This window comes from Urocitellus parryii, chromosome 4 (genome assembly GCF_045843805.1).
Source record: "Urocitellus parryii isolate mUroPar1 chromosome 4, mUroPar1.hap1, whole genome shotgun sequence".
Classification (NCBI taxonomy): Eukaryota; Metazoa; Chordata; class Mammalia; order Rodentia; family Sciuridae; genus Urocitellus; species Urocitellus parryii.
In genome coordinates this window covers 67,087,636-67,143,174 of record NC_135534.1, presented here as the reverse complement: position 1 = coordinate 67,143,174, position 55,539 = coordinate 67,087,636, and the positions used below count along the sequence as shown (strand labels likewise).

Below are 55,539 nucleotides of genomic sequence, written 5' to 3'. Positions count from 1 at the left end.
CTATAGGCACCATTACTAAGTATTCAGCCTGCATTACTCACCCCCATGGCAGTCTTGTGAGGGAGAACAGTAGCCCCATTTTACAGGGGAGGAACTGAGGCTAAAAGAGGCTGGTGGCTTTCCAGGGATGGCTGTGAGTGGCAGCGCAGGGTCTCTAGCCCAGGCATCATTTCTTGTACCCTGGGATGTGGCCGAAAGTTATGCTGCCTTAAGGTGCCCCTGACCTTGGTGCTTCATCTCATTAGGGAACCTGCTGACTTTTTCAGTCCAAAGCAGGGCCCTCTGTCCTTCTTCACACCAGCAGGAGAGTGGACCCCCTCAATTCATTATTTAACTTTGGAAAAGTTGTTGCTACCAAGAACCAACTAATAGAAAATTGTTCCTAAATTGATATGCTCATCCTTCATCCTCTTTTTCTGTGACTTCCTGTATCTTGTATTTAAATAATTCAACATACACGTTACAAATACACGTGTGTATATGTCAAGAAACATAAATGTCTGCATGAACTCCCAATTCAGAACCTTTTGACTAATGAATACATAAGTGATAAATAGCTTTGGGAATTAAAAAATAAACACAGGAAGAATTTCCCTCCAAACTCAACAAACACAATAATCTCCACAAATACAACCACTAGTACTTAAATAAATAAAAGATGAGAAACAAAAGAGAAGAATAAACACAGGGCGCGTGACTTAAGTGAACAGACATTTGCTGTTGCTGGAAGCTGAGTATGGGACTGCACCAGGTATTGATGCACAGAACAACTGTAATGGTAATTTGCTCCCCGGACACTGAGCAATGGAACACAGAGAACATTGCCACCACCAGACATTTTCCCTTCATGGATACTGGTCATTGGTGGAAGCCTACATGGATTCGATAAACAGCAGCTATCAATGGACATTTGCTACCTCGTGAGCATTAGCCAACAAGGAGCACTGGACATGGATGGGCAAGGCCACATGGGCCTGTGAAGGCCTCTATTGTCATAGGCATTGCCCTTGGTGGGCTTTAGGTTGAGAGGACTTCAGCACTGGTGGACTGTTAACTCTGTAGTTGCATCAAGTGAGCGGTGGGTAGGCCTCTACCTCCTAATCCCTGGCAGTCTGGCCCAGAGAAATGTCCCCAGAATGGGTTTGATGGAGTTGGGAGCTAGTGTCTGCCTCTCTGCCTGTCCTTTGCCTCTGAAAGTCCTTTGACTGAGGTGTGAGAAAACCAGTAGGGTGTGTGTGTGTGTGTGTGTGTGTGTGTGTGTGTGAGAGAGAGAGAGAGAGAGAGAGAGAGAGAGAGAGAGAGAGATTGAGATATGGAGGGAGGGAGAGAGAACACTGACAGAAAGGAATTACTGCATTTTTCTTATCCACTTTGTTCTGGAACTAGAGGGATTGTCATCCTGACCAACACTATCTAGGCATTTGCCTCTTTCTTTTCTGTAAGCACAATGAACAAAGGCTCAGCAGGGTACTTTCTTTCACAGTGCCACCTTAGGACTGTGTTTGCTTTGCTCTTGCCAAATTGACATTTTTAATTTTTGAACAAGGAATCCCACATAGTCATTTTACATAGGGTCCCTCAAATTACTTTTCCAGTTCTGAAGACTAGAATCCCAGCCACGTGTCAAGGAACTGAGGGCTGCTCTTCTCTGGGCTTCAATCTTCCCATCTTCCAAAAGGAGCCAGAAGAGGAAGGACCTTGACCTTTGGCTTTTTTAAAAAATATTTTTAAAATTGTCAATGGACTTTTATTTTATTTATTAATTTTTTAAAATTGATATGTGGTGCCGAGAATCGAACCCAGTGTCTCACACGTGCTAGGCAAGTGCTCTACCACTGAGCCACAACCCCAGCTCTACCTTTGGATTTTTTAAGGATCTAGAATCAATGGTCTGGTTGGAGATATTTAGAGCTGCATAACTTGCCCCATTTTATTTGCAATAAAGAAATAGATGGAATCCCAGTGCTCTTTGGAGTCTCAGAGTACCCCCACCCTCTCTGATTCCTGGGAGGTGCACTGGCCCAGTCCCTGAGGTAGGACAGGAAGAATGGGGGAATGGACACCTAACAGATGAGGCAGGCCAAGCTAGTTTCCTCATCTGTGTGGTGACAAAAATACCTGGTACAGGTGTGAGGAGAAAACGGTGGCATGTACAAGTGTAAGGAGCATATGCCCAGGAAATGGAATCTGCATAAAATGAAGTGCAAGGAAATGTTTGTGACCCTGCTCGCCTCTTCCCATCTCTAAACTCCCCGACATGGACAAATGCCTGTCCCACATTAGGCACGTGAAAGCTAAGAGAATGAGGATAGGGGTATCGTTCTGTGATTCTACAACCTAAAACTTTATGAAATTCTCCAGTTTTGAGTAAGTTAACAAAATGCGGCTGGTAGGTTCCCTGGTTCTGTAAAGCCTCCATAATTCTGTGGTTGACTGAGGGAGGGAAAGGGCACTTCTGGGGCTTCTGTTTGTGGCAGCCACAGTCCTTGGTCCTTTACACATGTTACGTCATTTGGTCATTTGCTCCTCACACAATCCTGTGGACAGAGAAATTTTCATCCCCATTTTCCAAGCTCGGAGAAGTGACTATGCCAAAGTCACACTGGTGGTTGGCGATAAACCCAGGACTTTAACCCTTCCCTGTGAATTCAAAATTATTTATTTTCGTAGGAATCTCTGCGATTCCGTCAGGTTCGAACGCCCTCATCCTAGGTGCCGGGTGAGGCCCAGGCATGGGTCGACTCAAACTGGGAGATGCACTTGAGACCAGCCGCTCAAACTGCGCAGATGCTCTTCGCCTTCAGCCGCCCTCACATCCGCGTCCTGGCTCGAACTCTGGGGGTGCCTGGCCCTATGTGGCCACAAGGTGGCGCTGCGGACTGGGAGTCCTTGTGCTGCACCAACCGGACCTAGAGACGCCGGTTGCTTAGGGTGTTCCTAGGCTACTCAAGGCAGACAGGAGAAGAGGGCAGGAGGAGAGGGCTGCAGAGTGCAAGGCGATGCCCCGTAAGGACGGAAGAACCCGCAGTGTGATGGCGTCTGCTCCCAACTCTGCCGGGTTTTGCATCTGCGGAAGCTGCAGAAGCCCTTCCCTACTCTTTTCTACCTCCCCATGTGTTGTTTCTAACTTTAAGATCCTTGTGTTTTAAGGTTCTCCTTGAAGGACACCTGTGGCAACATGGCTCTGGGAGACCCAAACACAGTGGGTGAAAGCACCTGCATTTGTGTCTTCTCTCCCCAGAGAATGCAGGTGGTTCCAGGAGGATGGATCCCAAATGGACCTTCGTGGGAACATCAGACTGTGGGGCCTGGGTTTCTGCACAGGCCTCTTTCATACAGTATCTGCTGGGAATCAGCAACTATGGTTTGTAGGCCTCCCTAGGGAGACCTGATTGAAAAAGGCAAGCTTCCCACCGGCAGCATATCCATGGCCTGAATGTTCTAGACTCTGTGCATTGACCCTTTCATCCATGACCTCTTCCAAGCCTCCCTTGTCTGGTCCACTTGTTCTGTGCTGTATGGATCTTCTACAAGGCTCTCACTGCCCCAGAGCTGCACCTATAGCCAGGGGTCCTCTGTGTGTCTCCACCTCTCCCATCCTAGGAATGGAAGTCCTCCTAGGGCAGAGATTGAGGTGAAGTCATCTTGCAGTCTAGCACAGGGCCTGGCACAGACCAGGTATCAGCATAGCTTCTCACTGGTGACCATAGTGATAGACACTCCTGCAGACCAGCCGGTTAGAAGAAAGAACTTGGTGAGAGAGCAAATGCATCCCGATGAGCTGAACTTGAGCCCCTGTGTGCAAATGGGAATTAGGGTACTGTGGCAACAGAAATGCCAAGGAAGGATAAACTGTTGCATTTAGAAGGGAGAAGGGGACTTCAGGGAAAGCTTCTAAGGTGAGATACTAACAGGGTAGACTGGGTGGGAAGGAGGTTGAGAGGCACGGATGGGGCAAAGGCAGAGATGGGCAAGGCTTGGTAAGCTCATAGCTTTGGCTGGACAGCTGATGGGTGGAGTGGGCAGTAGGAGGGAAGATGAAGGTGGGTGGGGTACAGGCTCCAGTGAAAGATCTAGTCCATCTGAGTGACTCTGTGTCTCATATCACCTCACTTCTCAAACTCTGGGAGATTACTGGGCCTTTCAGGGAAAATAAGCCTGCCAGGACAGAGCCTAACTTGATTCATCCTTGTGGCCCCAGAACCCAGCCCAGGGATTGTCAGTGGACATTGGCTGCATGATGAAAAGAACTCTTTAGTGTTTATTAAATCATGGACCAGTCAGGTGCTGGGTTGGGCTGGTGGGGGAAGCCAGAGTTCTTGCTGCCCTTGGGCATCTCTGAGACCAGCCCCAAGATGCTCACAGGGCCACTGATGGCTGACTTCCCCGCAACCCTGCCAACAGGTGCCCAGGATAAAGTATTACAAAAGTGAACAAACATTCTTCTTCTTTTACAAATGATGTTTCCATCCCCTGCCAGCAGAGGTGTGTATGTGTGGGTATCTGTGAAAGTGACAGTCCATCAAAAAAGGCAACACTTTTATCAAATGAACACAAAGGAAAGAACCCAGGGCTGGGACACTGAGATGCTGCCCTAGGGGTGGAGTTTAAATGGCATGGGGAGACCCTGCCTCTTCCTGCTCTACTCCTGGGAGGGTGAGAGGAGCTTTTGGGTTCAGGCCCACGGGGACTGAATCCAGGAGCCCTGTTGGAGCTCATGGCCAGATGGGACTCCAGAATTGCATTGACAACTTGGGGAAGCATCTAGAGGCAGGGTCTCAGGGGAATATGGATTCATTTCCAGTCTTGATACTGGGGCCCCCACCCCAGAGTGAGAAACTTGCAGGCCTGGGACTGGCATGCCCCAAGCTTCCAGAGGCTCTGAAGGGGGAACTGACTTTGCTCATGCCACATGAATGACCACTGGACCCAGAGTCCCACTTCTGAGGCCCTTACCTGTCTTGCTACTGCTGCTGCTGGGGATGAAGGGGAAATGGAACAGGCAACAGCAAGGGGAGCCCAGGAAGGAAAGATGGAAGGGAAGACCTCACAAAGACAGGTAGGTGCAGAGGGCCTTGGACTGGGCTCCAGTCCTGCCTCTGCCTGGACAGGGCTTCTCTAGGCCTCATTTTCTCATGGGTAGACTTGATTTTTCTCTCCAGTCCCTCCTATAATTAGGGTTCTACCCAACATTCTATGAAAAGAAAAATGATAAGATGGGCCTTGTGAACCCAGACCAAAGAAGGGGTATAATATAACAGAAACTCCTGCCCCTGAGTGACCAGACTGTGGGCCCAAGGGGACACAGCCCACTGGACCTGAGTCTCCTGCAGCAGTAGCTCCCACCCATCCTCCTCCCATCATGGGTCAGGTCAGCCCAGGCAAGAGGGAAGGCACTTAGGGGACGAGTGTGGAGGACAGCAGAAAGGGACCAGAATCTGGTTTGACATCCAAGCCCCTCTGCTCATGGTTTTGGGGAGAGGGTAAGAGAGTAATAGGGGCACTTTGTTCCCAGGTGCTATTCCCAGGAGCAAAGCCCCTCCTAGGCCACAGCTCTGCAGGGCATGGGCCTGCAGACTCCCCGCTGACACTGGCACATTAAAATATAAGTTACTTAGGACCTGAGCAAGCCCAGGGCAGCAGTCTGTCACATGGCCCCAGGCCATGCCATTTGTCACAAGATGTCTGGGCCCCTGGCAGCATATTCCCGGGTGTCTCCACAGTGCAGTGCCACCTTGGGGCTAGAGCCAGGCTGCCGTGGGTAGGCGCCCTCCCGTACCAGGCGCCGGCACCGCCTGTCCTGGCCCACGCTTACGCTCTGCAGAGCTGGGAGGTGGTGGAGCAGCACTTCTGGCAGAGGCACCAGGCCCGTGCCTGACAGGTCCAGTTCCTGCAGTGAGCCCAGGCCTGAGAACACCTCCACTCCTGCCCATGTGAGCTTGGGGTTGCCTGACAGGTCCAGGACCTGCAGGCCTGGCAGCTCATGGAAGCTGTGGGGCGCCAGCTGGGGGAGGCCCTGCAGGCTGGCTAGTGACAAGTGTGTAAGGCCTCCCAGCCCTGCGAAGGCATCTGGGCCAATGGAGGCTAGGGGGTTCCCATCTAGGCTCAGGTAGCGCAGGGGCAGGTCTCTGAGGCTGGGCACTGTGCGGAGCCGGTTCCAGGCCAGGTTCAGGCTCTGGATCGTGGGCACGGGCAGGCTGGCCCTAGCAGGGTGGGGGAGCAGGCGGTGGATGAGGTTGTGGGAGAGATCCACGTGCAGTGCACGGCCCTGGCTGTGTGTGGTGAAGGCAGATATGGAGACCTCCCGGAGCCGGTTGTGGCTAAGGTTCACATCACTCAGGGGGGAGCTGGTGAAGCTCTCGGCTGGCAGGGCTACCAGGCCATTGTGGCTGAGGTCAAGCGATTCCAGGTAGCGGAGGCGGGAGAAGGCAGTGGGTGAGATGCTGGTGAGCAGGTTGTGGCTGAGGTCCAGACCGGCCAGTGTAGTGTAGCCTGGCCCAGCCAGCACTGACTCATTCACCATCTCCAGCCGGTTGGAGGACAGGTCCAGGTGGGCTGTGTCCAGAGGGATGGGCACGGGCATGATGTGGGGGCCCAGGCCACTGCAGTCCACTCGAGTCAGGCTGAAGCTGTCAAACAAGCCGAAGGTCTCCACCTCACACTGGCACCCAGGGAAGCATGGCCGTGTCGTCTGGGCTCCACTCACAGCCAGCAACAGCAGCAGAGGCCACGGCATGGTGGGGGCTGGAGAGAGAGCCACAGGTGAGGGCTGAATGCACCAGACAGCTTTTACCCCACCTCAAAAGATATAAGCCAGTGTGTTTGGACACAGCTAACATTGTCACTGGTCCCTATCCTCCTAGAGTACTGTCCCAGAATACTCCTCATAATTCCTAGTCCTTGTTCCTCTCTGGCTTCAGTCTCCCATCTGAACGGTAAGTGGTTAGGCCAGGTTGGTGGACTTTAAACCACAGGTGGCAGAACCCTTTCTTAAATAAGATCAGCAGAAGCAAGTGTGCCTGCTCTGGCTGGAGTTGGGGACCTGGAGCCTTCTAGGTCTGCTTGCCATGCCTGCCACAGAACTTAAGTAACACAGTTTGGAACTCACTGGACTTGATGGTCTCCTAGCTGGCCTCTCCAGCTCTGAGGGGTGAGGGCCCATGGACTGCCTGGACTCCCTAGGGAGTGCTCACAGAGTTTGTACCATGTGATGGGTACTTTACAGCATTACCTCATTGAACCCTCACAATCACCCTGCAAGTGTTGTGGCACTAAATAAAGACACACAAAGCAGGGCCCCTGTGGCTGTTTGGCAGTGGCTGAGCCCTTACTGCGGCCTTCCAGACTAAGGATTTCCCTATAACAACTGCCCCCACCTCACCTACCCCTGTGGCCTATTTTCCAGAGGCAATATCCTCCGGTCTAATGGGAGGCACTGTTCCTAGACTCCTGCTTTAGGGATACCTGTCCCAAGCTTTTTCCTCCTTCCCCTGATCCCTATTCCCAGCTGACATAGCTATTTTACCTCTCTTGCCCTTCTTTTAATCTTGGGCAGGCAGATGAACTGGTTCCCCCATTATTACAGATGAAGAAACAGAGGTTCAATTAGCATTAAAAAAACAGGTTCAGAGAGGACAAAGGCCTTATCCCAAACTAGTACAAAGCAGGGCAGGATTAGAACCCAGACCTGCTCAATTCCAATTCTTGCATTCATATCTGCCTGGCAGGGGATTGGTGGAGAGGCAGGGTGCAGGCGGGGCTTTTCCCATGGACATGCTACAAGTCAATTCCCCTCCCCAGACCTCAGTTTCCCTTGCTGTATAGTTGCAATAGCAGCTGCCACCTATGCCAGGCACTATGTATATCTCATCACATCTAAAGGTCACACACACCCATATAGGTCAAACTCAAGGCCTGTGTTCCTGCTCACAGGAGACCAGAGGGTGGAGGAGCAAGAGCTTCTAATGCATAGTTGGTGCAAGTCTGAGTCTACTCCTCCCCTGCACAAGGGCCACTCTGCTGGGGGACAGAAGGCTCTTCGTGTGTGGCCCTGCTGTACCCCTGCTTTCATGCCCTGTCTCCTTCTCACTGATCACAGGGGAAGAGGGTGGGAGAGGGGCCAGGAGGGGATGGACCAGAGACCTGCCCACCTTCTCAACTGGGGGGCAGTGGAAGGAGCTGCTGGATAACATTACCAGCCCTGCATGAAACTTTAAAGCGGTAGCCACTTGATCTGTACTCTGGCTCTGCACAGGGCTGGTGAGAAGTGGGGCCCTTCTCCTCTGCCCCCACCCCAAGCGCCCTGCCTCTCCCACCCCTTTCTTTTGTAGAGGCCAATTTGAGAATTAAACCCTGCCCAGGTGCATCCTGGGCTTGGTCCCAGCTGAGGCAGGACAGAGTGTTCCAATGTCTGAACCAAAAGGAAAATATTAAGTTGCTTCAGGCCCCCTTTGTTCCCCAGTGAGCTCCTCACCGCAGAGTTCATTACCACCACAGGCCCCACCTCCCCTGCTAAGCCGATCTGCTCATACTCACCCTTCCTGGGGTTTAAACAAACATCACAAAGGGCCCCAAGATTACCCTTTGGTTCCCAGGGGTGATTATAGGCTGTGTCCATGAAATGCCAAGTGGCTTCTCATGAGCGCCTGTTTATGTAATGGCAGCTCAAATGCAGCCCAGAAGCTGGCCCTCCAGGCCTCGGCCTGTCCCTTGCACAATAGGACAGTAATTTCTTCTATGCCCTCCTCACATAAGTTAATTAACCCTCGCTGAAGCACACTGCAAACTGTGAAGAGCTCTGCACATGCTCAGAGAGGCTTCCCCCTACCCCTGAACATCTGGAACTGAGCAAAGGTCATAATAGCCGGTGTAAGGGAGTGGGAGTATAGATGGAGACCCCTGGATAATGACTGGTAAATGCTCCCAAGGCACTGGGACAGACCTTTGCTTAGCTCTGCCCAGTGAACCTCTCCCAGGGTCTGTTTAATGTCAAGGCTAGGCCCAGGACTGAGCATTCACAGTGGAAGCGCCCACGGTGACAGAGCCAGTCCTCATTGAATGCTAGTACTTGACACACCTCCTCTGGTCCGATCATTATAGACACCCAGCAAAGCCAGGAGTGTCTTCTCCATTTAGAGCAAAGGAAACTGAGGATTCACAGATTCACCTGCTAGCTTGTGTGACTCTGGAAGTTGTGGGGGAGAAGAAATGGAGAGAACAGTCCCTGCCTCAAGGAGGTTCTGTAAGGATTAAAGGTCCCAGGGGTGACAGGCCCAGCACACCAGGACAAAGACAGGTTCAGTTATGGGGTGGTCTGTCTCTCACAGGCTACACACAATGGTATCCCTTAGACAGATAACCCAAAGACTATCCCAAGCTCCTTTACCATGTTCCAGGATGCTGACAGGGAGGAAACAGGGCAACTGTGCATGCTGGCAAGTCCTGGGGAGTAGTCAGGAGCCCTAGGTCTTCATCCCCCCTCTGCCCTGGACAGCCCCCATCATTGGTCAGGTCCTGCCCCTCTTTGAGCCTCAGTTTCTCCATCTGCGCAATAAGTATTTAGTCTAGATGAACCAACTCCAGAGTTTTAGGAGTTTAAAATTTAACAAAAGTGCTTACTAAAGCTCTATTAAGCACAAAGCACTGGGCAGGGTCAGGTTGGGGTGGGGGGTGGAGAGGAAACCAGGGACCTGTTCTCTTGGGGCTTATAGACCAGCAGTGGGGACAGAGACCCACCAATAGCAAGCCTGAGACTCAGAAGACTTGGATCTGTGTGACCTTTGTAGCTCTCTATTTCTCTGAGCAATTTCTCGTCTGTATAGTACTATTAACCTGGTCTCCTCCTAGGACCTGTGTTCCACCCTTGCAAGAAAGGAAAAGGCAGACCAGTGGCCACCAAAGAAGGACAAGGGAGAAGAGGGATCTCTGGGTCAAGATCATCTCCCCCACCAAAACCTGACCTGCCGAGGTAGGCCTGGTAGGGAGTGTGTACCAACACAGGGCTGGATGAACCAAGGACCCATCTACTGATCAACCAGGTTACATAACACACAGGCAGAAAGACAAGGGCTTAGAGATTACATTTGCCCCTGGCTTAGAAGATACCGTGAAGTCAACCCTGACTGGGGCCATGAGTTTTTCACTGTTGGGCCATGGTGCCAAGTCCACAGTCACTCTAAAGAAGGTTTGCTGAAGTCCTAGGACAATAAGAGTAAATGGTATGGGCCTAAGAGCCCCAGGGAATTCTCCCTGCATGGCACTCCAGGCCTTTTATAAGCTGCTTCTCTAAAACAGCTTTGGCCCATTATGGCCCCCTTGGGGTGTTTTTAGCTATAGAGCTTGAATCCTCCCAGGCATGGAGGCCATCTGCAAATTGTGCCACCTTCTTCCTCCCTTGCCCAAGGTAGATTTGGACCTTCCTTGATAGCCAGAGTGGCAACAGCTGTCACCTTTATGGATTCTGAACAACTCTCAGTGTTTGTTCACTTTCCCAAGAATTCCATGGTCCCTTGGAGATCATGGGTGACTGAGGCCCAGTGAGGGGCAGCAACACCGAAGGAATGGCATGGCAGGACCCAGGAGCTGGGACGTGACAGATCATACTGCTGCAGGCATGGCACACATCCACACACCTGGCCCCACCAGCAGAACAAAGCCCACTCTGTCCAAGCAGGCTGCAGGCCCCTCCCTCCTGGCCGCACACCACAGGCTACCAGTAGGCCTCCTTCAGAGGCTGCTGAGTGAGTTCTCTGCCATTTCAGACTTGAAGTGTAAGCAGTAGGGGCAGATGCCAGCCTTCTTCATCTATGCATCCCTTCCGTCACCTGGGCAGCTCTGGTGGGGTATATGTACCAGCAGAGAGCTGGACGAGTCAAGAGCCCAGCAAGCAACAAGACCCAGTCCCAGGTGGGAATCCAGCCTCGGCAAGTTTCAACCCTGCTGTGTCTCAGTGTCCTCAATGGAGATAAGAACAGAGGACTGTTAGAGGATTCAATGACAGCATGTGAAGCTGTTGCTCATTATCTGCCACATGGTGAGTGCTCGGTGCGAGTTAGATGGTGATGGAGATGATTTATGAAGCTTCCCACCCAGGATCCAGTGCAGTGCCAGGCACCCAGCAGGCCCATGGCTGCTTGTGCTGACTTCTCCAGTCACCTTGCTGGTGTCTATTGGCAACACCGCAATCTTCCTTCTCCTTGAGGGCATCTCTTGGGTTCGGGGTTTGAGCCAGGCCTTCCTAGCCCTAGTTGCCTGCCCTTGGTGCCCCACCAAATCATCTCTGGCTCAAAAAATTTTCCAACTGCCCCTAACATCTTCCAGGAAGCCCCTGACACAGGGGGGCAAGAGGCCAAGCTGCAGCCTGGCCCAGGTCCTAGCACCCACCAGAGATAGGCCTTTGCCTTGACCAGCTGCTCCTCCCCCTGGGTGGCCTCCCCCCAACTCCCCTTGGTCATGAGCAATCTGACACTAACCAACCAATTCCATAGGTAGAAATTTCATGAGTGTCCCATCCTCTGACCACCCAGTCTGTTCTGGAAATGCAAGGCCAAACCTGGAGCCCTGAGGGCCAGCTCTCCCTGCAGAATTGCTAATGGTGTACGTCTGCACAGGCACACCTGCTTGCCACGCTCCTTGCCTTGCTCTAGTTTCTGCCTCCCCACAATCCTGGAGATTGCTGCCGCTATTCTTCAGGCAAGGAATGGGACCTCATTAAGCTGGGTATGGAGGAACCAGGACTCAAACCCAGACATCTTATCTCCAAATCCAGGTCTCCTTATGCCACTCTTCTCCACTTGCGTGAACAACAGCTTACAACTTATGGCGCAGGATGGTAATTACATGTTTACCGGTCTGTCCTCCTGTGGGCAGAGAGATTCACTTTTATGTCTCTGGAGCTGAGCACTGGCCTGGCACAGAGCAGGTACTATATGAAGACACAGCAGGCATCTAGAATATAATTCGGGCACCAAAGGTCACTGCTCAACCTTTCCTATGCTTCCTTATCTGTTCTGTCATTTTGCAAGGTCAGCAGGTTAGATGGCATTGCACTTATGGCTGTTTAAAGAGGCACAGAAAGGTTCAGTGAGTCACACAGCCAGTGGGGGGGATAAGAGCTGGACTCAGGACCCAGGTATTCTGATACCCAGCACCTGGCCTCCTCCATGACATCAGCCCTGGTGTAGATGGGGTCTGAAAGCCTAGCATCCTTGCCCAAGGAGGACTGTGTACAGGGAGATGGGCAAGGCTCACAGTGCTGCTTTCTCTTTCCACTGTGTTCTTCCTCAAAGACTTTCATATTCCCATTAATCAGAGAGCATGTGTGGACACTGTGGGAGAGAGTATGGCACAGAGGAAAGGGGCTCTGAAGCCAGGCAGCTGGACTCCAACACTCTAGGGCTTACCTGCAGCAAGCCTTGTGGGTGCCCTCACCCAAATCTGAGTGTTCTCTGTACTGTGTGAGAAGCCTAGTACTGCTCCAGCGAGTCACTGTGATGATCAGTTCTGGGCTGGCACGGACGGGTTCTCACTGCATGTTGATTCCTGCCCCCTAATGGGTGACTGCAGAGACCAGGAAAGAGAAAGGAACTGTAACACCAATAGATGCTGAGGCAGAGGATAGAGAAGAATCTAAAATTCATCCTCTGAGACCTTGGAGTCTCTCTCACTTCATCACCCAGACCCTAACCAGGATCTGCCGGAGAACTGATAAGGACTGATGGAAAGGTCTCAGAGGCCAAAGCAGGCTGAAGCAAGCAGTTGTGTTGTCTGTGACAGAATGAGGACTTGGTGTCAAACCAGAAGCCACCCCTAAGCAGGTGGGTCTGCTTCTCTTTCCTTCTTCCCCAAGCTGGGTAGCCACCTTTCCCTGCCCAGGTAGGGCTCAGGGGCCTGCTGCAACAGGCTGGTGCCTGACCCCTGTTTCTAATTGCCAGTCATGCTGGGAGCCAGAGTGCACCTCCCAACAGAGGACCAGGACACTATCATTACTCCCTGTTTAAACACCGGCTGGTTATGTGCTGAGCATGTGTGAAGCCCTAAATTCAATCCCCAGCACTGCAAAAAATAAAATAAAAATAAAACCCATTGTGTAAAGACAGCTTTCCAGGCTGGAGGTGAATCAGTCCCCAGGAACCCTGCCTCTGCACAGGCTGTTCCTTTTGACAGAGATGACAAAGGGATCCTTCTTTTGTCTACTGCAGACTCTCACTTGTTTGAGTCAAAATCTACTTCCTCTGTGGGGCCTTCCCAGTCTAATCTTCCCCTCATCACCAAAGGGTCACTCTCCCCCTGGGCTCCTGAGTTATCCCTAGTTTGTCTACAAATCTCTGTTCAGCTCCTCCCCTGCACAGGGCTTGGCTATGGGAAGTGGGTAAGCCAAATAAATGAATTGTCAGGGACAGAGAGTTTCTTTCTGCTTGGAGATACTTGCAGGATGCTTAGAGCTTTGTGAATGGTGAAATCAGGTTTAGGACCAGGGAAGATGTGGTTTCTGTCTTCTATTGTCAGTGCAACCCAGCAAATGTCTGCACAATGTAATACATACTGCAAACCACTTCTCATCTTATTAGCATGTGTAATACATTGTCCTATTCACATTCACAACTGATCAGTAGAGCAGAAATGAGTATCCTCATTTGAAGGATGAGGAGACTGAGAATTGGATGGATAGGTGAGATTACTTGTCTCAAGCTACAGAGCCAGGAAGCAGGGGAGTAGGATAAAATCCAGGACCTTCTGACTCTAGGAGGCTGGAATACTTTGCCTCCAGATTGATCTTCCAGCCTCTAGTGCCACCCATAAGCCAGAGGAAAGTTTCTTAAAATTACCCATCCCACCCTATTGCACCTATTGAGAACTTCCAGCAGCTCTCTGCTATCTACAGGTTCAATTCCCAGCTCATAATGATCCTCTGTGATTTGGCCCCTGCCTTCCCTCTCCCAGTCTCCAGTTCAACTCCAATTCCCCACCCCTTAGATCCTGTGTCAGTCTAAAACGCTGACCACCTTTGTGCTGTTTCTAGAACACATAGAGTTCTGCACATGCTGTTCCTTTTGTGGGAGACCCTTCTTGCCTCCCCTGTCTATTGATGACTTCAAAAACCTGAGCAGAGTCACCAGTTCTATCAGGCCCCTCCCCAAAGTACTCCCATGAAAATGTCTTAGAACTTGCTTTGGCAGGGAACTTCTATGATGGGCTCAGCCCTCTTTAGGAGCACCCTCAGTGTACAGCCCAGCTGTGCCCTGTGAAAGGATGAGTGAACTTGTAAGTGTATCTCCCCTGTTTTGAACCAGAAGTTATGATTAAAAAAATATTGATCGTTACTCTGTTCATCCATAATCTGTCATTTAAAAGCTATGAGAATCCAGGCTCCCTGGCACATGCCTATAATCCCAATAACTCAGGCAGCTTAGGCAAGGCCCTAAGCTACTTAGAAACCCTGTCTCAAAACAAAAACTCAAAAGGGCCGGGGATGTAATGCTCAGTGGTGAAGTGTCCCTGGGTTCAATTCTTAGTACTACTACTACTACTACTACTACTACTAATAATGAATAAATAAAATACAATGGGGAGAGCTGTGTCAATGCCTTCCTTTCCCTCCATTTTTGACTGATCAGCTTTTGCCTTTCAACAGGTGGAGACAGTAGGTGGAAGCCCTAGTTTGCATTCCAGTCTGGGAGCAAATCAGTGCCTGGGAATTGAGCTAGCCAGAATGGAGGTGTATTACACATCAAAATGTTTCCAGGTTCTGGGATCTCAAGCAGTCAGCCAGAAGAGCAAGGAGGGAAGAGGCTGTCCACACCTCTCCTTTCAGAAGGGAAACTAAAGGCCAGAGACAGAAAATAAAGTGACCACATTGCCTCCTTCTCAGTTTAGTATCTGTGCCCCTCCCTCTTGTTTGCAGCACTTAGGCAAAGTTCTTGGGTTAAAGACTGGGGTGGGGGATGGGGAGGAGGACTTTGGTGTTATCTTTGCCACCAGGGACCAAAAGATCGGCAGGGCTGAGCCTTTCCTCTCCGGTCAGTCACTGGGTTCAGCAAGTCTAGACTTATCCGAAGGGCACAGCGCGCGGCGAGGAAGGATGGAAGTTTGAGTCACCTCCTCGCTGGGCCAAGTGTGGGCGGGCTCTGCTCTCAGCCGGGTTTCTAGCAAGCACTGGTTAGCCCGACCGCACGCTTCGGTGGTGAGGGAGTTCTCACTCCATCCATAACAGGGTGATGGCGACAGCAAGGCTTAGCAACACGTCCGGTGTCCTAAAGTGGGCCACTGACTGTTGCGTTCGAAATCAGTGTGTGCAAGGTTCCCCCTGCCCGCAACCCAACAAGGGGTCCTGGAGCCGGCGCTGCGAGCAGGCCTGTATCCCCACAAGCTGTGGCCTTCTCACCTACCGAATCGGAAGGCTGGTCCCCTCACCCGGGGGGCGGGCTGCAAACGCAGAGCGGATCTCAAAGCGGAACCCGGGCTGGAGCCTCTCTCTCTGCCAAGCAGACAGGTCTCTGTCGGTCACACACTCTCTCCAAGAAGCACGGGGCAGGCAACGCCAGGAGCCTTCTCTCCGCTCTCCAGACTCAGGCCAGAGACCAGGACCAGCCGCTCCCCTCCCTCCTCCCAGCAGGGTCCGGTGCGGGTGTCCGGCACGCTCCGCCCAGTCCTGGCCCCGGCCCGTCCCCAGGCGCTGTCGATCCCCGACCACTCACCAATCCTATCCCATCCTCTCGCGGCCCTAAGGACCTCAGGAGGTGAAAGAGGGGCGGGCTGCCAGAGATCTCCCACCCCCGGCTCAGGCCGGGCTGCGGCTGCGGGGTCGGGGCGGTTTCCCGAGGAACCCGGAGAAAAGTTTGAAGCCAAGTCGGGGTGGGGTGGGGGGGGCGGGTGGACAGCAGGGGAACCAGGAGTCAGGGCGGCGTCCGGCTCTCAGCACGACACACTCCACCGACACCCAACCCAGACACGTCGACAGCACAGACCACGTACGCGGACACACAACGGTGAGCCCACCGGCAGCCACCACCAAACGCGAGTCCACAAAACGTGGGCACCGGCGCAAAACAGCTGTGCAGAGTCACCGACACACAAAGGCACAGGCGGATGCACGTCCCTGAAGCCAAATCCACAAAGTCCCACAACAGTGAGATGCACGTGTCCGCACAAAGACCCCACAGGGGACGGCCCACGCCCACGGCACCCGGGCAGCGCCTTTGTCTCCTGGAAGCCCTCTCCCCCTGGTCCGGGTTCCCCACTGCCGCCGAGTCCGGGGCGCCCGGCAGCTGCTGCTGTCGCCCTGGCTCCAGGTAAAGTTGAGGGGCCTTGGCGGGACCCGGGCGCCGTCCGCCCGGGAATGGCTAGGAGCGGTGGGGGCTCCGGACCTTCGCCCGCCGCGCCGACTCCCGCTCCACCTGACGACCCGCACCCACCTGGAAAGCTACGCAGCTGCCTCCTCAGCACGCTCACCTAGGCGGCCCTGCGCTGGCCCTCGGGCCGGCGCTTTTCTCCGCGCCGCGCGGCCCGCCCCCAGTCCCCGCCCGCCGCGGGACTCCGGCTGCCCAGCGCCCAGTGGCGACTCCGGCCGGCGGCCCGGCGGCTCAGGGAGTGTCGCCAAATTGCCGGCCTTGCCCGGCGTGCTCCCAGCCCCGCCTCTGCCGGAGCCCGGGTTCCATCCTAGGGAGCGTCTCAAAAGTGCGCAGCTCCCACCTACTCCAATCGGCGTTGCTCCCTGCTTCCTGCATCCAGGATCCCTTCCCCCTCCTCCCGCGCGCCAGAGCAATCTCAGCAGATGGCCTCACGGTCGGGAACATCTGGAGGTCGCTGGATTGTGTGTGTGTGTGTGTGTGTGTGTGTGTGTGTGCGTGCGCGCGCGGAGAGAAGGAGAGAAAATTATTTGTTGGTAAGAAAGAGATTGGGAGAATGAGAGTTACCTCTCCTGGAATTCTCTGCCCGCTCCCCATTTCATTAAAAGAGTGAAAGGGATCCAGTGATGTTATTGAGCGACCAAGAATCTGAAGCAGAGAAAGACTTGCCGAAAGAGGAACCCACAGAGGGGACAGCCCGGCTTAGGCAGAAAAAGCTGGCAGACCAGGAGTGAGAAAGCCAACGTTCTCTTCTGGAGGGAACTATAGACTTCTGGCTGGATTTCTAGGAAGGGAAGCTGCTATGTGACTAGGCAGCAGCTTAAGTCTGTCCCTCTGCAGCTCATCTTCTCCACCCCCCTGTATGCTAAAAAAGGGCAGGAAAGTAGCCAAATAACTTTATAAAATAGGGCTTGCAGAAATTACCTGATGAATGCATTCCTTGGAAGGCTGAGCTGGGGGCAGGGATGAGGCTCCCAAGACTACACACCCAGGTAATGCCAGCCCCCTTCCAGGGAAGGGAGGGCAGTTCCCAGGCACTTGACAGATCCAATGAGGGGGTGGAGGCAGGCTTTGGTTTTAGCCAGGACCTCCCAGGAACTTTTTCCCCTCTTGGAGAGAGCCCCTGGGTGAAGATATTGGGCAATGTTCCCCCTACAGAGGCCCAGACTTGTTATACTCGCCTTTTTGCTTCTTCTTTTCTTATGCAAAAATCAAAACTAAAATAAACAACAAAAAAGAAATGTTGCTCGAGCTTGTGAGTTGTGTGTGTGTGTGTGTATGTGTGTGTGTGTCTGCCTGCCTGGGGAAGAAAGGGAGGTCAAAGTCAAACTTGCTACTCAGAGAAGGAAGTGATCTTGTAGGTCCTCCCCCAGCAAGTATAGTCTGAGGGGGTTTAGGGTACTCACCTGAATTGAGTGGGGTGACCCTGCCAATTAGGGAGGTGTAAGGAGAAGGTTGGGATCCTGGTCTCCTCTGTGTGGGAGCTGGGAGAGACCCTTTCTCTTATCTGCCCATTGTCTTTCCTGGTTAGAATCTAGCCTCCAGAACTGGGACGCCCTCTCAGAGTCTTCATCAAACCTTCTGAAATGGTGCCAGAGGCTCCTTTATGGCCAGGGTCCTCCTTAGCAGTCTGGCTTAGTAGATAGTCTGGCTTAATACAAGGGTCTGCTGGAATTTAACTTTGCACCACCTGGGGCCCTTGAGGAGGAGTTGAACTGTCTTTCCCCCACCCCCCACCCAAAGACTCTCTGCCTAGATGGGAGAGAGACCTGAAATGAAAGTCTGTAGAGGTCCCGGCTTGGACAGACTTCAGATTCCAGTCCTGCACTTAGCAGCTCTGGGTCACCTTAGGTAAGTCACATAACCACTGAAACAGTTTCTGCAATTGTAAAAGAGGTTGTGGTGAGGAGTAAACAAGTAACATAGGTAAAGCTTTAACCTGGCTCACAGGAAGCTTCATTGTGTGGTTGTAATTACTAAAATGTCTCCCAGAAGGGATTGGGGTGGAGGCTGAAAGTCTTGCAGGCTTGGGAGGGGAGGGACTGGGGGAATGATCCCTTGACTCTGACTTGTCCAGTGTCTTTGACTGCTGCCTCCTCTATCCTCATGGGGAGGTTCTTTTGGGAACCCGCTTGCCCTGGCCTGACTTTCACCCTCCCTTCCCTGGATGTGGAGTTGTGGAGGGAGTAGTACTCAACTTCCAGAAAACTTAGGGACACTAACTACCACTACACTTTCTTGGTGAGGGCTTCTCATTTCACATCAATGTGGTAAACAACTCTTCACTCCTTGCTGGTAGCTTGTCTTTCCTACCTGGAAGGTGGCCTCCAGGGAGAGTCTCCATCAGTTTACTTATCCCTCCCATCCCTGGGCCTCAGGTTAACCATCTCTCTGCCTTGAGGCTCTGCCCTCCTATCTGCTGTCCACACTGCTATTAAGAGTGACCTTTCTAAACAGCAAATCTGCAAAATGGACCCTGACACTTGTCTTTTAAAAGCTTACAATGGCAAAAGCCAAACAATTGGAGGCCTGTGGTCACCCCTATTCTATATCCTAAGCTCTAGTCATGTAGAAATAAAGGGAGGAGGGAGGTGAAGGGACAGTAGTATCATGTATTCTTTAAGTCTCTGTCCAATGCTTCCTTCCTCCAGTAAACCCTCTGGCAAAGTTGGTCCCTTCTTCTATTACGTTTCCAGTCACTTTGTACCTAAGGACTGTCACTGTCGCCATTCTTCCGCCCTCCCCTTTTGTGCCCATCCTGGCCACTGAGACATTCCAGTGACTGTGCCGGGTACTTTGGGGTTGAGGATACAACTCAGTGATGGTGATTGCCTGGCATATGTGAGGCCCTGGGTTTGCCCAGCACCTGAAAAAAAAGTCATTATGTCATTTTTATGTCAACAATAACCACCCTAGAATAACAGTGGAGAGGCCCTGAAAGGGCAAGTAACCTGACTGAGGTTACTCAGCACATTCTCTGTAAAGTTAGAAAAGAGGACTCCATTGATCTTTCTACTACCTGCAATCTCCAGGAGGAGCAAAGTACGGTGTAGTAGAAAGCAGGTATAAATCGTCACTCTGTTTCTGGCTAACTGTGAACCTTGGGCAAGTCACTTTTCCCCTCAGTCTCCTTGGCTATAAAATGGAGATAAACCCTCATTTGAATAAGTTATACTCCATGTATATATGTCAAAAAATATACTCTACAGTCATGTATATCTAAAAAGAAAGAAGAAAAAATTTTTTTAAAAATGGAGATACACAAGAAATCCTGCTTCCCAAGCATATTGGGAAGATCAAATGAGTTCATATAGATGCAAATGTGTTGGGAGTGTAGGGTGTTGTGAGCTTTGAATAGAGGTACCTGCCCACCGTTGTGAGGCTGGGAAGGATTGTTTGAGGATCTTTTTCTCTGTGACCAATGGAGGTTAAAAGCACCACTAATCCTTTGGCTGCTTTGCTCATTGTTTAACACTTTGAGAAAGATCTTTTTTCTCTCGCTTGTCAGAGCTATCAAGCCCTGACCAGAACACCCTCCAAACCCAATGCATCTCCCCAAACCTCCAGAATCTCTGTTTTTCATGCTACGTTTCCTTCTGCTGTCAGAAGTTGGCAGGTCTAAAGTCAACAGAGCATCAGGACTACACGAGGAAAGAACAGAAAGGAGAGCATGGAGAAAAAGAACGTGTCTCCCACCACCTTCGCGTCCTGCCCATCTGGGTTGGCATGTGGCATGTCATGTTTTTTAAAAGCCCCTCTGGTGATCTGACGTCATTATGAGGACTGGAGGACACAGCAGAATGCCTTAGTGTTGGCAAAGTTCTTCCACAACACATTCTCATTTTTAAACCTCTGCATGAACTTCTTAGGTAGCTGATTATCACCTTCATTTTACAGACGTGGAAACAAATTCTGCAGTGGCTCATCCTCGGTCACACAGCTGGGACTTAAAACTGGACCAGTGAGATAACTGCAGCCATTCAGCTGCAGGGCAGGATTCTGTGCGCAGGCCTGTGCTGGTGTCTCAGCAGTCCCTAGATGAACGTTCCTCCCCTCCTGCCAAATCAAATGTGTCCCTAAATATTTCTCTCCCACTCTCCCACTCCCGTGCTTTTTGCCCTGCTGGGAATGCTTCCAGCTGCAGTCCTCCTCACTGGCATCCCAACCCTGCCACCTCCTTTCCAAAGGCATGGCTGTTCCCCTCACTTTCTCTTCCTGGAGCCTGGGAGCACTCAGTTTGTGTCTCAGGACAGCCCACTTTCTTGCTCTGCGCTGCCTCCACGGGGTGCTCCAGCACACCCAGCTGATAGGACTTCCTGTAAAGTGTGGCATTTCCAGGTCTTTGCTCCTCTTTTGCCGCCTACAGAAGTGCCCCTTGACCCACCCATCTCTTACTTATTCACACTTCAACGCAGGCATTGCCTCTTCCAGAAACCCTCCCTTCCCCAGCCCCACTCTACCATGGAGAGCCCTTCCTCGTGCTGCTGTGGGATACACTGAGGGAGGTTCTGTTTGAACAAGTTTGTTGGATCATTCATTTATTTATTACAGAAAGGTGTAGACTTTGGAGCCAGACTCCTCAGGTTTGAATCCCAGCTACTGAGTGGGCAAGTTCTTACACCAATCTCTCTCTGTGTTTTACTTTCCTCATCTACAAAATGAAGAAAGATAGAAGTGCATTGGATTAGACAAAAGGGAATGAAGGGAAGGGAGGGGGGATGGAAATAGACAGTAGAATGAATTGGACATAATTTCCCTATGTTCGTGTATGAATACACCCCCAGTAAAACTCCACATCATGTATGTACAACCACAGACTAGAATCCTAATTAGAATAAGTTCTACTTCATGTATGTATAAATACGTCCAAACACACTCTACTGTCATGTATATCTAAAAAGACCAAATTTTTAGAAAGTAGTAAAAAATTTTAAATGGAGAAAGTAACTCCAACCTCAAAGGTTGTTGTAAGGATTAAATGAATGAATTCATGTAGAATGTGTAGAACAGTGCCTGGAATATTGGTGACTGCTCTTATGATTTATTAGTTCATTGTACAACACAGGAAAGATATTTGTAAAATTGGACAGAGAAGAGGATCCTGGAAAGATGGCAGAATAGGAAGCATGAGGAATCTGTCTCCCTGCTAAAGACAATTACACTAGCAGAAGTCTCTCTGCTATGGCAATTTTTGATAACCAGAGTGTACTGAAGGCTTGAAACTCCCAGGGGAAGTCTCAGACTACAAATTATTGTTAATTTCAGCTGGTGACACAGTAGCAGCAGCCCCCACTCCAGCCCTGTGCATGTGTTCCTGGAGCAGCCTGTGCACAGCTTGTAAGAGCCGAGGTTCCCAAAAAGGACCGTGTCCTAAATATTGAGGATCTGAGCTCTGATTCTGATTGTTGCTTCTGATCAAAGAGGTGCAGACAGAAAATCAGGTGGCCTTTGTTGTTGTACCTCTCCCTGTGTTTCAAGACCCTTGTCCTCCAGCTCAAGCAACTTCCAGGGATTTAAAGAGCTGGTACCCTTCCTTTTTCTTTTCCTCTTTTTCCCTTTGGGGAGCAGACATTAAAGTGTAGCCCATTCAAAAGCAACTGTTTATACAGAGAAAATTACAAAGTCCCTGTGCATGCCCATGGAAAGGCACAGGCTCAGAAAAGACCCAAGAAGACCTCAAGTTTATACCTCAGGCTGGTCTTGGCACATGACGGCTTTCAACAAGAACAACAATGAAAGTAGCAAAAAAGCAGCCAATCCTGGAGAAAAAGGTGAGTCTTATTTCCAGAGCAACAAAATATTAGCTTAGTTTTTAACAAAATATCACAAGGCACACAAAGAAATGGCAAAGTGTGGCCCATTCAAAGGAAAAGAGAAATGAACTGGAGAAGACCAGGGGACAGATATATTCTAAAAAGACTTTAAAGATGCTGCAACAACAAAGGGAAGATGTGGGAAAAGCCAAGAAAATGGTGGATGAAGAAAATGGAAATATCCATGAAGAGAGAGAAAACCTCAAAAGAAACTGAAAAGAAATTGTGGAGCTGAAAAGTACAATAACTGAAATGAAAAGTTCACTCCATGGGTTTAAAGGCAGATTTCAGGAGGCAAAAGAAAGAATCAGCAAATTTGAAGACAAGACAATGGAAACTGTTGAGATTGGGGAATGAAAGAAGATTAAAGAAGTGTGAACAGAGCCTGTGGGTCCTGTGTGACACCATAAAGCTGATGCACTATGGGAGTCTGAAAGAAGAAAAGAGAAAAATGGACAAAGAGGATATTTAAAGAAATAATGGCTGAACACTTTTCAAATTTGATGAAAAACATAAATATAAAAACCACCCAAGGGGCTGGGGATGTGGCTCAAGTGGTAGCGTGCTGGCCTGGCATGCACAAGGCACTGGGTTCTATCCTCAACACCACATAATATTGTGTCCACCTAAAACAAAAAAATAAATATTAAAAAAATTTTTAAAAATAAAAATAAATAAATAAAAACCATTCAAGAAGGGGCTGGGGCTGAGGCTCAGCAGTAGAGTAATTGCCTGGCACATGCAAGGTACTGGGTTTGATCCTCAGTAGGACACTGGCAGACATAAATATAAATAAATAAAATAAAGATATTATGTCCAACTACAATTATGTGTGTGTGTGTGTGTGTGTGTATGTATACCACCCAAGTAGCTCAAAAAACTCCAGTAAGATAAATTTGGAGACTGGGGATTTGGCTCAGAGGTAAAGTCCTTGCCTATCATGTGTGAGGCCCTGAGTTCAATCCCCAGCACTGCAAATATAAAATAAAAAAACCTTAAACTCAAAGATGCCCATACTGAGATGCATTATCAAATTGTTTAAAGCCAGACATTGAATCTAGAAATTTTTGAAAGCAAGAAGAGAGTAGCAACTTGTCACATATAAGGGATTCTCAACATTATCAGCAGATTACTCATCAGAAACTTAGGAGGCCAGAAAGCAGGGACTGGCTAATATATTCCAATTGCTAAAACAAAACAAAACAAAAAACCCTGTTAACAAGAGTCCTATAGCTGGCCAAACTGTCCTTCAAATGTGAGGAAGAATTAAGGCATTTCCAGATAAACAAAGGCTGAGGAAGTTTGTTCCCAGTGGATCTGCCCTGCAAGAAATGCTCAGGGGAATTCTGCTGGGTGAAACCAAAGAAGATAGAGAGTAACTTGAAGCTGCACAAAGAGAAAAGATTTTTTAAAATTTTTTTTAATATTTATTTTTTAGTTTTCAGCAGGCACAACATCTTTGTTTGTATGTGGTGCTGAGGATCGAACCCGGGCTGCACACATGCCAGGCGAGCGCGCTACCGCTTAAGCCACATCCCCAGCCCAGAGAAAAGATTTTAATAAAGATAAATACATAAGCAATTATAAATGCTAGTACTATTTTTGTAACAATGATTTTGTAACTCCACTTTTTGTTTCCTATATAATTTAGGAGACTAATCATTTACGAGGATTATTAGTTTATGCTTTGAGGCACATAGTGAATAAAGATGTAATTTTGTGACATCAATGACTGAAAGGAGTGCAGACAGAACTGTTAAAGGAACAGAGTTTGTGTATGTTCTTGAAGTTAAGCTGGTATAAATTCAAATTAGAGTGTTACAACTTTAGAATGTTAAGTGTAATCCCCATGGTTACCACAAAGAAAATAGCTATAGAATATGTACAAAAGTAAGTGAGAGAGAAATTTAAATGTTTCACTACAAAAAAAAAAAAATCAGCTGAACAGAAAAGAAGACAATAATTCAGGAAATGAGGGACAAAAACACTATAAAGCATACATAAAATGAATAGCAAAATGATAGAAGTGAATCCCTTCTTATTAGTACAATTGTCCCCTCTCAACTGTGGCAGGTATGTTTCAAGACCTCCAAAGAATGCCTAAAACTCCAGACAGTACTGAAACTGCAGATAGTACTATATATACTATGTTTTTTTCATATGTATACTTAGTTATGGTAAAGCTTAGTTTGTAAATTAGGCATTGAAAGAGATTAATAGCAAAATTGATATAAAAAAACAGAACAATTATAACAATATACTACAATAAAAGGTAGGTAAATATGATCTATCTCAACTGTCACAGGGCAGGTATCATAGAAATCACAGATAAAGGCTGGGGGTGTGGGTCACTGGTAGAGCACTTGCCAAGCATATGTGAGGCCTGGGGTTTGTTCCTCAGCACTGGGGGGAAAAAAAGGCACTGATAAACTACACAAAGGAGTGATTCATGTGCTGGGTGAGATGGGTTAGGACAGTGTGAGATTGCATCATGCTAGTCAGACCAACAATTTAAAACTTATGAATTGTTTATTTCTTAGATTTTCCTTTAATATTATTAGACTTTGGTTGACAACAGGTAACTGACACTACGGAAAGCAAAAGGGAAGGGAAAACTATTGTAATTACTTTAAATGTAAATGGATTAAACTCTGTAATCAAGGCAGAGATTGGCCTAATGGATTTAAAAATACATGATCTAACCACAGATGCTCCTTGAGGTTATAACCCAATAAACCCATTGTAAATTGGAAATATCATAAATAAAAGATGTATTTAATACACCTAATCTATTAAACATCATAGCTTAGCAGCACAGCACAATATAGGGTGTTGGCTGTTTGCCCTTGTGATCACATGGCTGACTAGGAGCTGTGACTTGCTGCTGTACCCAGCTTTGAAAAGCAGTATCAGAATGCATATTACTTTTTAGTTTGGCAATAGATTAAAACTCAAAATTCAAAGTACATTTTCCTCTGAATGTATATTGCCTTTGCTCCATTGTAAAGCTGAAAAATTAAGCCACACTATTTAAAGTCAGGAACCATTTCACTTTAGAACCAAAGACACGAATAGATTCAATATGAAAGGATGACAAAAGATGCAAATAGGAACCAAAAGAGAGCAGGTGTGGCTATATCTGATGAACAGCCTTAAATATAAAAAGATTACAAGAGACCAAAAAAGAACATGAACAAAAGTTTCAATATAGGAAGAACCTAATGAGACCATCAAAACATACGAAGCAAACACTGACAACTGAAAGGAGAAATAGATAGTTCTACAATAACAGTGGGGAATTTCAATACCACATTCTAAATAATTGGGTAGACCAATCAGGTGGGGAAATAAGTAAGGAAACAAAGTACTTGAACAATGCAACAGACCGAACAGATCTCAGAGACATGCACTTAGTAGCATGGTATCAGTTTGATCAGACAAAAAGGGTTGTGGAGATGGACAGAGTGATGGCTGCATAACATTATGAATATTTAATACTACTGGAATACACTTAAAATAGTTAAGATGACAAATTTTATTTTATTTTTTCATATCAGTTAAACAACTTTTACTAATAGGCAAGTGCTCTCCCACTGAGCCACAACCCCAGCCCTCCTCTACAATCTTTTTTTTTTTAATTTTAATATTTATTTTTTTTTTAGTTTTCGGCAGACACAACATCTTTGTTTGCATGTGGTGCTGAGGATCCAACCCGGGCCGCACGCATGCCAGGAGAGCGCACCACCGCTTAAGCCACATCCCCAGCCCCAGTCCTCCTTTACAATCTTTATGTTGACTTTTCTACTCCTTTTCATTTGTTAATTCTCACCCTTAAAAAAAAGAAAAGCAAATCTAGAAGCCCTTCAATAGATGAATGGATAAAAAAATGTGTCATATATACACAATGTAATATTACTCAGCAATAAAAGACAATACAATCATGGCATTTGCAGGTAAATGGATGGAGCTAGAGAAGATAATGCTAAGTGAAGTCAACCAATCCCCAAAAAACCAAATGCCGAATGTTTTCTCTGATGTAAGGAGGCTGATTCATAGTGAGGTAGGGAGGGGGAGCATGGGAGGAATAGACAAACTCTAGATAGGGCAGAGGAGTGGGGGGGGAGGGAGGGGGCATGGGGTTATAAATGATGGTGGAATGTGATGATCATTGTTATCCAAAGTACAGGTATGAAGACACGAATTGGTGTGAATATACTTTGTATACAACCAGAGATATAAAAAAATTGTGCTCTATATGTGTAATAAGAATTATAATGCATTCTGCTGTCATATTATTAAAAAATAAAACAAAGAAAAGAAAAAGAAATGCTGCAATAAACTCTTGATCATATACAGAAATTATTGCTGCTATAGTTCACTACGAGCAAATTTTACATTATGTATATTTTACCACAATAAAAAAACCGGAATAACAGCAAATGAAAAGGGAAACCAATGCAGGAGCCTGATTGTAGAGCCCAGGAGAACACAGTGTGGGGTGTGAAAGATTTGGAAGACATCAGGAAAAAAAGGAGTTTCAGACCTTCCGGGAGGGGAAAAGATATCTCAGCAGCTCCCGGAGCAGGTGACTGTGGCTCAATAATGGTCCAAGTCAAATCTATTAAGGCTTCAGCTTCCACCCGCACCCCACCCCCTGCCCCATGTGGTGGGGTGGTAGGAGGCAGGAGCTAACTGTCTCCTGAGTAGCTGCCAAAGCTGCAGTAAACTCTTGATCATAGCAGAAATTAGAATCACATCCAATGAATCACAGATCTGTGTCCTGTAAATTCTTCTAAAATCTCTCAAGAGGCCAGATTCACACCTGAAGCTCTGTTCTCCATTGTGCCTTCTAGGCTTCCCCTGGCCTTTCAGCCTCCCTCTGTTCCCATCCCTACATCCAGGAGCTAAGCTCACCTGCCTGTTGACAAGGATGCCACGCTCCTGCCACTGCAGAGTCAGCATGGGAGCTGGAGGGCCTGGGGATCAGGTGTCAGACATTTTATCCCACAGCCTCCCCACTTTGCAGGTGGGAGATGGAGGGCTAGAGATAGGGAGTGACTTGTTCAAGGTCACAGAGCCAAGGAGCAGGAACGCTTCTAGACTTCCAGCGGAGGGCTCTTTTTACTTCTCCATTGCCACTGTAACTAGGTTTTCCCCTAGCCCATTCTGTTCTTCCAATCCCCTGTCTTACTGCCTTTTTTCTCTGTCTAACCAACCAACAGACATTAACCTGATGAGTCTGACACCAAGTCAGATTTTGTGCTGGACTGTGAGAGCTCACAGGTGGGGTGGACACACTGACGCAGAAAGGTCTTAGTTCTTGAAGCATTTTGGACGCTGCTAGAAATCTTTGGGGAGCACATGGAGCAGGCCAGGCTGTAGCCAGAGCACTCAGGAAAGACATTGTCCCGGTGGGCGTCCTGTTGAATTAGCCAAGAAGCTAAGGGCATTTCAGACTGGGGGGGAGAGAGTGGGGCAGCAAGGGATTCAGGGTGACTGGGGCACAGTGAGGGACGAGTCTGAAAGAAGGGGAGCGAGTTCCAGGATAAGAAGCCCTGTGAGCAGGCTGAGGTGACAGGACTTTGGGCCACATGCCTAGGAGGCCATAGATGGTCCCTACATCATCAGGTTCCCACTGGAGAGAATCCCAGCAAAGGCTCCCAAGGGAGAGAGGGGAGCCTCTGGGGACCTTGTTCCTCCCCACTAGCCTGTTGGTCTCCTCAGAGAAGCCTGAGAGCTCTCTGTTGCCATCCCTGCCCTCCCCACTAATACACATCCTCTCATTCCCCTCCTCAGTCTGTCTGTCCTCTGTCCACTTGTCTCTCACCTTTAAGCCTAGCAGTTCTTACCAATTAGCCAGACACTCCCCTGTTTTTCCCTTGTTCTGTCTTCCTGACAAGGACCTGAATGTATCCTACCACACACTCTGCAGGCAGCTTATCAGTGACCACATATCTGCAGGGTGACTTCCAGCCCACCAAATCCTTCTTCCTGTGACTGCATTGGCCCCTCATGAAAGTACCCTCAGTAGTGGAAGATGTCTTGTCTGCACCATGGCCCAGAAGCTTCCTGACAAGATCAAGTGTTCCAGATGGCCAATGAACCCAGGGAACTGCATTATTACAGCCTTGCGTGCAAAGGGCTGTGTTCGTTCATTACCTTCAGTACCAGGACAAACAGAACTCTGGAACGTTAACCCCACAGAAGTTTACTCTCAGAGCACACTCAAATCAGTGCCAGCCATAAGCAAACAAGCTAGAAAGAGGTTTTCTGATTTTTTAAAAAAGGAATAGCTCATGGTAAGAAATGCATGTTATCACAATGATAGATAGATAGATAGATAGATAGATAGATAGATAGATAGATAGATAGATAGATAGATAGAAAAAGATAGATGCACACTGTACACGTACATATCTGAAACAAAAGTTTGACAGACAATGCTTCCTCTTACCACATAAAATACACTCTTTCTATCCTATTCTGTTCCATTGGGAGTAGTAATGATGGTCACAAACCTGTAAATTGGTTTCACATTCCACCAACAGGTTATAGTGAGAAGTTTGAAAACCTCTGCTTTAGTCTGTGTTCGTGTTAAAACAAAAGAATTCCTCCGGCAGCCCACTTGCTCTGCAGTCACTGACTGCTCGCTGCCTCCCTCTCCAAACCTTTCTCTGCTACATTCACTTAGAATTCTTCACCAAGCATTTCCTGGGGCCCATACCTCACATCAGCTAGACCAGTGAAATGGTTGTCCGGGTTCATTGTTTCTACTTTCTCACCCCCATTCATCAGTCCAAAATGCCACTCACTGGCCTCTGTCACTCTTAAGCTGCTGCTGCTGGCTCACCAACCTCACTTGTGACTTCTGTTCCAACAGATCCTCTTTCTCCATGACTTTCCTCCCCCCATGATGAGCTGCTCCTCTTGGTCTCCTTGGGCCTCGCCAAGGACTGTTGCTAGGCTCTGCTCTGCAAGCCGTACTCCCCTCACTCTGAAGTCACTTGCGGGGATCATTCCATCCCATCCTCCCCATCCCACCTCACCTCCAGTTGCTCCCTGGGGCTGAAGGACTGGGGATCTGTATCTCCCAGCTGTGACCTCTCGCTTGAGGCTGCGCCCAACCTCTCTGCCACCTGCCACCTCGTCTCAGGCCTCATGCTCTCTTGAACCCTAGATTTAGCTCTTAACCAAATTGTCTCCCTCGCATCATCTTGGTGGGGGGTGCCCACCACCCACCCAGCTGAATAAACCAGGGACCTGGGACTTGCCCAAGATGCCTCCCTCTTCCTCATCTCCAGTGTATGTCCAGCCTTCCCGAATCTACTTCTCTCTGCCCACATCACCTGATGCTGGTCCAGGTGAACAGCATCTCCCACAGGGACCATGACAACCCCCGCTTGAGGTCTCCTGTTTGTCTCTCATCCCTTCCACACCCAGCTCTTGGAATGGTAAGAGGGTCTCTTCGAAAATACAATTCTAATCATGTCACTAAGTGGTTTTAAATCTCTCATGACTCCCTGTCACTTTTAGGCTAAGGTTATAATCCCCCATAGAGAACCCCAGCCCACATCTCCTGCCTTACCTCCCCCTGGCCCTTCTGTTCCACACACAGCCACCTCCAGGTCCTTGGTCCAGGTGCCCTCTTCCCTCCCAGCCTTTGCCCCTCTAACTGGAACACTCTCTAAAGTCCTCTCTCCCTCCAGTCGCAGCTTGGCTGTCGGCACCAGGAGGCCTCCTCTGGCCCGAGTGTGGGTTCTGTCAGGCTCCTGCAGTACCCTTCCTGTCTTCCACGGGGGTCCTTGCCACACTTTGAAATACTGGCTCATGCTTGTCTTCTCTGCCTCTAGACTCTAGGCTCTGTGAGTCCAGAAACTCCACGGTGCTCACTGCTGTGTCCCCAGCCTGGAGCTCAGGACCTGGCACAGGGTAGGCACTCAATGAGCATTTGTTAAAGAATGGACTTTTACACTTCAGAAGTCAAAACCTTAGGCAGAATCATGGTGTCAGGAGGGGACAATACTGGATGTTTGGAACATAGACTGTTATCACCAGAATCATAGGATATTAGAATCATGAAAATATATGGATTGGATTTGCAGAATTTAGACACATGGGACCAGAGACTATTTTGGTTCCAATACTTCCCAGTTTTGACTTTCAGTTTTATTTTTCTTATTTAATTATTTTTGGTACCGGAGCTTAAACTCAGGGGCACTTGACCACTGAGCCACATCCCAGCCCTATTTTGTATTTTATTTAGAGACAGAGTCTCACTGAGTTGCTTAGCACCTTCACCATTGCTGAGGCTGGCTTAGCCTCCCAAGCTGCTGGGATTACAGGTGTGTGCCACCGTGCCTGGGTTCAGTTTTATTTTTTATAAAATATTTCTAATGATAAGAGGCCCTTCCTTGCCCAGTCTGGGGGTCACCATGAGCTGTCAAGGCTCATGGACTCAACTGTGAGTGTACACATCCTGCTCCCTGTGTGCTGGGATGGGGGCTGGGGGATGTTTGAACTGTGTCTCTTTGAAACCAACAACTGTCTGAGGCTCTGAATGAAAGACCTTGGTTAGGCTATTTAACCTGACCTAATTGAGCTGTGGGGCCTATTTTCCTGAGTCCTATTTTCCTCTGCTTTGGCCTGGCATGCATCAGTGATTAGAGTGAGAGCCTGGGACCAGAGAAAGGAATCTTCAGGAGAGCCTCTCCACAATCAAGACAGACTGAAGTGCCTTAGAGAGCTGGATTTTACAGATGGGGAAACAGAATCAGAGAGGGTAGGGCTTGTCCAGGGTCACATAGGGTGTTGGGAAGAGAGGCAATCTAGAATCTTACTCCTTGGGCTCCTGGTCAGGCTCCTTCTGAAATCTTCAAAGTCACTCATCTCACAAATGGAAGGACAGGGACTTGAATCCCAACCTCTGATTTCTGAGATGCCATATTGCTCCCCTTAATCCTTCATCCTCATCACATGCTGGGAAGTGCATGGAGCAGAGAAGTTGATGGGAAAACAGGTGGACCAAAAACAATGGGGGGGAAGAGGAGATAGGACCATGCTTAACTACCCAGGCCAGGGTGGCAGGCTTGGCTCCACCACTTCCTAAAAAGCTCTTAAAAGACTCTATTTCCTTTTCTATAAAATGAAGAAAATGCTTACCTTACAACTTGTGGAAAGTGATATGCACAATTCTGGACACATGGTAGTTGCTCAGTGTTTATATTATGAATAATAATAATAATCCTTTTCAAGAAAAATTACAGAGGCTGGTGTTCAGTATACCTTGTTGAATAGCAGCACTGACTTGGTGCACACAGCTGCCCTCCAAGCTGGGACTTGGGGGGAATGAGTGGGGGATGAAGAAAGAGACCTATAATTACTGAGTTCCTACCGTGAGCCAGGAACCATGCAAAATGTCACAACCGACAACATCAAAGCCGATGCAATCAGTAGTCTGATTTTGTAAGTGGGGAAACTGAGGCTCAGAGTGGGGGAAGTGCTTTGACTAAGGTTGTATATAAGTGGTAAATGAAGGATTTCACTTTGGATGACTGGACCTGAGGGCCCCCACCTATTCACACCTACATGTCCTCTGTCTCTGCTGAGAGATCTTCTGTGCCACTCCCCATGTGGGGCCACCCTGGACCCTCTGTGTGGGTCCTGGTCCCAGAGAAAGCTCTGATCATCAGGGCTTTGTCCTGGCACTACTGCCAGCCTCAACCCCTCCACATTGTTGAGGACCAGCACGTGAGGTCCTGTCTGCCCATCAACCTCACTTCCCTTTACATTGCCCATTCCCAGACCCAGCCAACAGTCCCCTACTGGAGGACAGGACCCCAAACCCTGCAGTGCTCTCCATCCTCTCGGCCTTGATTGGGCCTTTTCCACTGCTTGCACTGGCCTGTCCCTTTAGCCCCAGTGGTTGGTATCCTAGGGTCTCCAGATAAAGACCTGGGTGCTGGGAGGTCAAGTTCTATCCCTAAAACCAGGCCTGAGTGGGGGAAGCAGACTGGCCTAAGTTTGAGGAGGTAGGACGCTGAGAGCTGGGAATGGCATGTGAAGGAGGAGTAGCTGAGGGAGGAGGGAGAGGAGAGGGTGAAAGGGAAGGGCAGGTGCACAGTTGCATAAGGCTGTGTGCCCTAGGCCATTGCGTGACTGAACTCAGGAGCTCTGCCAGGTGGGTGAAGAAAGTTCATCAGCCAGGGCTTTGTACTGTCAGCACAGACATTACAGGGATGATTTGGCAAAGGAGGGGGGCTTCAGCCCACAGTGAGTGGCCAGGTCAATAAACTGCCCAGGGCCATGCCAAGGCTCCTTCTCCCACCCCAGCCATTCTATGTCCTGCTCTTGGAGCTGCAGGACAGGTCCTGTCACTCCGAAAAGGAGAAAGGACACTTGTCTACACATGTGCTTTCATCTTCATTTCTAGTGGTTGTCACAGGAATGGAACATCCTTGGAGTCCTTCCCAGTGTGCTTCCTATGGCCACCTGGGAGGTGGTGCTCCTGCCCCCATTTTGCAGACTGGAGCTCAGAGAGGGGTAGTGGTTGTCCAAGGCCACATGGTAAGAGAGGCAGAGATGAGATGAGATGCAAAGTTAGTTTCTGGGCTATTGACACCTGTGACAGTGGCCCCAGTAAATAAGACATAATTAATAATTTAACTGAAGATCATAATATACAAGACATAGTTCTGGTCTCAACTCACTCATTCATTGCAATTCCATGTGGAATTTTCTGCTGTTATCACCCCTATTTTACAGAGAGGGAAACTGAGGCATAGAGACATTAAATAACTTTTTCAATTCACAGAGCTAGTATGTGGTGGCAAAAGGACTTGAATCTAGGCATTCTGGCTTCAGAGCTATGCTCTTAACTGCTTCACTTACATGGGGCTCAGGATGGAGGGAGGTCCAATTATGTTGGGTGGTCCCTGCTCTCTCACTCATGCATGGGAAGGGGCCCAGTCAGGCCCTGTGGTTGACAGCATGGTGAGCTGATCTGGCCCTGGACAACAGGTAGACCAAGGGATGGCTTCCAGTTTCACCCAGGTCAGTTCAAATCAGGTCAGAGCACTCTGGGGGAACTATGGTGACCCGTGCTGAACTGCTTATCTCCAGAGGACATCAGCAGACCAAGAGGAGGTTGAAGTCACATGTAATGCTCATGGGATGAGGCAACAAGTAGGCAATGGTGGTGTGCCTGGGGTACTTGAGCCGAGGAGGGTAGGGAGGCTGGAGCCGGGGAGTCCAGTCCTGGCTCTGGTCTCACTCACTGCACAGACCTGGGAAAATCTCTGGCCCCAGGATGAGTTTCCCTAAATGTCCAGTGAAGAGCTTGGACAGTGTGTTTCTCAGGCCCCTTCCAACTTGCCTCCTTTGCTCAGAAAAGAGAACAAGGGTTCACTTTTTAAGGAAGGACACTCCTTCTTGCCAAGTTCCTCCTAGGTCAGAAGTTTCCGGCAGTCTTTGTCTTTCCATCTACAAATTCCGGCTTTGGACAAAAGCCTTAAACCCTGAAGGAGTGACTGGGGATAGAGAAGAGGGCGCTGTTCAGACAGTGCACCTCACAACTGCCTTACTGGGGAAAAGCACATCCCTCTGCCTCCCCCAGAGCTCCCCATTTGGTCTGGCCGTTGCAGCAATTAAATGGCTAATGCCTGGCAGCTCTTTGATCCAGCCCAAGGTGCCAACGTCCATTTGGCCATGTCATCATGCTGCTGTGCCCCTGTAGCCTGGTCAGGCAATATGACTGTCACCGCAGGAGGAGACACGAGGCGGTGGAGGGAAAAGGCCAGACACACTCAAGTTCATGTCCTGCCATGGCCGCTGACTCACTGGGTGCACTTGGGCGACTCCCTTCACTGAGATTTAGTTTCTTCTTCAAGGTTCTTCATCTCACTGTGTTGTATTAAGTGAAATAAGGGGCAAAATAAGGGGCATGGAGTAGAGGTTCAGACTGTGGTGGCTTCCCCTGTGGCAGGTGAATGACAAATGTTTGGGTTCAGGGGAAGGGGAGAAATGTAATGTGGTATGTCAGAAAAGGGGCAGATTTTTAAGTCAGAAAGATTCAAGTTCAACATCAGACTCTGCCACTTACTCATTGTTATGGCTAATTTGTGGCCCCCCCTCCCTCCATTTTATCTGTTGAAATCCTAACCTCCAGGGTCATAGAATGTGACTGAATTTGGTAGAGTCTTTAGAGAGGAATGTAAATTAAAATGAGGTCATTAGGGTGGACCCTAATCCAATATGACTGGTGTCCTTATATGAAAAGAAAGTTTGGACACAGACACGTGGAGAGTGCCATGTGAATATGAAGACAGCCATTTCCAAATCAGCAAGAGAGGCCTCAAGAAACCAACTCTGCTGCCATCTTGACCTTAGGTTTCCAGCCTCCAGAACTTCGAGGTAACGAATTTGTGTTAAGTCATCCATGGGTGGAATTTTGTTGTGGTAGCCCTGACAAACAGATGTGCTCACACGACACCAATCTAGTTATTTACACTCCCTGCACTTCCCAGAGCAGATAAATTGAGACAATGCCTGAGAAGGCACAGAGCACATAGTAGGCCCTCGGCAAGTGCTGGCTTTGCTTCCCCTTGGAGCAGGGGAAGAGCAGCTGGCTCTGGGGGAGGGGACTGGGAATGTTACTGAGTCATTCCACATCAGCAGGAATCCAGGGTGCCCTATGTCTCCCTTCCCACATTGGCAACTTTGCCCTCAGCACCACCCCTGACCTCGAAGCTGGCTTTTTGCCAGCTGTAAGGTGAGCAAGGTTCATGGCTGCTCTCACCTCTGCCCAAGCTCAGTAGCCAAACTGCCATACTTGACTGGCAGCTTGGCATAGGCTTAAGCACCAGGTTGGGGGAAAAACCTGGAGAGCGGTGGCCGAGGTCGGGTGGTCTTGGGGTGGTCTCAGGGGCTGGCTGTTGGGCTGTGGTATATTCCAGAATGCTTGCCCTCTGCATTTCATCTGATGCTCAAAGCAACCATCTCAGCTGGGCCGGGCTCAGGGCTCCTCCTGGTGCTTAGAGAAACTGAGGCCCAGAGCAGCTGAGGGACTCCCCCTCGCAGACCGGTGCTGGGGTCAGGAGACTTCGCTCTCCAGACTGCTCTTTCAGCCTGTTCTCCATCCCTGGCTCTTTCTACCACCAGATGACTGACTTCCTCTGACACTGGGAGGCTCTGGGTGTGAGAGGAAGCACAGGACCCAAGAGTCACCAGACCCCCGTTCAAATCCCAGCTGGCCCAGGAACTGGCTGTGTGACCCTGGGCCCCCCTTCCATGGGGGCTAATCATGCCTGCCTCCATGGGCCAGGCACTTGAAGGCTCAGTGCTACAGAAGGCCATCCCCCTAGCCCCCGTCAAGGTCCTTGATAAATGGCATCTATTGTGACTGTCTGAAAACTAACTGCTTCAGAACTGTCACTGAATCAAATTCCTGGAGAGCCAGGAAGTGTGCCTGTGGGTGGAGAGACGTCTGGCACTTCCAGAGGGCTCAAGGCTTCCCTCCCACATGTCTCCCTTCCCAATGCCTGGCAGCCCCTGAGAGAGAAGGTAAGAGACTCCCCCAGCCCACTGCACCCCTTTGAAACTCGCCTCCCCGTCTGCAGTTTCCAGCTCAACAAACGTTCTTTTAGTTTCTTTCTAGTATCTGTCACCATTCGAACTTATTTGGTCTATTTTATTTTTCACCAGCCACCCCGCACACACACAGAGAATGACAATCATGTTTCAGGGTTTTGTGTTGTTCATTGCTTCATCTCCTTCACCTGGAATAGTGCCTGACACATAGTAGGTGTTCAGGAGGGAAGGAAAGAGGAAAGAAGAAGGAGGAGGGAGGGCCAAGCATGGTGGTATATGCCTGTAATCCCAGTGGTTCTGGAGGCTGAAGTAGGAGGATCACAAGTGCAAAGCCAGCCTCAGCAAAATCGAGGTGATCGAGGTGCTAAGCAACTCAGTGAGACCCTGTCTCCAAAAAAAAAAAAAAAAAATACAAAATAGGGCTGGGGATGTGGCTCAGTGGTCAGGTACTCCTGAGTTCATTCCCTGGTACCATAAAAAAAAAAAAAAAAAAAAAAGGAGGCAGGGAGGAGGAAGTTATAGATTCTTTATAGTCAGCCCTCTGCTGCAGTTGGGGATGTTGCCTCTACCTTCTAGAGGCTTCCATCTGGTGCAGGAGGCCAATGTGGACTCAGGCGGTGGCTGCTGGTGGGATCTGCACTGTGACAGAGGGGAGGAGGCAGCCCGCTGGGAGAGTCCTTGGCTTCAGGCTGTAGGGGGGGGTACGTGGGAGGCCTGGGGAGCCTCTCAAAGGAGCCATTGCTGAATTAGAGGTAAGAGTTAGGGAGACAGCAGTCCAGGGAGAGAAGCACTTATAGGAAGGCTCACTCACAAAGGAGTGAGAGATCATGCTGGGGCTTCCTGGGGCCATTGGGCAGTGTCTCCTGGAATTTGATGCTGGAGGGTGTGGTCAATGAGTACAGGGACTGGGAAGGTGGGTGCTGGAACACAGCTCGAGACGTGCAAATCCAGGCTGTGTTGCTCCTAGTCTTCAGACGTCTCCCCTCAGGTGAGGGCTGGGGCTGCCAGGTGCTGCCAGCTATTTACCAAGTGGATGCAGATGTTTTTCCGTGATTGTTCCCACTCTGCCAGGTAAGCACATGCCCTCTGAGTTGGTGTCTCTGTTTCTGCCTTCCTGTCTGTCACTCACCTGACGTGGGGGCCAGGCTGGGCCCAGCTAGGCTGGCTGTGGGATATTGGAGCAGCCACTGCCCCCTTTCTGAGCCCGTTGCCTCCTCAGACTGGTGGTCATCCGGGCCTCACAGACCTCTCCTTCCAGAGCTGGTATTTTGGCAGATGAAGCAGAGGCAGGACAGTAGGTGGTGACATTTTTAGCCAGAAGACACTGCCCAGTTGGCCCAGGAAGGATTCACCTTGCTAGGGCTGGGTTAGGCTCTGGTCCTATTCCTCTAGCCAGATACACTTCAGCTCAGGAGGCCCCGGGGGAACCCTGAAGCCATGAGTTTCTGGCTCATCATAGACCCACCTGGTGGCCTCACCAAGTTTTTGCCTCTTCTAGGCCTCGTTTTTTCTGTTTTTGAAAAATGGTTATAAGTGCACCAGTTCCTTCTCTGCAGAGGCAGGAGACCTGCTCCTCACCCTGGATTTGGCACTGTCCACCTTGGGCATGTTCGTTCCCTTTTCAGGTTTCAGTCTCCCCTTCTGTGTGTGGAGAATGTTGCACTTGAGGGCCTCTAAGTTGCTTCCAATTTAGACATTCTTCTGAGCCTCATTGATTTGACAGATCCAATTGATTCTTGGCAATCACATCACTGCTCAAATTATCCTGGAATGTCTCCAAGGAATTGCCCATTTCCTACAGCTTCCTTCTACCTCCCAAGAGTTCTAGTATAAAGGGCTCCCTCTTCTTGCATGATCCAGCCACAGGGGCCAGTTCTGCCTGCACAGCCTCCATGCATTTCAATAGACCCTAGGCTTGGGCAACCTGGCCTGGCCTTGTGCTGAGCTCCAGGGATGAGGAGGACTCAGCGTTGTCCTGTGAGGACTGGAGAGCCATGGACAAATCCACTAGCTCTATCTGACCCCAGACTCAATCATAATCCCATCTGCCATACGGCCCCTTTTGGGCGCCAGACCCTCTTTCCTCATCAGATACCCTCAGTGTCTGTCTCATTGGGTCCTCATAACAATCCTGCCGAACAATAATTTGAATCCCATTTTGTAGATGAGAAGACTAAGGCCCAGAGCAATCATAGATCTCCCCAAACTTCACATGGTTAGTACATTTGAGGCTTGATTAAAACCAGTCTAGGCAGGGTGTGGTGGCATGTGCCTGTAATCACAGCTACTCAGGCCTGGATCCCAGAGTCCAGGCTACCCCTAGCTGCTCCCCTCCCACCCCAACACACAGAGTGACTGTGGCTTGGCCTCTTCCCCTTTGGGATTCTGTGTTCTCTATTTGCAGACAAGAGGAGGGAACAAAATCCCCAAGCAATGCACAGCAACCACAGTAGCCATAGATGAATCAAACACCATGTTGTTGAGATCTAGAAGGGTACACAGGGATCTGAATGTCCTCTTTCCCCCCTCCCAAGTGCCCTCCCAGGTCTCATGGTTGCTCCAGCTGGGGGCCCACCCAACATCTCAGTGGAAAGTCTGTTCACTTAGGAAAGGAGTTCTGCAGACAGTGATGGGGTGGGAGGGACTCAGAAGGGATGAGATCAGTGTGGCCAGCTGCCCACTAATATGGTGTATGAGAGCATCCCTGGATTAGCCAGCCCCATCACTAACCAGCTGAGTGACCTTGGGCAGAGCTCTTAGCCTTCCTGAACCTCAGTTTCCATATCTATAAAACAGTGATACTTACAGTACCAACTTGGGGGGAGTTACTAATATTGAAGATAAAATAAAGATTATAGGGAGGCCTGCCGTCAAACTCATGGCCTTGAGCCTCGCATGTGTTCAGCATCCTGAAAGCAAGGCCCTGATGACTGGGTGATGATGATGATGGTAGTGATGAGGGGGAGAAGGACGACAACCACCGTCAGGATGAGCAACACGAGACGCCGTGCAGCCTCCCCCAGACAGGCTGGGAACTCTCGTGCTTCCAAATCTCACTTGAAGTTTCTTCTCCTTGGCAGCTGCTGCCCAAGACATCCCACTCCAGCACAAAATGAATCCCAGTCACCGAGTAGCCAGGCCCTGTGCATCTGAGCCAAGATGAAGCTGGGGGTCTGCTCCTAAGGGCAGATCAGCACCCAGCAGCTATGCCCAGGGCTCAGGAAGCATCAGCTTTGGAGGAATGAATAGAAGGTTTCCCAGGGGAGGCAGAGCTTAGCCGGAGTAGGAACTGGCTGGAAGAAGAGAATAGGATTTCTCTTTTCCATTTCGAGGCATTCCAGGCAGATGAAATAACATGTGCAAAAGCAGAGAGGTGTGAAATAGCATGTTGAGCCTGGGAAACTGCAAGAAGCACAATATGGTTAGAACATGGGGAGCAAGTGGAGGGAAGGGAGAAATGAAAGTGGGACGCAGAGGACATTTGGGGCAGATCACAAAGACCCTCTGTACTCACCAGACATTCACGATTTATCTTGGAGGCAATGGGGAAGTTGTTCTTCACACCATGCAACGAACATTCCAGAAGGTCTACTTCCCTGCATCAACCATCATTGGGGGTTCAACGAGAAAGCCCTTGCTTTTGGAAGGTGGTTCTGCCCACAGTATGAGAATGAAATGGAAAGATACATTGGTGCCCAAGGGGCCAGTGTGGAGGTAGTTGTTCCAACTTAGCAGAGAAATGATGAGGGAATGAGGCAGGTAGGGCCAGGAAGGAGGGGTGGGTCTGGGGAACTCAGAGGAAACAGAAGTGCTGAACAGGGGAGAGACTGGGTATGAAAGAGTCTTGGGAGACTTCAGGCTCCTTCCTGGAGCAACTGGGCAGAAGCAGAGCCAATTCCTCTGATGAGTTTAACAGGACAAACAGCTCAATTTGGTAGTGGTGAGCGAGACATCCATGTGGAATGTCCTGGAAACAGGGCGGATATCCACATTCAGGAGGTAGATCTGAGCTGGAGGTGCGAATGTGGAGGTCAGAGCACTTTGCCGTTTACAGAGCATTTTGTTCTTACCCATTTAGTTCAGTTTGGGCCCCACCAATCAAAAGGGTCCCCAGGATGCTGGAGTCCCCCTGCTGGACTAGATGTTAACCTTTTGTGAATTGTGCTGGGCTAGGGGCCCTCAGGGGATGGCAGCTACTCACCAAGAAGTAAGTGAGAATCTTTGCATGCCGGCTGATTATTGCCCCAGCTGCTTCCTCTGTAATCCCCACAAGAACCTGCTAGGCAGATATGGTAATCCCTTTTCAAAAGAGGAAATGAGGGCTCAGTGAAGTACCTGACTTACCAGCAGAGCTGGAGTTGAACCCAGGACCCAATCCATGCCCATGTTTTCTAGAGTGGGAATCGAAACCCAGAATTCTTGACTCTTTAATCAGAAACCTTTCCTCTTATTCATAGGGCCACTTCCTGTAGTGAATTCCAGAACTTCTGATTCTGAGCCAATTTTTCCTTCCAAGAAATTGTGTTGAGAATGACCAGGCCCGTGGTGCCGTAGGGTGGAGTGGGATGAACCTACTGGGAATTTCCAGGCTTGGGGATCTCCCACTCCTGGTGAGGAGAATTATGGGAAGCTTCTGAGTAGCAGTGGTCTCTTAGGGGATGACCCCTCCAGCATTAGGAGGCCTGGGGACCAGCTGTGCCTGCCTGGGCTTGGGCCCACCACCTCTGGCCTGTTCCCTTCACGGCAACACACTCCCTTCAAAGCAGCCGGCATCTTCTCACCAAAAATGTTCCCCCAGAGCCCAGCTATTCATTCACTTAACATTAAACAACTGTAGCAATCTCCCTTCTCCGTGGTTTTGTGTTCCATGGTCTCAGTTGCCTGTGGAGGTTCACAGATATTAAGTAGAAAGTTTCAGAAAGAGACAATTTATACGTTTTTAAATTTTGTGCTGAGAGCATGGTGAAATCTTGCACTATTCTCTGTCCCACCCAGATTGTGAATCATGCTTTGGCTCAGCATAGCCACCCTGTGTAAGCTGCCTGCTTGTCACTTACTAGCCATCTTGGTTATTAGATCAACCGTGGAGGTTTCACAATGCTTGTGTCTAGGTTTGGTACTATCAGCAGTTTCAGACATCCCCTGGGGGTCTTGGCGTGTATCCTCTGTTAGATAAGGGACAGGGGAGCTACCATATTTGGAGTGCTTCCCATGTGCCCTGTGCCGCCTGTGTCCAGACTCACCTGGGTTCAGTTTCTCCTGGGTCCAGGCTGGTGGAAGAGTTAGATGCTAAATAGATAATGAGAGTCCAGTGAGGAAGAAGCGGGCAGGGGCAGGGGCATTGTGTTCTTCCCTGTATGACTCCTGAGTGGGCCCCCTGTGAGAGCAGGAAGATGCTGCAGGGCCATGAGATGGACGGATAAAGGAAGGAAAGGCAGAGGAGGACAAAAGGAAGGGAACCCTACAGGGGAATTAGGGGTGGGATAACATTTCTATCCTTGGAGAGCTAGGTGTGACAGCTGCCCATCTAGGCAGGAGGCTGGACTCAGAGACGTCAGGGCCTTCCAAGATCTGGAATATTCTGCTCCACTGTGGCTCCAGGTAGCATCCAGCTGCCAAAAGAACATTCTGGCATTTGCTTAGCTGTGACCCAGAACACACAGAATTGATTTTCCTGTTGACTCCTGCTCAGGTTCTGGGACAGTGTTGGCAGGGGAGAGTGGAGTAGGAGCGGCCTATCAGCAGGGCCCTGGCCTCCTGCCCCAGGGCCCAGGGGAAGCCCCTTGGGCATGACCCACAGTGTTGCACTGTGCCAGGTTTTTAAAAACATGTGGTTTTGTTTTTTAACTTTTAAAACTTCTCTGAGAAGATGATTTTAAAAACCATCTCCTTATTCTCTCTTCTCTTGGTCACTGTTTTTGTGCCTCCTGGGCTGTGACCATCAGAAAAAGAGAGCCCCCCACCCCCGCCGCAACCCGTGGGAGCCAATAAAGAAATGACTATATGAGGAGGGGATGGAGAGGGGACCTAGGATTATTGAGCATCTGCTTGTGCCAGGTCTTACACGGGCTGCCTGGCCCATCATTTCTCTTGCTTTGGATGAGGAGACTTAGAGACAAAGTAGTATGTCCAAGAGCACTTAGTTAATGATGGTCATGCTAATGAAAAAGATAATGAGGTGAGACCGTGACTTGAAAACTGGCGATTCCTTATGGGTTAACCTACTGCACGTTCAGGCCTACCATACGCCAGGCACAATGAGGATGTTCTCTCTTCATTCTCACAAGAACCTTGCAAGGAGGGAGTTATTTTAATTTCCAAGTTATTTCAATTGAGGCTAAGAGAGATTGGTGACTTGCCAAGGACTCCCAGCAAGTCAGGAGGGGGCCGCACCTTGAACCAAGTCAGTTTCCAAAGTGCCCCAGTTCCCTGGCCTCAAGCCACGGTTCGTGCTGACTCAGGAGGTGGAAAGACACTGGCCTGGTGGTTGGGAAAGCCAGGCTGGAACAAGCTGTGCCCTCAAGCTCTGGGTGGCTTTGGGCAGGTCACTGTCTTCTCTGGACCTCACTGTCTGTGCTGTGGAGTGAGAACTTGAACTCAGCCACCTTCCTGCTGTGTCCACCTCTGGATATGTGGTATGAACAAGCAAGACTGGGTCTACTCCTGCCCCGTCCATGCTTCCAGAGCCTGGGATGGCCCTTGGCTCAGAGGCTTCAGTGAACCGCCACTGACCATCGGGGGAGTGGGAATGTGCGGCTGCACGCGGGAATGGGGCAGCATGAGGGCGCACAGCAAGTGGGTAGGGCGACCAGGCTGCCCTTGGTGACACCCTGAGTCTTCCCTTCCTGGGCTCAGGCCTCTAAAGGGAGGTCTAAGGAGTCCCTCTCCAGTCTCACTGGGGAGCTCCTGACCTGGAATGCCTCCGCAGAAAGGCCTGTATTTCCTGGCCCTCTGAAAGGTCAGACTTGGAAGCTTACTAGGGGGCTGAGCAGTGTCGTGTAAGTGTTAGGGTCACTTTTGTCACAGAGTGATCAGCCATGTTCCCCACACTTCCACTCTAGGATGAGAAGACCAAATCACAGGGACCCCCCAGCAGGAGACAGCTAGAACTCTCTATCTGCCCACCCTGGGTAACCACCCACCGTAGCAATGCTTGTGGCCCGGGGGACAAGGCAGAGATATTTTACACCGTGACCTGGATTGATCTCCTTGTTCACGCACTTCAGGTGACTCATGGGGGACACACCAGGGGCCTTCATCTTCCCATCTGGTCAGCCAGCCACAGAAGCAACAGCAACCATTTATTGAGCACTTACTGTGTGCCAAGCAAGATGCTCAGCTCTGCATTTATTATCACATTTGATCCTCACAACAGCCCTGGAAGTTACTATCTTAGTTCCCATTTTAGAGTTGAGAAAACGAAATCTTGGAGACATTACTAAACTTGTCCAAGTTCATACATCTAATTGTGGTGGAGCTAGGATGCAAATCCAGGCTACAAAACTTGTGTTCTTAACCACTACACTAGACCTGCTTCTTCCAACCATTCACCCAGTTATCCGGTTACCCATCTGCAGCAGACAGGATCTACACTTAAATTAGAATAGTTAAAAATGAGCTTAATATGGGACCATTTAGAACAAGATGAGGAGGCAGGTGGTGTGCAAGGAAACCACACAGGATCCTTCCAGTGCCCTAGAATCAGAAACAGCAGAACTAGTATCTCCCAGATCCTGAAGGGCTGAAGTGGAGGAAGGAGGCAGAGAGGGCTGCCCAGCAGGAGCCGAGCCTATCATCAAGGGAAGTGGCCAGGCTGAGGCACCAGAGAGAGAGAGAGAGAGAGAGAGAGTGCCCAGGAATAAGTACCATGGCTTTCCTCTTCCCTCCTCCTTCCCTGGCTGCCTCCCTCCCAACTCCTGCTTGGCTCCCCTTTGGCTTCACCCAACCAGAAGCCAAAGGGCACTGGAGCCTGTCAGTGCTGCCCCTTCTGGTCAACTTCTGGACACAGGGTAGGATTGAGGGGAAGGAGAGCAAGTCTGAAGGGCACAGGGGAGGTTTCCTATGCACCATCCGTCTACCCGTTGGCATAGTTGCTGTGTCAAGCTCTGCTATCGATATGGGGATATTATTCCAGGCAAGACACACGTGGTTTATCCATTCATTTGTTCATTCATTCACCAAATACTCTTGAGGCCCCCTCCATGAGAAGCTCTGCACTGGGTGATGGGGACTGGGAGGAACACAACTTACCATACTTTTGAATTTTGCATGAATTATTGACTATTCTGAGATGTGCCCTGGATAGCTGCTTTCTTGCTTGGAAAGTGTGTGTATGGTGGGGGGTGGGGGTGTCAGATGAGACAGAAATCTTCCAACCAGCAGAAAATCTATTTGCTGAATTTCCTGATCTGACCAATTAGTCTTAAGATTATATTTGGCTTTTATGGGATGGAAGCTGTAGGCCTGGGGATGCACGACTACAGTGACTTGGTCTCATTAGCATCCTGATGAAGAAACAAGGCCCCATGGAGCAAGTCACAGTCCTGCACTCCAAGAGCTGCTAAGATACAAGAGGAGGTGGCTGGCGAGAGCCCATTTATCAAAGGTCTGGCCCTTGCAGGAGCTATGCCTCCCTCTGGGCCCTGCCTCCCCAACTGCATGGAGGTGCCGGAACCCGCCCCTTGCAGTTCAGTGAGTCTTGGAGGAGGCCTCAGCTGGGTCTCCTGTCCTTTACCCTGTGCCATCCCCAGAGCCAGAGCCATGCCCTGCGTGAACGCCTCTGTGCTTCTGATTTCCTTCAGACCTTCGGGCCGCTTCCTCGCTTCACTGCACTCAATTACAACCCACTCCCCTTGGCCCTGATTTAATTACTGCAGCGGGCGCCCATCTGAGCTCATTACCACCTGGCTGCTCAGACTGCTGTGAGGTTAATGGTGCTGCCAGCGCTGATCTGAGGGGTCCATGCAGGGTGGGGGCAGCTGAGAGCCCACCTGGATATGTGAGGGGTCTGCCTCTACAATCCCCCCATCCCCAGGACATCAGGAGCCCTTGATGCTCACACAGTGATGTGCTCTCAGCCCTCGGGCCTGGCAGGGATGGGTTCGATCTGCCTCCTCCGTCTCCAGCCATTTTTGTTGGCTTAGTCAGTCGGTAGACTTTCAAAGTAATTTCTTGCAAGGCTTTTTTTATCTGTATATTTGTATTTCAGTTTTTGTGATCTGCGTGGGCCTCTAAAGTTCAAAGCCCAGGCCCCTTCTGCCTAGATCTAAGAGTGGGTCTGAGCAGATGGAAATATGGGCCTTCAACAGATGCCATCAGGAGATGCTGGTGACTGAGCTGCCAGTGGGATTGAGGGCAGCAGGGGCTGCCATTATGGGTCATGTGCCCTGCACCTCCAGAACTTAGACGCCCTCCAGGTAAAAGGGCTAGGAAAGCCCCTGAATTGTCTGTAAAAGCCCTGAGCTGACCAGAGTCTATCCAGCAGCAGCAGAAGGAAGCTAAGCATTAAGGTCACAATTCTGTGCCCAGAGTGTGGCTTTGTGATATCATCCAGCCCTCTCTCCACCCAGGCTGGGCGGCCATCTCGGTGGTTAGCTCCTGCCATTCTGCTGCATTGGAAGCAAAGCCCCCTCCTGCTGGAAGTGTCACTTCATTTTGGGAGTGGGGCTGAGAACAGAGGATAGAGTGGGTGGCCAACATGAGGACTCCAAAACTCTAAGCAATGGTTAGACGATCACAGGCTTTGGAGCTGGTCTCTGCAGCCTCCAGGCTGAGGTTATCTCAGACTTCTTTGAGTCTCAGTTTTCCTATCTGTAAAACGACACACCCTACTTTCGTTATCAGGTTGCCATGAGAATGAAGTGAGCTATGGCATGGGAAGCATTGGCACAGGGCCTGGCTCTCCACTCACCTGCAGCTACCTTCTTCTTGGGGTGAGGGCTCCTTGGTATAAGGTTACCATGCCCCAGGAGAGTGAAGGTCAGACTGTCTCTGAAGAGGAGAAGACTTAGATGCTGTGTTTCTGTTCTCTCGAGGTAAACTGGGCTGACTGGGCTGTGCAAAATAACCACACAAGAGACACAAGTACCTTTTTGTTTGGGGTTGCTGTGACGGCTCCTCTGACCTTAAGGGTCCACAAAAAGAGAGCGAGAGCACGCTCTGACCCCTTTTATTGAGGAGAAACTATTCAAATGAGGCAAGGAGTCAGGTTTCAGGGGGCTAAGTCTATCTTCATGATGTCCACTGTCAGCAGGTTGACTGACACCGGGGTAGGCCGCACCCAAGGGCACAGTAAGAGAAGGGGACACACATAAGGCGCTTCCATGGAAGATCCTATCCTAAACAGGGCAAGGGGTTATATTACAAAGGATCAGGTGAGTATCACTTCACCCATGGGGCTGTAGCAAGACACACCCATGCACAGACACCGACCCTGGAACCCAAGAAGGGTGGGGAAAGCTTTGCCACATTTCTGCGACTGAGTGCCTCAGCACCCAGCCGGGGAGTGTGACTCAGTCACATGTAAGGTTGGTCTCCCACACTTGGACACTGACCAAAGCTGTTTTGCATTAGAAACTATGCATGGGGAGTTCTTTGTTCTCATTCTTATCCACGAAGCAATTCCCATTTCCATGCCCTCTGATACCTTTTAAATCCAGATCCACCATGGACAAGGTGAGAGAGTGGCTGGCCCTTTAACCTCGAATCCACTTTTGGTTGAATCTGCAGATGCAGAACCCGTGGCTATGAGGGGTGTGTGACAGTATACATATGGCAGCATTTCAGGCATAGTGGGTCCTTAGAGAGCACTTTTCTTATGAGGGTCGCTACTCAGATGTCTACATGTGCCTTGTCGGTCACCTAGAATTCAGATGGGCAGTGAGCACCCAATCAGAAAGAGTGCCCTGTAAGGAATTAAATTATATTTTCTTTAATGAGAGAAAAAATGGGTAGAAAATGATCTTGGAGTCCCTGAGTGTGACCTTCCTTACAATGTTGCTTAAGAAAGGTCCCCACCGCATAGGAGACCGATGGTCCCCGAGGAAGGGGACAGTGGGCCAGGATTCTCTAGAAGGCAGGCAAGCCCTGGAAGCTAGCTGCCTCCTGGGTTGCCTGGGAACGAAGCTGAGAAAGGGGACAGCTAACTGCTCCTGCACCGGGGCTTGGGCTGTTGGGGTGCGAGGGGCTGAGAGGGCGAAGCCTGATGTGGAGGCTTCCTGCTCTTCTCAACTCCTGAGAAACACAACCGCCCTTTGAAAGGCCTGGGAGAAAGGCATGGCGAAAAGCCATCCCCGGGTGGGGACAGCCGTGTGGTCAGAGAAAAGGGGTATTAATTAGAGTGTAATTAGAGTGTTTTGAGGGTTGAAAAGAAGAGCTGCCTGATCCCTGAGCTAATCGAGAGGAGAAAAAGGGACAGAAGTCTTATCTGCGAGATGATGACAGTGCCAATCTTGCCCCATAGGATGACCCCACCCATGGCTACAGGCCAGGCAGGCTGAGCTGCATCCTTATCTGAGTTCAGCGTGCAGTTGGTGGGACAACTCCCAGGGGACCATGGTGGCCTGGCAGAGGGCCCTGCCCTGGGTCAGTTTGTGGGATCAAGTTTCCATTCAGGGCTATCATGCAACAAGGAGGGGTGGTGGAGGCAGGGGCTGCTGGGACATGGGCTGGCTTACCGCTGGGGAAGGTAGACTAAACCCCGCCTCTACTTTGTGAGGGACAATTCAGGGGGTCTCTTTCAAAGATGGCAGATCTGAGCAAATTTTAACTTACAAGAAATAAGTGTGGCCCTAAAGGAGATGTTTGCTGTATTTGACCACATGCCAATTAGGAATTCTTTTTGAATAAGAGACAGTAGAAGGTTAAGACTCAAATGACAAATAAAGAGAAATATTTGCTACATATATAAGAGGGGATCAATGTCTAGAAAATAGAAAGAACTTTAAAAATTAAAAATTAAAAAAAGATAAACCAATAAAAACTGGGCTAAGGGTTTGATTAGGAAATTCATAATAGAAATAAAAAAGGATTTAAGGATGCAAAGATGCCCTCCTTGCTGGTCATCAGGGAAATAAAAGTCTAAAAAATGAATTGATCAGGAAATTAGGTTTCACCTGTGAGATTGACAGATTTTTGAAAAATATTGATGATATTGGTTTGTTTTTCATTATGATAGCAAAACATCTGAGGCTGGGTACTCAATAAAAGTTTGTTCAGCTCATAGTTCTGGAGGTTTAAGGGTATGGTGCCAGCATGAGCTCAGCTACCTCATGGTCAACTGCACAACAAGGGAGTTTGTGCAGGAGGAAGTAATCACAGTGCCAGACAGGAAGTCAAAGAGAGGGGAGGGGCCCGGGCTTGCTCCTTTTTTAATCAACTCTCTCACAACCCTCTCAGGAGAACTAACTCAGGAATCCCAGGAGAATTATTATAATTCCTTCCAAATGCAGAACTCAAAGATCTAAAGACCTCCCACCAGGCCCCGCCTCTTAAAGGTCCACACCATCTCCTCATATCACCACACTAGGGACCAAGCCCCCTGGGGGACAAACCACATCCAAAATATTGCAATATTCAAGTTGATAAGAGTTGATGGCCTGGTGAGTTGCTGTAGCCACCTGATAGACCCTATCAGAATTTAAAATACACTTTGTATATAACCCAGCAATTGGCCTCATGGTATCCACCCCAAAGAAACACCTTCAAATGAGCATGAAGAGGAAAGCACAGAGATGTTTATGGCAGCATTGTTTATAATACTGAAACATGGGGGGAGATCTATAAGAATCTTATAAGAGGGGATGGTTAAAAACCCTGGTATGTCATTCATGTTATGGAATCCTTTGCAGCACAGAGCCACGCAGCCCTGTAAACTTGCACTTATACTGTGGCCTGAGAGAGGGAGGCAAGAGCATTTGCTTAGCTGGGATGTCTTGTGTTCCAAGTGACCTACAGGCTAAATTGAGAGGCTGTGGGGTCTACCACGCGGCCTGCGCAGTGGTTTCATTAATGAGGTTCTAGGCATAAAGTTAGTTAGAAGACATCGAAATAAAAACACAAGACTCAATTACCTTATTTCTATTGCTAGGTCTGAGACGGCTCCCCTCTCTGGTTCGCTCCTCTAGGCGCCCAGCAGGGCAGCAAGGATTACTCAGGGCTAGCAGGAGAGAGAGAGAGAGCACGCCTGCCCTGGGACTAGCCTTTTATTAGGGAACAAGAGATTCAGGGGAGAATTCCATCCAATGAAGGTTGAGGGGGGGCTGCACTCCAAGGTCAGGGTCAGTGATTGGGTCCCTGGGGTCAGTGGTCAGCACACCCCCACACGGATGGGCTCTCTCATCAGGAAAGGGTCGGGAAAAACTTGGACTTTTGCCAAAGTGCCTCAGACCCTTAACGGGAGGCACCCGATCACGTGTTAGAATGGCTTCCCACAGTGGGGAGGCCCCTGGGCAGTGGTTAGATGGAGAAGAGGGTAGAGACTGTGGTTCTTCGGGTTCCCAGAGCCCAGGTGTAATCTGGTCAGGTGGAATCACCACTGGAGGCAAGGCCTGGGACAAAAGAAGACCCCCAGTTTGCTAGCTGGAGACCCCATCTGAGGAGCCCAGCAATCGGGCAGGTAGAGGATTAACCTAGAGAGTCAGGTGTCGTCCTGATTCTGCCTCTTCAGGACAATCATCTTCCTACCTGGTTGCTCACATTAAGCCCCCCGCCAATACCCCCATTCACACTCCTGACATTTTCCAACACCTCCACATGGTGTGTGAAAGATACCTGAGGGATGAAGCATTTTCATACAAGGCAGACTGAATATCACCTGGATTGTTTAAATGATCAGATCAGATTGAACTTCAAGCCAAATAGGATGACATTATGTACTTTTTTTCCTGTTGACCAAGGGAAAGGGGAAGGAGGAGTTTAGGAGGAAAGTCAGATTTATAACAAAGTTTATTATAGCCTCCTTGTGCACTGGAGAGCACAGGGAGCTGAGTTTTGTGGCCCCCATGCGAAGCACTTGGTTTTTCAGTTTCCTCTGCCTGGAATGATATCTCCTCCCCTCTTTTCCTGGTTGGTTCCAGCTCATCTTTCAGTTTGGCCCTGGTATCCCCTTCAGACCCTGTTGGTGAGTCCCCAGTCTGACTTCCATATCCCTGAGCTTTCCTTTACCACTGTGGCATCTCTTGTGATACCTCCACATCAGACTGTGTGTGGAGACCACCTCATGTCCCTCTATGTCCCCCCAGTCTCTAGCACAGTACTTGGTGCATGGGGATGCTGTTAATGATTGAACAGGTGACTGTGTAGGTGAATGAATGAGGGAGGTGTGTTGATAGGATCTTGGGCACACCTTTCCCCTCCCTAGGCCTTTGTTTTCTATCTTTAAAGAGGCAGAGCTGGGGGAGCTGTCCTTCTCTGGGAACTCCACCCAGCCCGGTCCTTGTCCTGCTGAGCCTGGCTGCCACACTTCCCCCCTGTGGAGAAGCTCCCGACCAGAGAAACCAGTCTGCTGCAGCCTCCCTGCTCTGCGTACTCAGCCTCTGTCAAATCCTGCTGCTTCCTCTGGTAGACGTGGCTCCTGTCTGGCTTCCTCCCCACACCCTCATTCTCGAGGGACCCTGACAGCTTCCACATGGGTGCGGTCACTACTCCTTCCCCGAGTCCAGCAGGCAGGCAGCCCAGCGCCAGCAGAGGAGCTGCCCAGGGCCTCTCCCTGCCCCTGGGGGAGATCCCTTTCCCCTCTCCCAGATCCCCCTGTCGTCCTCTACTTTACTTTCTCTTCTCTCTTGGTCTCTGTGCCTCTGGCTTGGTCCTCTTTTTTCTATCTCTTCTACTGGCTGTATGTATCTGTTTCCTTCTCTGTCCCACTCTCCTCCTCTTCACTTTTCTGTGTCCTTCTCTCCTCTTTCTTCTCTCCAGACTAGTAGAAGCAGCCCCCCCCACTCCACAGGCTTTCCCTCCCCAGCCTGGCTGAGGGCTGCTCTGTTTCTCTGAAGCCCTTTCCTGGCCCTAACTCGAGCCTGAATCCCCTCTCCTGCCCACCCCACCCCACCCCTGCTGGCGGGTGCTCCAGCCTGGTGGGTGTGCTGGGCCCGAAACATCAAGCATTGCCATGCTGAGGGGGAGGAAAAAATGGCAGTGACCCCTGGTTGAGGCCATCTGGGCCTTTTCTGGCCTGGAGATGCCCCACCCCCACCCTGCATGAGTAGCCTGGCCCCTTCCTGTCGCTGATTGCTACAGTTCCCTGGCCAGGGAGCAGCCCCCAGAACAACGTTGCACTCCTGGCTCTCTGAGGGGCCTGTCTCCCTCAGCTTCCTTCCTTCGGAATAGCCTGCTGGGGGCTGAGCTACTAGATCTCCAGGCTGCTCAGCTGGGGAATGAGACCCCAGATGGGCGGGATGTAAGAGAACCCAAGGCTGCGATGTCCAGGCAGAGAAAGTGAGAGTGGAAAGTGAGACCCAAGGCAGGAATCAAACAAGTCAGATTGAGCCCTAGTGGATCCTGCTTTGCCTTGGGTGGGGGGTGGGGGGAATGGCCTTAGGCAAACTACTCAAACTACTTCCCCTCTCTGAGTCTCAGCTTCCTTTCCTATAGATCAGGACCTGGTATTCCCTTTCAGTGCACAATTATGAGAATTAAATGTTAAGACATGGATACCTCCCCCTCCTCCTCCCCTCTCCTCCCTGCACTGAAGCCTCAGGGTAAATGTTACTTGAGATGAAATTTGAATGCCTGACAAGAAATAAGCCAGGAGCCAGGGACCTGCATTCAAATCTCATCTGCGTCTTCTGTGGATGGCAGGGGAGGATGCTCAGAGATACTGGGCACACAGCAGATTGAGCAAAGGGACCTGGAGATTACTTTTGCAGTAATGGGCCTTTATTTTATTTATATGTGATGCTAAGAATCGAACACAGTGCCTCACACATGCTAGGCAAGCGCTCTGCCCCTGAACCACAACCCCAGTGCCGCTTTTGCAGGTTCTTGAGCAAGTGGCCAGGGTGGCTGCTGAGGAGCCAGAGATTTGAGCTCAGGTGTACAATGCACCTGGGCACCTTCTCTCCATTGGCTGAGCATGGGTTAAAGTGACATGTCAGACAGACCAGCCCTTCCCTGATTCTGACTGCCCTGGAACACATTCCACATGCTACTGCATCTGTGCCTGGGCTCCTGCATCTGTGCCTGGGCTCCTACTGTCCTTGGCACGGATACAGGTGCAGTCACCCTTCTCTGACTGTTCATATCCTGCCTATGCCCAGCTTGACTGGAATCCTGAGATCTTGCTGGATCAACGACTCATTTATCAACTTGACTTTGGTTAATGAGCCTCAGTTTACTTGCTTGCAAATGATGCTGTTCATATCTACCTCTGGGTCTTATGAACACTTGGTGAGAAACTTCTATAAAAGCATGATTCTGTACATAAATCCTCTCCTTTTCTTGACACCTTTTCTCTCCAATTAAAAAAAAAAAATGTGTCTTGCTTTCCTCGTGGTGTTAGTTGGCATGTATTCCTCAAGAATGGGCAGTCCTTGAGGACTGGGTTATTTCCATCACTGGTAACTAGCACAGGACCTGGCCCATCACACTCGCAGAGGGAAGTAGGCCTAGCCATGAGCTTCACAAGATAAATAGTCACATTCTTTAGGCCTCACCATGTGCCTGGAAGTGTGGGGAGAATTCTCTGCATCTGTCAATCACTCAACAAATACTTAGTGTACATCTCTCATGTGTCAGGTTCTGCCTACTGTGCTTAGGTGACATCAGTGAACAAAAGACATAAATCCTGTCCTTGTGGAGCATGACTTCTAATAGAATGAGCAGATGACAAATAGCAAGCAGCGTGAATGTTGGAAAGTGACAAGTGCTATGGATAAAAATAGAGTAGTTCAGGGGGCAGCACTGGGGAGGGGGTGGGTGACAAGTTAAATCGGGTAGCCAGTGCCGACTCTTTAGAACATTCGAGCCAGGGCTCAAAGGGTGTAAGGGAATTCTCCAGAGAGAGTTCTTTGGGGAAAATGTTCTCGGCCAAGGAGCAGCCAGGGCAAAGGCCCTGCCATGGGGCCTTATTGGGTGGAGCAGGGAACAGGAGAGTCAGGGGAAGAGGTCAGGGAGGTTGTTACTGGGCAGGTTCACCAGGGTCTCATAGGCCATCGGAACTTTGGCTTTTGCCCTGAACGACTTTGGAGCCACTGGAGATTTTGAGTAAAGAAGGATACTCCTCAGGGCTGTTTTAAGGGCTCCCACCCCAGCTCCACCTCTTCATAGCTGTATCACTGGGCAAGTTATTTCACTACTCAGCTTCACTTCTCTCTTGAAAAAGTAGATTAATAATATGTGTCTAACAGATCCTTGGCAGAAATTCCTGTCTGCTCCTGGGCCTAAGAATAGCAGTCCTTCTGAGCAGTTGGTCTGTTTCACTCATGAAAACTGGCTGTGTTTTGCTGCTTCCTGGCTGCTGGGCGCCCGGAGCCGAATGAGTACGGCCCACAGGGAACACAGCCGTCCCTGAGCTGCTTCAACTTGGTTCCCGCGCTCGGTTATTTCGCGCCTATTTTAAAAATTTACCTTAAATGTTATCTCCTTTAAATAGCAAAATTTCCCTCAGTTACAAAAGTAATATTTATGAATATAAGATATTTTAGGGGATGTATATGAAAAGGATCAAAAATAAAAATATATGTGATTCAAAGAAAACCACTTTTAATCTTTTTTTTGTGTGTGTGTGTGTGTGTGTGTGTGTGTTTCTTTTCAATCATGGGTGTGTGCTCATATGTGGCTAGAAGATGACTGGGCTATAAACATTTGTTTCGTGTCATGGTGGGACACAGGCAGAAAAGAAGGCACTCATTTGGTTCGAGGCATGAGAAGAAGCAACCCGTTTGGAAGATTTAAGAACTGACAAGATTTTAGCCCAGAAGAAGAATCTCCTGATGAAGAGAAGAGACAGAATTAGAGGGAAGGTGAGGAACTGTGGGTGCTAACAAGGGGCCCCTATCACTCACCTCCCCCAGCTCTGTCCAGGAAGAAGGTGTATGGGGACCAGCCACAAGAAGGCAGAGGGATATTGTGGGGCTCCAAGATCAGGACAGACCCGTTCCTTCCCACTCTGCAGAGCCTGGGTGCAGGGCACTTAAGCTCCTTGTTCCTGCTGAGGTCCTAGCTGGAAGAGCAGGGGTATCTGAGAGAAGCCCAGGCTGATGGGCTGGAGGGAGCCTCCCGGAATGTCTCATAGCCCTGGAGAGGCTTGGGGACAGCACAGGGGTCCTGGGCCCTTGGGAGTGTGGGAAGTAACGGAGAGACTTAAAAAGCTCCCATGCTGGACCCAGGCAGGACCATAGGGTACCTGATGTGCAGCTGTATCAGTTTCTGGAAGCTGCTGTAACAAATCACCACAAACTGGGTGGCTTCAAACAATAGACTTGTGTTCTCTCACCTTTCTGGAGGCCAGCAATGGGAAATCTGTCATGGGCTGAAATCAAAGTGTTGGCAGGGCCACAGCACCTCTGGAGGGTCTGCAACAGAATCTTTTCCTTTTCTTTTCCAGCTTCTGGTGGCTTTTGGTCTTCCTTAGCGCCTTTCTCTGTTCCATCTGTAAATCACCTTCTCATCTGTGTGAACTTCCTCTGTTTCTTACAAGGGCACATGGAATTGTACTTTGGACTCACCCAGATAATCCATAATAAGCTGCTCCTTGCAAAATCCTTGTCTTAATTACATCTTTTGCCATATAAAGTGATCCCCAACTCGTGCCATGATAGGTAATAGTCTTAGATTCTGGGGCTTAGGAAATTAATATGTTTTGGGGGAGGGGTCATTCCTCCCCCCCCACGCTGTATACCACAAGAGTCTTGCAGTAACCAAGCTCCCTGCCTGGAACTGAAGGGCCCATGATTGGGAACAAAGCTTGACCAGACAATGACTAGTGAGGACTGGCAGCCAGGACTTAGACAAAATAATGGAATGTCTGTCTCAGGGGACCCACCATGAACAGGTGACACTTGACCTACCTGTAGGAACAGAGAAAAGGAGGTGAGGGTAGGGAACTTAGAAATATGACTGAGATTAAGTTTCTACCTCAGAAGAGGGGTTCATTACAGAAATGAAAATTAGAAAAAAAAGAAAATTAGAAAAATTAAATTACTGTTTTTTTTGCATACCTAAATTTGCAATTGGAATCTACTACATATACCTATGTACATACTCAAAATGAATTCTCTTCTATAAATACTACTTTATAGACTTATTTTTCCATAATAAAATGCTCTATACATCTTTCCATGTCATTAAATATTCTTCTACATCATTGTTTTTATAACTGCCTTTGACATTCCATGAATCAAATATACAAACCTGAATACACATCATCTTGTATTATCACAAAATCTCATGGGTCACCTTAAGTCCTTTTTCCCTCTTTTTTAATGTAATGGGAAATCAATATATTTGTCTTAATCACATCTTTTGCCATATAAAGTGATCCCCATCTTGGGCCATGATAAGTAATAGTCTCAGATTCTGGGGATTAGGAAATGAATATGTTTTGGGGGAGGATCATTTCCCCCCCTGTATACCACAAGAGTCCGAGCTCCCTGCCTGGAACTGAAGGTTCTCTTACAAGGTTGTGATGAGGATTAACTATAATTTTGAATATGTAAAATTTGAAATTGAAAATTTATAAATTCAGTTCAAATTGAATTTTAATATTTTGATTTAAAACTTGAAACTCATGAAAATCTGAAGTCATACTTGACCACATTTAGTTCTCTATCGTCTCTCATTACAGTAAAGATATTGCCAAC

The 55,539-nt window shown here is 49.4% G+C and overlaps 1 protein-coding gene across 1 annotated transcript; it reads right to left on the bottom strand.

The window, feature by feature from the left end:
- Window positions 1-4,354: 4,354 nt before the first annotated feature.
- Window positions 4,355-16,476, bottom strand: Tsku (tsukushi, small leucine rich proteoglycan). The gene is made up of 2 exons (XM_026387329.2): window positions 16,413-16,476; window positions 4,355-6,744 (listed from the first exon to the last, which is right to left on the bottom strand). Exon 2 carries the CDS (start codon window positions 6,734-6,736, stop codon window positions 5,675-5,677), a length of 1,062 nt encoding a protein of 353 aa, XP_026243114.2. The 5' UTR covers window positions 6,737-6,744; window positions 16,413-16,476; the 3' UTR covers window positions 4,355-5,674.
- Between the last annotated feature and the right edge of the window lie 39,063 nt (window positions 16,477-55,539).

What these genes read in the sequence shown, in the direction of transcription:
- Tsku (XM_026387329.2), bottom strand. Translation starts at nt 6,736, where the DNA reads ATGCCGTGGCCTCTGCTGCTGTTGCTGGCTGTGAGTGGAGCCCAGACG.